The sequence below is a fragment of the Gopherus evgoodei genome, chromosome 21, assembly GCF_007399415.2.
Source record: "Gopherus evgoodei ecotype Sinaloan lineage chromosome 21, rGopEvg1_v1.p, whole genome shotgun sequence".
Classification (NCBI taxonomy): domain Eukaryota; kingdom Metazoa; phylum Chordata; order Testudines; family Testudinidae; genus Gopherus; species Gopherus evgoodei.
This window is the reverse complement of record NC_044342.1, coordinates 2025912-2098000: the sequence shown is the minus strand read 5'-3', so window position 1 is coordinate 2098000 and position 72089 is coordinate 2025912. Positions and strand designations below refer to the sequence as shown.

The following is a 72089-nucleotide window of genomic DNA, read 5'->3' as shown; positions in this document are numbered from 1 at the left end:
TTATTAAATCCAATGTTTAAAAAAAGTATGCAATACATAGGTTGAGAGAAGAGTGTCTGGACATCTGAGTATAGTGATTAGATTATCCACAAATTTATGTGTATTGAAATCCTTAGTTCCATGAAAATTTATGCCACCTTTGGACCTGGCTTATAAGGGACAAGCCAGGTGAGAATGGGGTTCACTCTCTGAAAGATTGTTATTTTGTGGTGAATGGAAGAATTTTCCTGATTGCCACTTTGACCTCCTTATTGCGCAGACTGTAGATTACAGGGTTCAGGGTGGGAGTGATTAGGGTATACATTATGGCCATCATCTTGTTTTTTTCCAATGAGTAACTGGAGGTAGGTTGGATGAAGGTGTAGATGGTGGTGGAGTAGTACGAGGTAACCACAAGAAGGTGGGAAAAGCAGGTGGAGAAGTCTCTCTGCATCCCTTTGGAGCTCTGGATTTTCAGGATGGTGATGATGATGAAGCTCTAGGATATCATGTTCAGTAAGAAGTTCCCCATGGCCAGGAAGATGTCAGCCATGAACATCATGATTTCATTGATGCAGATAGAGCTGCAGACAGCGCCAGTATTATTGGGAACTCACAGAAGAAATGATGAATTAGGTTGGGCCCGCAAAAATCCCGGTGACTGCTAAATGAATACAAATTTCCTTGCTCATGAGTTTTACATAATGCAAAGGGTGGCAAATGGCTACATACCGGTCATATGACGTGACAGTGAGCAGAAGAGGCTCCATTGCCAGTGATGATGTAAAGACAAAGAGCTGGGTGATGCGGCCTCCAAAGGAGATGGTTTTCTTCTCCTGCACCAGGTTTTCAAGCATTTTAGGTACGACCGAGGAAGCGCACAAAATATCAACCAGGGCTAAATTGGTGATGAAGAAGTACATAGGAGTGTGGAGAGGTGGGTGGATGACAATAGCCACAATGATCAGGGAATTGCCCATGATAACAGCTCTATAAAGGCACAGGAATAGCCCAAAGAACTGCCCCTGGTGGTGAGGATGGTCAAAGAGCCCCTGCATGATGAACTCAGTCACTCTGGTGTGCTTACTATGTTCCATTGCTTGAGTGTTCCTTCTATAGCAACAAAGGTTAGAGTTTTGGTCAGGTATTGCATCAGAAACTACAGCAATAAGGCAACTGAAGCATCTAGATGGACCAGTGGGAGGGGGATGTATGGGGTAGAGAGAGAGAGAGAGAGAGAGATCTTTCGTGCTGCTCTAGATATTTCACACAATATAAAAACAAACTAAGCTACATTAAAATATATTAGCACAATAAAGTGTCTCTGTTACTGAATATATAATCTCCTGACATTTGACTGTGAAAGGGGGGAAATAACACCCTGGTGTTCTCAAGTAGAGGCACATAAAGTCAGTTGGACTATTTACTTAAACTATGAGTGTTAGGTGTTCACGGTATGATCTCAAAACATCATTCTTTCACCAGTAGTCTTATTAGTAACCAACATTCCACTTTGTACACTAATATATATGTTGCGGTCTAGGACATTTTCAGTATATATAACATACAATATATACAATACAAAACTCAACACAGCTATGCATATAGGGAGGTGAATGAAGATGCACAATAGGCAGGATTTGATTTCCTTTTAACTTACTCTGGTGTAAAATAGACATAACTCCATTGCAATAAATGGGGCTAATTCTCCACTCCTTGGAGATGCACTGGTAACAGCTAGTGACAATGAGAGGGGAATCAAGCACCTCATATTTCATTTTTATGATAATCTATATGTCAACAGACAAATGTTGCTTCATTACTGGGAATAGCGTTAATCTGATTTGACAAGCAATCCCTACTCTATTACAGATAAGTTTCCCTGCATTGTCTTCAGGTTTCTCTAGTCTTATTACTTCTTTACCTCTTTTGCTGATTTTCCTCACACTTCTACTGGAGTAAATCAGGAGTATCTCCTTTAAAATCAATAGTGTTACTCAACTGTATAAATCGTGAAAAAAAGAAAAGTACCAGAACCAACAAATCTAATTATGAGATCATATTAGAGTAATTTTTCATATATCATATTAGAGTATTTTTCAAAATATGTTGTCAAGTTTTGCATCACATCCCAAACTCAATTGCAAACTTTTGAGGAAACAGAGAAAAGTTTGTGAGTCTTCTACCGCGCACATAAGTGTCACAATATTGTAACTCTATTGGCTTCAGATTGGAGTACAGTTAGATTAAAAAGAACTGCAATGATGTATGTGAATTTAAATCAGATTTTTTTGGGTCAGATTGAGGTTAGAATGTGGTTCAAGATACATAGACAGAGTTGTAGGAATGTGTATTTCTGCAAAGCACACTTAGACAAATGACAGAAAATATAATACAGCACGTAAATTAAATTTGCTTGACTTTCAAAAGCATATAAATGAATTAATAACTTAACTCTTATTGAATTTCATAGGAAGTTGGTGCTTAACACATTTAGGATCCTTTGAAAATATCATCCTTAAGAAGAAAACTTGATTTAGAAAGAAAGAAAGAAATTCTTAACTCTCATTCAATCTTCAAATACAACAAACGAAACAGCAATTGAAATACGGACTCTGAATGAGATATGGCTTGTTGAAGATGATTGTTGTGACTATAGAGTAGGCTTTTGTAGTGAAATATTGCATCCCTTGTGAATTTGGCAAAGATTTAACTCTCAAACAAGGCTCTGAAGGAAAAGGTAAATGGGAATCACATCAAAGAGTATAAATGAGAGCCACATTTGATGTACAGGTGTCAAGGCTGATTCCTCACTCTGGCACCTCTAATGCAGACAGTGAGGGCCTACAAGGATTCTAAACCTTAACACTGGCCACTCCAGGCTTGTATTAAATTCCCGAGGTCACAGCTTTTCTCTGACCTTGGATTGGTAAATGCTGCCCCCACCCAAATGCACAACCCCTTTGAGAGCCCAGGAAGGTGCACTTGGGAATTCCTCCCTCAAGCCCTTTCACGCCCCCTTCAAAGAAAAGCTGAGAAAGAAAAACAAAGGAGATTAGCTGTTGCCTTCAGCTAATTAAAGGATGTGCATAAACTTCTTAGAACACAAAAATCCAATTCTGTTCTTAAAAAAGTTAAATTTTATTAATTAAAAAAAGGACAATACATCTTGAAACTCAAGCTATTGCTAGATTAAAAAAAAAAAGAACTACAAGGACTAAACACCAAGAATAGCTTTGAGTCAGTTTAAAGGTTAAAAGCAAAACAAAAGCATTTGGGTCAGCACCGAGAAAATCACAAGCAATAAAGAAATAAAGAGAAATAAACCTAATTGCATCTCCCTAGCCATTTCCTGATCTACTTACTTATCCAGGGATTTAAATGAGTAATTTCCAGGTATGATACTGATGATTTTTTTCATACCTGACCCAAGCTTCTTACAGCATAGCTGTGCCCTGTCTGCCTCTCCCCGGAGAACAACAACAGACAGAAAAAAAGGAGAGTCTTTTCTCAATTTTTAAAAAGTTTTAACCTTCCCATTGGCTTTTTTGGCCAGGTGCCCATTCACTTCCATTTACCTATGCATCGCACTGAGATTTTTTTAACTCTTTACAGGTAGAGCAATTTGAGACCAGATACTAAGAGGGATTGTATAGCTACTGGCTGGCTGGTGTCCATAAAAGGCAGCTATCCCCCACTTGATTTATCAGAAATGGATAATCCTGTATAGGAAGGAAAACCCATATTGAAATTGAACAGATCAACTGTTGGATCAAGACCATAGGTGTGACCCAGAGATATGGTATCATCACACTTATGGAGACCTATTGTATCAATTACAGGAAAATGGATTTTCTGAGAAAAAAAAAGACATTGCCTGTCTTCTATACTTTATTTGAAAAGGCATCTCATCTTGGACATTTGTTCAAACTCACAGTATGGGTGCTTCTTGTACCTCAGTGACCAGAATGTACATTTCTAACAATTCTTCTAATAAGAAATATTTTTCTAACTCCATGAAATATTCACTCATAAAGTTTCGGGCCAGAAGGGACAATTAAATCATCTAGTTTGTGCTCTTGCATATTACAGGCATGGTAATTCCAACCAGTTACACTTGTATTGAGCTCAATAACTTGTATTTGGATAAAGCATCTTTCAAAAAGTGCTACAGTCTGAATTTGATGCCATGAAGAGAATCCACCACTTCCCGGGGAATTTGTTCCGTCAGTTAATCACTCTCAGTGTTAAAAATATCTGCTTTATTTCTCATTTTAATTGTGGTGGCTTTAGTTTCCAGCCATTGATTCTTGTTATCTGTTTCTCTGTTAAAGAGACCTGTGTTATAACTAGGCCATATATGACCCTGAATGGCAACCCATGTGTTACAAATAGACACAACGGTAGTAGTAGGATTTTATCCATGTATTTTGTATAATTTAAAATAAAGGATAAAGAATAATAATGTAGCATGGTGTGTGATTTAACCATATCCTGTCAGCCACCCTTTTTCAATAGCAGAAAGGAATGGCCTAATGGACCATTGATAGAAATGCATCAGCCAGATCTGTGTCTGGGATGAGTTCAAGGCAGTAACAGAGCTTTTAGGATCACCACTTTGTGGTAGGTTTAGCATTTTAAAATAAGTAAAAGAATAATCACTTCTGGGCCTCAGTCTGGGCCTGTATTTCTTTGTCTTTTAGCTCCAGGGATCTTTTATGGGCAGCCTCCTCTCTGGCTGCCTCCAAGCATTTTGCCTTCTTCCTCTTCTCCTCATCCAACTCCAAGTGCTTAAACATCATTTGTCTTTCATGTTCTTCCTTTCTTTTCTTGGCTTCCAATCTGGCTAATTCTAGTTTCTTTTGGATTTCACTTTCTATCACCTAGCCTTCCTGCGTTTAACCTAGCCTAACCTGAGAGCTAGAAAGAAAAAAAAAGCTTGTGAATTCCCTTGCAGGACTTTACTACTCTGCCTGCAGGCAAAGAAGAAAAAAATCCAGCTGCTCTCAGCTTAAAAACAAAACAAAAACAAAAAATCATCCCTTATTTTCAATTAGCCAAAAGAAGAAAGAAAATCCTGAGGACTGTGCTTCTGGTTCAAATTTATCCCACCACTGCCACCATGTCAAGGTTCCCTCCCCACTCTGTACTCTGGGGTACAGATGTGGAGACCCACATGAAAGATTCCCTAAACTTATATTCCACAAGCCAAGGTTAAAAACTTTCCTCCTATCTCCCCCCCCCCAAATATCTCCCAAGCCTTTCATCCCTTTCCTCCAGAGGCGTAAGAATAACATACAAACCAAATAGTTTAACAAGGTGAGCGCAGACCAGACCCTTGGGTTTTTAGGACAATCAAAACTGATCAGGTTTTTAAAAGTAGAAATGTATTATTAAGAAAAAAGTATCAGAATCACACTTGCAAAATCAGGATGGAAGGTAACTTTACAGGGTAATGAATGATTTCAAACACAGAGGACTCCCCTCTGGGCTTAACTTTACAGTTATGAAAAATAGGATAAAACTCCCTCTTAGCATAGGAGAAATTTACAACTTAAAACAAAAGATAATCTAATGCACTTGCTTGCAATCACATACAATTTTTGTAATTGTATATGTATCATTTCAGTAGGAGCTGGACTATCTGCTTGATCCTAGTTACCTGGTACAAGGTGAAGAAAAGAGCTCTAATATAACTGAGCAGGAATATTTTCCATGGCTCAGACAGGTACAGTAAGATAAAACCTTCCTACAGTATAGGGTTAACCAGGCTATCAAACACATGAACAAAATTCAGAAAAAAAGGCCCATAAAGGCAGCCCTGTGAGAAACAGGACCAATTTATGTACCTTAAAATGGGAAAAAGTGGTCACTTGCTGGAATCAAAGTGGATAGGCCCTTACTCCATAGTGGACCGCCTTAGCTGATTGGTATACTACACTGAACAAATGGAAAAACTGAAATGGGTACATGCTTCACAAATACATCTGTTTACACAAATAAAGATGTTTGAATTCTTTGCAGAAAAGGACATCTCAGAACCTGAGCATGAGACGCTGCTTAACCACCACCATTCTAATCCACAGAAAAGGAGACTCCAGCGTAAGGTCTGTCTTTATCTGCTTCTAGAAACTTTTAGTGCCCAGATAATTAGAGCAATCATGGGAGAAGATGCAGCCCTCTTCATGAGCCAATATTTAAGGAATAATTCACTCCCCACCAACCAATCAACATCCTGGATAAAAACACATTGACACTCTAATGGCCGAGAAAACGAGATGTAGTAGACACCATATTAGGAGGACTTGCTTTTGAAGCAGGAATTATGAATATTGTGGACCTGGAGGTAACTGAGAATAAGTTCCTTGTCCCAATTGCAAGATAGTCTCATTCACAAGCAGGCAGATACAAGTGTGGACTTGGTACAAAGAAGTCTGGGAAACCAAAAAATAATATGGAATATGTGGCGGCAGCTGAACACCACTTCCTGGCTTCTGTATAAGCAACAAATAGAATTAGGAAATAAAACTGCCTTGGCCATAGGAAGTACTGAGATGTCAATTCTTAGTTTAGCATCACTTGAACATAAAATGTTTTGGGTAATACCTGGGAGTGTTTGAGTATTAAAGCATTTTTTAAAACAACAGAAGAATCCTTGTCTGACACCTACAAATATGAATGGATGCAATATGTTTCTAGCATGGTTAAGCCTGATTTGATATATTGTTAAAATTGCTCACCAACATTCTGTGGAGACAGAAATATGGAAAGTTAGCCCACTTCCAAAATTGACCATGGGTTCTGGGTCAGTGGATCCCATGTGCTTCAAAAGTTAACTGGCTCTGGGTGGAGTCTGGTCACTGTTCCTCTTCCATACTCCCAGGTTCAGACCTCTGGTATCCTGTTGCCTCCTGATTCTGGAATCAGTGTCCCAGATCCCCTGAGCTACTCTATTTGCTTACACGCACTTCCCAAAAGATCCATCCCACCATGGTCTCTCTGAGCTTCTTGTTTAAACCCGTCAGGGACAGCATGAAAGGAAAGCAAGGCCAGGTGGAGGGATTTCTTAACCAGACTGTAGCAGAGTGGCCACCTGCTACAACCCTGAAGGTCTTGAAATTAGACCTGAGAGAGGGCTGAGGCTGGGAGAGGGCTGCTGCTAGGAAAAGCATCAAGCCTTGGCTGGTTGGGGAACCAGTCACAGATGCAGTCACGCCCCAATCAGGGCCCAGCTGGCCCTTATAAGAGGGCAGTGGGCCAGGAGCAGAAAAAAGGAGTCTCTGTCTGTCTCTAGAGGGAGAAGGATTTGGCTGCTGGGAAGCTGAACCAAGTACCTAAAGTGGAACCAGGCTGGGGAAAGGTCAGAGGAGCTGGGGAGCTCTGGCCTGGAAAACCCCAGGCTGCAGGCCTTGTTAACGGCCCACAAAAGGATGCTGGGACTGCAGACAGGCAGCTAGAGACAGGACAAGGCAGTAGTTCTTAACCCCCTTGCCGATGATGAGTGGTTTACAGACTGCAGTCTGCCCCAGGGACTGTGGGCTAGAGGATGACTGGCAGTAGCCACTGAGACAAGATGGGAATAGGTGGAGGGGGGTCCCTGGAGAGAGGAGACCCAGATCTGTGAGGGTACTGCCAGGAGGAAGCACCCTGGACTGAGTGACTTGGTCCCAGCAGGACAGTGGGACACCAGCTTGCAGAGTCTGGAGATGATAATTCCCTGGGCGACCAGCAGGCGGCGTCGCAGGAGTAACTCCCATCCCGCCACACAGACTCAACTCTTAAAAGCACTCAAGAGTTTTAATAAAAAGATCCTGGTCTGATCTCACCCCTTCTGGGAGTCTGAGTTTTGGAAGGAACTGAGCCCACGCACAGTCCTTCCTGTTCTATCCCTCCACTTCCGGCTTAGATGATGTGAAGGGCAGCTCCCCGATCACAGCATTGTGCTGCTCCTACATAGGGGTGATAGATGTGGCAATTTCCTGCAGTAGCCTGAAAAACCTGATTACATTGTGTTTAAGTCTCTTTGGCATCCATTGCATTAAAAGCAAGGGTCATGGATTGTTGTGAGTCTCGGGAAGTATTAGGAACTTCAGTGGACAAGAATGGACTTTTGAACAAACAGTGTGGAATGATTTCTCTGGGGAATCTCTAGGGGGAGGTGACTGCAAATTTCTGCGTCTGGTTGTGCAACCCCCCCGCCTTTTGAAGCTACTCCCTGAGGAAATGACCATTCCCTGCTGATTACTTCTTCCCAGAATCTGAAGATCAAAGCCTCACGCTGTAAAAAGGAACGACTGACATATGCATGCAGATTCTTGTTCTGAGCTAAAGCTGCTCTGAACTTGTTACCACAGAAAAAGTCCTAGATGGAGTTTGAAGGACTGAGGTGAGGTGATCGCTGGTTGGCTCATTAGCATCTGTGTAGGTTCTTTTATTGTTTTAAGATGTTTCCTCTGTAATGATTTCACCTGAACAATAAATGTGCCTGCTTAGAAAGGGCTGTGTGGTAATTTATGACTATGGGCATTTATAGGCCTTTTAGGGCTTGCTGGGAATAACACAGGATAGTCAGGGGATTTTGAAGGCTGGAGAAACCCTGATCAGGAGGGACAAATATTTTGAAGAGGGGTGTCTTTCCCTTGAAAAACTAGTCAATTTCTATAAGTTATTATTAAAAGTTTTAATCTCGTACTGGAGCTGTACTGATGTGAAAAACAGCTGTTCAATAAGGGCTTTTTCTAACATTTGAGTTGTGACCCCCTCAATCTGGACAGTCTAATCGCAGTTCTGCTTCCCTTTATTTGTACAATCAGAAAAACAACATTTACTGAACCCTGCATTCAATACTAAAGTGATTTTTAACCCAACAGCAGCCAACACTGATCACTTTGGCAACACAACTCTGTCTGCTGGATCCCTAGGCAGAGTAGGGGGTGTTCATGTAAACACAGTCTAGTCCTGAAGCCTTTTTCCTCCAGCTCAAGGGAGAGCTCATTCAGACTTTGCTTACTGTAGTAAAAATTCCCCAGCACCTCTGCTGCTGCATCTGAGCATGCACACTGCTGCTCCAGTCAAGGTGTCCAGAGCAATGCAAGAACTCGGAGGAGACAGATGTCCTATGTCTATGCCAACACTTTGTCTCTCCTCTTTCTTATCTCTCTCCATTTATCGTTAGTCTAGGAAGAGTCTGTCTACAGTGCTGTGGGACTGTGACCAAAAAGACAGATAAAAGCAACCCCTTAAAGAGCCAGACCCTGGTTTGCCAGGTGTAGGTGGGGCTGATCACACTGTATGCTGTGTCTGTGTTTCTTTAGGCTGAGGTTGCAAGTGTGAGTCAGCACAGGAGTCAGAAGCAGCACTGCCAAACTTTGCTGTCTTTTTCTGTCTCTTTTCATGCATGTTTCTCTTGTTTCAGGATTGGACTCCAACAACAGCAGGTCATGGCTAACAAAACTGATATTTTTCCTAAGATTATCTTTAAGACCATTAAAAAAACAACCTCTAAACAGAGATTTTGCGTATGAAAGTCTCTATATATCTAAAAGGAAAGGGAATAAGAGAAATTGTTGCAATGAAATCCTTCTTTAACACATTATTGTAAATATATCTGAACTGTTTTTGTTTGTATGTTTCTTTTTCTTGGACTTTGATAAAAAGTTAAAAAAGAAATTCAATGATGGATGTTATAATAAGTCAGCAGCAATAAATGGACATGAAACCCATGACCTCAGTGAATTGTATAATGTTGTAACTGTGAAAAACGGTTACTAACACAACTTGTCTTTTGTAAAAAAAAATAGTTAGATGATAGAAATTCTTCTATTAAAATCTCTGATCTGAGTCCATGACACATGGACTGAAGACCTCCAGAACTCAACTAATATGTGTTTGAGAGGTTTCTGAGGTTTAATGTCTGCTAAGGAAATTAAGGCACAGAGAGAAAGTCAGTTTGATATTTGTATCATATTTACTCATGGAGGCAGAGAATGGAATATTGTGATTCTATGAAACTGCATTTCCATAATGTGCTCCACAATGAGCCAGATTTTTATCACTATTTCAATACCTTAAGGGTTTTCCTGGAGCACCTAACATGCACTGAAATCAATGCATAGGTGCTTTTGAAAATCCCACTGAGTATCTAAATACCTTTAAAATTCTAACCCAACATGACAGCCCAGCTAGTGTGACTAATATATTCCATGGGGCCTGATCTCCAGCTAATGTAAATCACTATAGCCCCACTGCAGTCAATGCAACACATTCCCACCTGGTGTAAATCATTGTAGTTCTATTCAAGTGAATGGACCATAGTGCAAATTTATGTCTAATGAAGTTCATAGTTTTGCAACTATTTACACCACCTGTGCATCTGGCTTAAAAGGAAGAAGGCAGGTGATAATCAGATTCACACTTGGAAAAATTAACTTTTTTTGGTGAATGGAAAGATTCTCTTCATGGCCACTTTGACCTCCTTATTGCGCAGACTGTAGATCACAGGGTTCAGGGTGGGAGTGACTAGGGTGTACATTATGGCCACTTTCTTGTTTTTATCCAATGAGTTACTGGAGATCGGCTGGATGTAGTTGTAGATTATGGTGGAGTAGTACAAGGTGACCACAAGCAGGTGGGAGGAGCAGGTGGAGAAGGCTCTCTGCTTCCCTTTGGAGCTCTGGATTTTCAGGATGGTGATAATAATGAAGCTATAGGACACGGTAGTCATAAGGAAGTTCCCCATGGCCAGGAAGATGTCAGCCATGAACATCATGATTTCGTTGACATAGGTGGAGCTGCAGGACAGCACCAGTATTGTTAGGAACTCACAGAACAAAAGCTGGATTAGGTTGGGCCTGCAAAAATCAAGGCGTAGCACAAGCAATATGTTGACAAACAAATTGATGATATCCACAGCCCAGAGACTGACTGCTAAATGGATACAAATAGATACAAATTTTTGGTCAGGTGTTGCATCAGAAACTACAGCAATATGAAAAACAAAGAAACAAACAGAAAAACAAGGCATCCTTGTGGCACCTTAGAGACTAACAAATTTATTTGAGCATAAGCTTTCGTGGGCTATAACCCACCTCTGGATATAACATGGTTGCAGTATATATGACACATACAATATAGAAAAAATACAAAAACACACCCGTAAATTATAATAAGTCAGCAGCAATAAATGGACATGAAACCCATGACCTCAGTGAATTGTTTACTGTTGTAAAAGTGAACAACAGTTTGATTAATATTTTATATATTGTTGGGATTGAGAACATTACCTTACTAACAAAAATTGTCTTTTGAAAAAAAAAATAGTTAGATGATAGAAATTCTTCTATTAAAATCTCTGATCTGAGTCCATGACACATGGATTGGAGACCTGCAGAGCTCAACTACTATGTGTTTGAAAGGTTTCTGGGGTTTAATGTCTGCTAAGGAAATAAGAGAAAAAGTCAGTTTGATATCTTTTATCATATTTACTCATGGAGGTGGAGAATGGATTATTGTGATTCTATGAAACTGCATTTCCATAATGTGCTCCACAATGAGCCAGATTTTTATCACTATTTCAATACCTTAAGGGTTTTCCTGGAGCACCTAACGTGCACTGAAATCAATGCATAGGTGCTTTTGAAAATCCCACTGAGTATCTAAATACCTTTAAAATTCTAACCCAACATGACAGCCCAGCTAGTGTGACTAATATATTCCATGGGGCCTGATCCCCAGCTAATGTAAATCACCATAGCCCCAATGCAGTCAATGCAACACATTCCCACCTGGTGTATATCATTGTAGTTCTATTCAAGTGAATGGACCACAGTGAAAATTTATGTCTAATGAAGTTCATAGTTTTGCAACTATTTACACCACCTGTGCATCTGGCTTAAAAGGAACAAGGCAGGTGATAATCAGATTCACACTTGGAAAAATTAACTTTTTTTGGTGAATGGAAAGATTCTCTTCATGGCCACTTTGACCTCCTTATTGCGCAGACTGTAGATCACAGGGTTCAGGGTGGGAGTGACTAGGGTGTACATTATGGCCACCTTCTTGTTTTTATCCAGTGAGTTACTAGAGGTTGGCTGGATGTAGGTGTAGATTATGGTGGAGTAGTACAAGGTGACCACAAGCAGGTGGGAGGAGCAGGTGGAGAAGGCTCTCTGCTTCCCTTTGGAGCTCTGGATTTTCAGGATGGTGATAATAATGAAGCTATAGGACCCGGTAGTCAGAAGAAAGTTCCCCATGGCCAGGAAGATGTCAGCCATGAACATCATGATTTCGTTGACATAGGTGGAGCTGCAGGACAGCGCCAGTATTGTTGGAAACTCACAAAAGAAATGCTGGATTAGGTTGTGCCTGCAAAAATCCAGTTGTAGCACAAGCAATATGTTGACAAATGAATTGATGGTACCCACAGCCCAGACACTGACTGCTAAACAGATACAAAGTTCCTTGTTCATGAGTTTTACATAATGCAAAGGATGGCAAATGGCTACATACCGGTCACATGACATGACAGTGAGCAGCAGAAGCTCCGTCCCCAGTGATGATGTTAAGACAAAGAGCTGGATGATGCAGCCTCCAAAGGAGATGGTTTTCTTCTCCTGCATCAGGTTTTCCAGTATTTTAGGTACAACCGAGGAGGTGCACAAAATATCAACCAGGGCTAAATTGGCAATGAAGAAGTACATAGGAGTGTGGAGAGGTGGGTGGATGACAATAGCCACAATGATCAGGGAATTGCCCATGACGACAGCTATATAAAGGCACAGGAATAGCCCAAAGAACTGCCCCTGGTGGTGAGGATGGTCAAAGAGCCCCTGCATGATGAACTCAGTCACTCTGGTGTGGTTACTATGTTCCATTGCTTGAGTGTTCCTTCTATAGCAACAAAGGTTAGAGTTTTGGTCAGGTATTGCATCAGAAACTACAGCAATATAAAAAACAAAACAAAACAGGAGTCCTTGTGGCACCTTAGAGACTAACCAATTTATTTGGGCATAAGCGTTCGTGGGCTATAACCCACTTCTGGATATAGGATGCTTTCAGTATATATCCTACATACAATATAGAAAAAATACAAAAAACCCCATAAATTCGTTAGCCGCTTGGGTGCCACAAGTACTCCTCATTGTTTTTGCTGATAGAGACTAACACGGCTACCCCATGAAAGGTACAGCAATATGTCAACTAAAGCATGGGATGTGTGTGTGTATTGGATAGATAGATAGATAGATAGATTAGATTAGATTAGATGGGTTGTATAGGGATAGATAGATAGATAGATCTCTTGTCATACTGTAAACACTTAACAGAGCATATAAACTAACTAAACTACATTAAAATATATTAGCACAATAATCTATCTCAGCTACTGAATCCATATTCTCCCAACATTTGAGTGGAGAAGGGAGAACATAAAACACTTGATGTGCTCAAATACAGGCGCATGAAGTCATTTGGGCTGTTTACAAAAACTGCATGTGATAGGAGTTCACAGTATGATCTTAAACATCATTCATACATCCATAGTCTTATTAATAACCAAGATTCCACTTTGCAATCTAATTTCACAAATTATATCTGTTGCAATTTAGGATGGTTTCAGTTCATATCACACATACAATATTCAAAAAATACAAAAACATAACATAATATATATGTTTAGGTGAAATCAGGATGCACAAAAGTAAGAACTTGATTCCGATTTAACTCATGCTAATGTAAATTAGACATAACTCCATTTCCGTCAATGGGGATGATTCTCCATTCACTGGAATTACACTGGTATAAAATTTGTGTTAAGGGGTTGGGACTAGTGCTCTCCAATATATGTGTGTGTGTATGTGTTGCTTTTTAAAGTCACCCTTTGTGTTACATTTCAAATTCAATTGCATGCTTTTGAGGGCACAGACTATAAGTAGTCAATCTTCCACATCTCAGATCAGTGTTATAATATTATATCTCCATTAACTTAATCTCAGCTACAATTAAATACAGAGGAGATTTCCTGATGTATATGAATTTACATCAGATTTCTGTTGGTCAAACTGAGATCAACATTTGGTCCTATATTCATAAACAAGTGGTGGAAATGTGTATTCCTGCAAAGAACTTTTAGCCAAATAAAAAAAAAGACCATAGAAATTAAATGTAGCTCAATTTTCCAATGAGTGTAAATGAATTAATCATTCAACTCACTGAATTTCACAAGGTCTCCTAGAAACTTTGAAATGCCAGCCTAAAAAGGTCAGAAAGCTTCATTTAGAAACACGGATTATAAGAATGGAAGAAAGCAAGCGAGCAAGAAGAATATTCTCACCTCTCATTCAATCCTCCAATACAATGGATCAAGTTGTAATTTAAATGCAGAGACTGGATTATGACTCATTCATCTTCATATATAGCAGCCTTGTGTTGGGAGATCTTGCATCCCTTGTGAATCTGGACAAAAGTTAACTCTCAAACAAGGCCTCAAAGGAGAAGGTAAATGGGAGTCACCTAAATCTGTATGAATAAACTTTCCACATTAAGTTGGCAAAATTCCTTTAGCTCTTAAGTCCAAATGTCTGTTCTACTGAATTGTCCAGTAGAAAGCATTTTTTCCATCAATGCATTTCTTTCTGAAGATAGTGCTACCCTTTGAGATAGATTCCATATTAATCAGTGAAGGTCAGTGGATAAAATCTCAGCGCAAAATCCTGGCCCCATTAATGGGAGTTAATGGGAAGGCTGACCTTGGCTTCAGTGGGGTCTGGATTTCACACTCAGACTTCTGCTATCAGTGATCCTTAGTCCGGAATCATCTGAGTTCACTCGCTGTGTTAAATGCCTCTATGTCTTCACTAATATAATTATCTGGCCAACTTTTGATAACTTTGAGTAGTGTCTTCTCTGTTGGTCCTGTAAAGTCGATGGAGCAGCTCTTCATCGGGTGTAAATCAGCATAGCTCCATCACAGTCAATGAGACAGATCCAGAGATCTTCAGAAAAAAAAATACATAGACTTTCATTAATATTTTTTTTAACTGAAGTTCCCTGACTGTCCTCAGGTCAAATTGATTGTTTGGCTTAATAATTTCACTAGTAGTTGTCCCAGCTGATTGATAGGAAAAGGTAGTACTGTATATCATCTGTAATGGAGATTGCAATAAATTGTGGTATTCTTCAGACTTATTTTGAATAAGTAGAGATTTCCTTTTTATCTTTACTTTATAAAAGATCCATGCTTGGCTTCTACATCACTACAGAGTCATGGTCCCAGGCCTGTCATTATGGCTGTAATCAACGATTATAGATGAATAGATTAAAAGGTCAGAAGGGATCACTGTGATCACCTATTCTGACCTTTTGTATAGCACAGGCCAGAGAACTTCCTTGAACTAATCCCTAGAGCAGAGGTTTTAGAGAAAAATATCTAATCTTGAGTTAAAAATTGTCGGTGGTGGTGAATCCACCACAACCCTAGGGGCTGTCCCTTACTGTGTTTCTATACTATGGATACTACAAAAGAGTCCTGATCTCATGTAGAGGCTTTAGGTGCAATAATAATAATAATAATAAATAACATAATGAGATGGTCAATGTGTTCATATTTATCATTCTAATTTCACAGAAGCTGCCTCTGTCTGAATTTGTTTTTCTAATTGACCTCCACATATTGGACTGAAGCAGAAATTATTTCAGAGAAGTTCTCTGTACTGTGTTATCTAAGTCAGAATAGATGATCCCTGTGCTCATTTCTGGGTTTAATCATCTATAAATCTATGAATTATTATCTCCATCTATCCAGTGCCTCTTCTGTCTCATTCCTTCTCCTTTGCTGCTCTCCTATGATCTCATAAAGTAAACAAAATTTCTTTTCTATCATCTGCATGCTCCATCTTTTTTTCTTCACTCTTACCTTATGGCCGCGTATTTGCCAGTGATAATTCCAGAACACCAGCGCCTTTGGGCACTCTGGGATCACAGTGTCCCAGGCCAGAGACCAACTCAGATATTTACCTTTTTATTATTAATCCGCCAGCTAGCACAGGCCACAGACCACAATCCTGGTAACCCTGAGGCCAATGGGAGCTTGGCTTTGCTCTCCGGGGGGGTCATGTTTGGGGCCCATTGTTTGGAATTGCAGTGTCTGTCCAGGTAGCTAAAGGTTTCAGAGCACAGCACTGTCCCAACTCTCCACAGCCAGTAAGGTAGGGAAAGAGCTTTATCTTCATTCCAAAGGGAGGGGGGCTGAGGCACAAATGGCTGATTCCTCAGACTCTACAACGCCACCTTCTGAGGTGCTGTGGTACCTTAGGGCCTGATAAGAATTAACAATTTAGTGTCCCAACACCTCTGAGAGGAAAGGAGGAGCCATTATCCCTATTTCACAGATGGGGAAACTGAGTCACCATGCAGCTTAAGTGACATGCAGTCACACAGGTACCCGTGGGGCCCATTGACTTAGATGGATCTATGGCTCCTTTACACCAGCTGGGAATCTTGCTCTTTGACTTCAGTGATGTGATGGTTGATTGACACCAGCTGAGTAACAGTCTCATTGACTCCAATGGAGCTGTGGCTGATTTATTCCACTTAAGTATCTGGACCATTTACTCCAGTAGAGCTAGGTCTGGTTGATATCAGCTGGGGATTTGACCTATCGGACTCCAATGGAGTGAAGGCTGATTTACACCAACTGGAAATCAGGCTCCATTCACTCCAATGTAGCTACAGTCAATTTACACCAGTTGGGGATCTGGTCCCACTGAATCCAGTGGACCAAATGCTGATTTACACTAGCTTGCGATATGGCCCACAAGGATGAAGGTTGAGCTTTTCTAACCTTCCTAATAGATTTGGACACAATTCCCATTAATTGTAGGTTGAAATCATGGCTCATTGTCCCTCAGGGAAACTGGGACAAAGCCAGGAACTGAGCTGAGATTTCTGAGTTCAGTCCAGTGCCTGAAACATGAGATGGGCTTCATCTCCATGCTGCAATGGCTGGGCGAGGGGCTCTGGCCTGTTCTATGGGCTTTGGCCGTACAGGGACCAGATTTTAAAGGGATTTAGGGGCCTAGTGGGAATTTCTGAAGCTCCCGGGCCTTTCAAACTCATTTATTTCAGTGGATGTTAGGTGCGTATGTACTTTTCAAAATCTCATTAGGTGCCTAAATACCTTTACAAATCTGACTCTAACTTTACACCACAGAGCCTATGCCCACAGATGTCATACACTGAGCAGGGGTGGCAGAGCCTTCCCAGAAGCCGGGGAGCCAGGGGCCCCCAACCCCTCTGTGGCTCCACCTCTCCTCTCATCTTCCCTATGAGACCCTGCCCCCTGGCCAAGACAGCAGTATGAGCCTAGCCCAGGCAGCTCTGGGGAACCAAGTATCCTCCACCTGTCTGGGGTGGGGGGAGCCCAAGAGCTTCCCGCAGCCCATGTCCCCTTTGTCCCAGGCCCCTCACCCCAGGCAGCAGGAGGGTCTACAGCTCTTCACAGCTGCCTGGGCAGCTCTTACCCCAACCCAGCTCCGGCGGGGGGGTGGGGCCTAGGAGCCGCAGCCCAGCCATGGTAAGAGATGTGTGAGCAGCTGTGTGGAGCTGCAGATTCTCCACTTGCCCTGGGTGGGGAGTCTATGGGGTGTGGTCTGCAGCTCCCTACAGCTGCCTGGGCTCCTCAACTGGGCTCCAGCTGCCAGCCTGTCCAGGGGGAGGGAGGCAGGAATTTGGGAGGAAGAGGTGGGGTGGGTTCCAAGGCAAAACGTGCGAGGGCCATGGCTCCCTGTCCCCCCTCATCCCTCCTGCCCATTCCAGTGCCCCTGACACTGAGAGTTTTGTCAGCACAGCTTTGCTGGTCAGGGGTGTGGAGTTTTTAAGCGTATACCTGATCTTAGAGAAAATGTGATCAAATATGTGTTGAAAACATTATTTTAGCCTGGAGCACCCTGACCATAAATGAAAAGTGTAACCCCCCTTTCCTCCCACATGAAGAGATTTAGGAAGGTTTGTGTACATATTAATTTACTGACACATTGATTTGTGGCCAAACATTTTCAGAATTGGATGACTCAGGCTAAAAATAATAATTAGGTTGAGATTTTCAATGGAGCCAAAGGGAATTAGACACCTGATGTAGATGGAGTTTGAACATCTAATTTCTATAATCTCCTTTCAAAATGCCAGATGTAGTTCTTCTGTGGCATTGCCATAGATCTCAAAGGGGTGTGTGTGTGTGTGTGTGTTTCACTGCTGGACCCTGCTGGAAGGAATGTGTGTGTATTTGTTTTGTGTTTTTTGCTGCTGCCCCCTGCTGGAGTGTAGGAGCTCTGCTTAGTGTGTCTGCATGTTCAGGTATTTAACTGTTGTCCCACACTGAAATCCTCAGCAGTGAGCCTTAGGGCCTGGATCTAAGGAATTGGGCTCCTGCTATAGCACTGATAACAACTATGTAGACATTTGGGCTCAGGATCTGAAGCCTATCCCCTCCCCAGGCTTCAGAACTCGAGCTCCAGCCTGACATGCTGTTTTTAGTGCCGTAGCATGAGCCGTGTGGGCCCAGGTCTGCAGATCCAAGCTGGGAGACTGGCTGTTAAAACGCAGTGCAGGTGTACTCTCCAGGGTGGCCAGATGTCCCGATTTTTGGATCTTTTTCTTATATAGGCTCCTATTACCCCCCACCCCCTGTCCCGATTTTTCACATTTGGTGTCTGGTCACCCTAGTACTCTCCTTGGCCAGTGCTGCAAACTAGTGTGCCAACAGGACCATGTGCATGCGCACCAAGGACTGGAATACTGGGGTGGGCAGAGCTGCAAGTTACAGCTCTGCTGCATTGAGAGCTCTGTGTGGGCAAGGGAGTGAGAGGGGCAGGGCTAAATTTCACTATTTGTCAGTGTTGTGTTTGGGGCAGGTCAGCCAGGAAAGAGTTGTAACTCATGATTATTGGCAGTGCTGGGAAGTGGCTTGGGGCCAGGAATAGTAGAGGTATTACATAACAGAACTGATGTACATCAGCACAGCTGTGAAGGCATCCAAGGACTGGGAAAACAGAAGGCTATGTGTCAGGACTAAGGGGCACTGGCAGAGCTGGGTGCAGGACAGCAAAGCCTGTCACAATCCAGGTACGTTGGCTAATCTGTCACTGAGGCCTAGACAGCTGGAATTGCCTTTCACTCACTGTACTTGGGCCCTGCTGCCTCAGCTAACCCAGTGGGAATCTATGGTTTGTTTACATGTCAGTTTCACTGTACTCCACACACCAGCCCACTACATCCCCTAGCTAGGTGAGAGTCTGGTGGAATTTATGAATGAAGGGATCACCCTTCACAGGAGCTGGTCAAACTGGCTTGACCTCTTTCACTTTACACATCAGGGGGCTCCTTGCCATAGGAACAAACCTTCCCCTTCCTTTGTCTAACATTAATCAGTGGCTCTGACTTTCCTTTCTAATCAGCCCCAATGGGACTGCTGCCGCAACTTGCATTTCCCAACAGTGTTTCCATTCTAATATCCTCCATGGGACCCATTAACGTGAAAAGTAACTTTGTTTCTGGCGCTTAACTCCTTGAGATGTTTGTCAGATCTCCAGGCAGTGCCCAGGTCTCAGCTGAGCAAAACATTTCTCAGACTGCTGATTACGACATGAGGAGTTATAACAACCTGTGTGTCTTCCTGTAAATCCCTACAGAGCAGCTGCCTAGTTGGAGAGATTTCTCTTTAGTGGCTGTGTTACAAATGAGCACATAATGAAGCAGGGTTTTTTTTAACTGATTATTATTTTTATCCTAAAGCAAGAGTCAATGAAATTAACATGTTTCAGATGACACTGCTCAGGGTTCCTTCATGCTGGGGATCTGTCACTGCAGATCTGCTATCAGACCTATAGAAACAGCTGCATCCTTACAGACAAGCACTTTACAGCCTATGGACAGACTGTTCATTGCCACTTGTCTGGTCAGACATCAGAGACTGAGATACCTCCTGTTACAGTTTATCCCCTTGCCACTGATGCCCTTAGCAGAGTGTCACAGTCATACTGCAAGCCCCTTGTCAGCTTCAATTCCCACTTGCTTTGCCTGCGAAATTAGCTGCACACAGAGTCAGGATGAATATACTTTAGTTACCAATAATCATGATAGATATTTTTAAATTACCTTTAGTGTCCATGACTGAGAAATGTCATAGAATCATAAGAGATTAGGGTTGGAGGAGACCTCAGGAGGTCATCTAGTCCAACCCCCTGCTCAAAGCAGGACCAGCACCAACTAAATCATGCCAGCCAGGGCCTTAAAAACCAATAAAGAAATGTCAGCAGCCCCTGATCACTGAAGTCCATTTCCCACAGGGATGGACCAATTAGCAGCACATAAATAGATAGATAGATAGATAGATAGATGATAGATAGATAGATAGATAGATAGATAGATAGATAGATAGATAGATAGATAGATAGATAGATAGATAGATAGATAGATAGAAGCAGGTGAATGTAAACACCATTAGACAAGTGGACAGAGAGATGATTAGACAGATGAACAGATGACATTGCAGATTGACAGAAGTGTAGATAGGCAATTAGGAATTCATGTAGATAGATAATTGGATGGATAAAGTGCAGGGGGAGGAAAAATGGAGAGATATCTTGATGGACAGATAGGTAACAGGATGGATAATTAGGTGGATGGTTAGATTGACAGATAATTGGAGAGAACAGTGAAAATATAAGAGCTCTCTCTCTCTGTTTCCCACACACACACACACCCAAATTGTCCCATCCAACAATGTGCTTCAAAACTGATCAAAGGAGGTCATTTCTCTAGGTGAGAACTCAGATAACAGCACCCGCACCATGATTGTCTTCCCTTAACATGTCTTCTGAGCCTGCCAACTGGTTTTATACTTAGGTGCTGTGATTTCCATATGACTGCAGATCCACTTATAAATAATGACTGACCTAAGCTCTGAAATTCAGCTCTAGATCCTGAGTCTCACAAAGATAATTGAGGATGTTAGTTGATGATTTCTGTGTTAGACCCTTGATGTCCAGGTAACTTCATTCATTTCCATTGCTGCTATGAATTTGATGGGTAGCATCGAGTGATGCACAGAGAGGCCGGTCAGAGCTGTAAGATAATCACAATAACCAACTTCTGCCACAATTTCTGTTGCAAATCTGGCCCTAACTCTCTTTGATTCCTTGGAAAATCTCTCCAATGACTTCATTAGAATTAGTCCCCAACAGCGGTGTTAGCTAATACACATAAGTTGTGCATATCATACATCACATCAATGGGTATTATGCACACTTTATTAATGTAATATGCAATATATCTATGAGCCCTTGACTCAGGGGAACTTTGACTGATATATGTGTTGGGAAGTTATATTAACTGTATGTATTATGCTCTTCCCACAATTCTGCTTGCCCGTGTCGAGTATCCCACAACACTGTGCAAAACTGAAGACAGCTTTGGCATTAGGAAATAGGAAGCCTATCAAAGACAATGGCTTTGTCCTAGACAAGTTGGGATGAATCTCTACACCCAACTGGTTTAGCATATGGTATCCAAAAGAGAGATTAGAAAAGTACAGAACAAAGCAGCAAGTTTAGTGACAGTTACAAACTAGTGGGATGGATTTGAGTGTTGAGTATGGAGCTTTGCAACTTAAATAATTGTACTATAAATCCTGCCAGTTGAAATGCATCTCTTTGAAGCTCACCTTCTGTGTAAGGTGAACACGCTGCAAGAATATGCTTCCAGAAATGAGGGTATATCTCCTTTTTGTATTGTACGGCTTTGATTTAGACAATACATTTAGCTCTGATTCATTGCTTGGTCTCTTGAACATTTTTAAGACCAAACCATGTGTGCAGTCAATCGGCTACACCTCTGAGTCAGTAGATCTGGGATGTCATGAACATTTAAAGCTACTTATTCCAACTATAGGTAGGGTGAATGACTGACAGTGAGTCAAAATGGAGTTGATTCTTAGCTCTGTCATTGAACCAGCTTTGTCTCAGTGCACACATGTTGCAGATGAGGGAAAATAACATCTGTTCCCTCCACAGGGAGATTTGTTGTGTAAGTCAGATTTTCAAGATAATTGAAGGGGTTTGGTGCCCAACTCCCATTGACAGTCAATGGGATTTGGGTGCTTAACTCTTTTATGTCTCTTTCCTAGGGTGACCAGATTGCCTTGTATTGAAGTTAGGCTTACTGGCCTCTATTTGCCAGGATTGCCACTGGAGCCTTTTTTTTTTTCTTAAATAATGTCACATTAGTTATCCTCTAGCATCCAGTACAGAAGCTGATTTAAGTGACAGGTTACATATCACAGTTAGTAGTTCTGCAATTTCAAATTTGAGTTCCTTCAGAACTCTCGGGTGAATCTCATCCACTCCTGGTGACTTATTACTGTCTAATTTAACAATCTGATCCAAAAACACCTCTGTTGACAGCTCAATCTGGGAAAATTCTTCAGATCTGTCATTGAAAAAGAATGGCTCAGGAGTGGAAATCTCCCTCACATCCTCTGCAGTGAAGACTAAAGCAAAGAGTACTCTTGTTAAGAGTAACAAATAGGGTTTCTTCAGGTATGTTAGCAACAAGAAGACAGTCAAGGAAAGTGTGGGCCCCTTACTGAATAAGGGAGGTAACCTAGTGACAGAGGATGTGGAAAAAGCTAATGTACTAAATGATTGTTTTGCCTCAGTCCTCATGAACAGGCCAGTCAACCTCACCTCAGTCCCTGGAAAAATCATGGAGCAGGTCCTCAAGGAATCAATTCTAAAGCACTTAGAGGAGAGGAAAATGATCAGGAAGAGTCAGCATGGATTCACCAAGGGCAAGTCATGCCTGACTAACCTAATTGCCTTCTATGAGGAGATAACTAGGTCGGTGGATGAGGGGAAAGCAGTGGGTGTGTTATTCCTTGGCTTTAGCAAAGCTTTTGATATGGTCTCTCACAGTATTCTTACCAGCAAGTTAAAGAAGTATGGGCTGGATGAATTGACTATAAGGTGGATAGAAAGCTGGCTAGATTATCAACGGATAGTGATCAATGCCTACGTGTCTAGTTGGCAGCCAGTGTCAATAAAAAGTGCCCCAAGGGTCGGTCCTTGGGCTGGTTTTCTTCAATATCTTCATTAATGATCTGGAGGATGGTGTGGACTGCACTCTCAGCAAGTTTGCGGATGACACTAAACTTGGAGGAGTGGTAGATACACTGGAGGGTCGAAATAGGATACAAAGGGACCTAGACAAATTAGAGGATTGGGTCAAAAGAAACCTGATGAGGTTCAACAAGGATAAGTGCAGAGTCCTGCACTTAGGATGGAAGAGTCCCATGCACTGCTACAAAGTAGGGACCGAATAGCTAGGCAGCAGTTCTGCAGAAAACGGCCTAGGGGGTAGAGTGGATGAGAAGCTGGATATGAGTATACAGTGTGTCCTTGTTGCCAAGAAGGCTGATGGCATTTTGGGCTGTATAAGTTGGGGCATTGCCAGCAGATTGAGGGATGTGATCATTCCCGTCTATATGACATTGGTGAGGCCTCATCTGGAGTAGTGTGTCCAGTTTTGTGACCCACACTACAAGAAGGATGTGGAAAAATTGGAAAGAGTCCAGCGGAGGGCAACAAAAATGATTAGGGGGCTGGAGCACATGACTTATGAAGAGAGGCTGAGGGAACTGGGATTGTTTAGTCTGCAGAAGAGAAGAATGAGGGGGGATTTGATAGCTGCTTTCAACTACATGAAAGGGGGGTCCAAAAGGGATGGATCTAGACTGTTCTCAGTGGTAGCAGATGATAGAATGAGGAGTAATGGTCTCAAGTTGCAGTGAGGGGAGTTTAGGTTGGATATTAGGAAAAACCTTTTCAGTAGGAGAGTGGTAAAGCACTGGAATGGGTCACCTAGGAGGTGGTGGAATCGCCTTCCTTAGAGGTTTTTAAGGCCCAGCTTGACAAAGGCCTTGTTGGGATGATTTAGTTGGGATTGGTTTTGCTTTGAGCAGGGAGTTGGACTAGATACCTCCTGAGGTCCCTTCCAACCATGATATTCTATGATTCAAATTCATTTAGATTCTCTGACTTCCTTGGGTTCCCCTTTAGCACCTTGATTATCCAGGTCCTCACTGATTGTTTGGCAGCCTCCCTGCTTCTGATGTACTTAAAAAAAAATTGCTGTTGTTTTCTGAGTCTGTTACTAGTTGCTTTTCAAATTCTTTTTTGGCCTGCCCATTTAAACTTTTACATGTGACTTGCCAGAGTTCATGCTCCTCTCTATTTTCCTCAGCAGGCTTTACTTCTAATGTTTAAAAGATGACTTTTTCCCTCTAATTTCTTCTTTTACTTTATCATTTAGCTTTGGAACACTTTTTTTGATTCTTTTACTATATACTTTTTTTCTTTTAATTTAGTGTATGCTTTCGATTTGAGCTTGTATTATGGTTTTTATAAAAAAATGTTTTCCTGTCTGTGATGAGGAAGTGGGTATTCACCCACGAAAGCTCATGCTCCAAAATGTCTGTTAGTCTATAAGGTGCCACAGGATTCTTTGCTGCTTTTACAGTTTCTGGTTGGGACCAGAAGTGGGAGGAAGGACTGTAAGGCTGTGAAACTCTGTGGACAAAGAGGTTTCAAGCAGGGAACAGACAGAGAAACCTGAGGTACAAATAATCAGGAAGGGATTACATGGGGAGTGGCCCAAGGAATAGGAGCAGCAACTAAGTTAAAGGAAGCAGCATGTGCCTACTATTTGTAGAATCCTGGGTTGGGACCTGGAATAGTGGAAGGGCCCAGATCCCCTTTCTGGCAACTGACAAATTTGCCAAAGCCCCGAAAGGGGTCAAGTTTCAGGCTTGAATTTAAAGGGTCCTAGGATGGGGATGAAGCCCCTGCAGAGGGCCAAGCACTTGTTGAACTTTGTTACCCTGGGAAGGGGACTGAACTTGAAGGAGTGACCTGGAGGGAGAGATGGGGCAATAAGAACAATTAAAGGCCAAGAGTTTCCAGGGAGAAAGCCCGGGCAATACAGCTATATAACAGCGCAAGCACAGACTTAAAGCTAGCCCAGAAAGGGTTGAGGACTTAGCCCAGAAAGAGGGCTAAAGACTTTGAGAAGAGCAGAGGGACAGGCTCTGTCCGACCTTTTACTCCGGAAAGTGTTTGCTAGTGCATCGAAACTGTGTGTGACTTGGCTGGAGGGCTGGGCCACTGAAGACCCACCTGATGAGTTTAATAGCCAACAGGGGGATTCAGGAGCAGAGAGAGTGAACAAGTTTTCACCTGACCAACAGGAGGCGCTCATGAGAGGTGTCCCCCCCATCACAATGCCATTTGTAGGAATTTCACTTTTGTGACTATATCTTTTAATTTCCATTTAAATAGCCTCCTCATTTTTCTTTAGTTCCACTTCCTGAAGTTAAATGCTAGTGTGGTGGGCTTCTTTGGTATTCCCCACTATCCCCACAAGGATGTTTGTCAAGGTTCCTTCCCCACTCCAAACTCTAGGGTACAGATGTGGGGACCCACATGAAGGCACCCTAAGCTTATTTACCAGCCTAGGTTTACAGTAAGCTGCCACCACCAAGTATGTTCCAAATTTTAGGGGAGAGCCACTTGGAAGTCTACCTTCCCCCAAATATTTCCCAAGTCCCTACTCCCCCTTTCCTGGGCAGATTTGAGACTAATTCCTCCCCCCCACCCAAGTCCTTACACCTCTTTCCTGTGTAGGCTCAAGAGTATACCCTCACCAGTTAGTCCTGTTGAACACAGATCCAAAACCCTTGGATCTTAAAACAATGAAAAATCAATCAGGTTCTTAAAAGAAGAATTTTAATTAAAGAAAAGGTAAAAATCATCTCTGTAAAATCAGGATGGAAAATAACTTTACAGGGTAATCAGATTCATAGAGCCCAGAGGAACCACCTCTAGCCTTAGGTTCAAAGTTACAGCAAACAGAGGTAAACACTCTAGCAAAAGGAATATTTACAAGTTGAGAAAACAAAGATAAAACTAACACACCTTGCCTGGCTGTTACTTACAAATTTGAAATATGAGAGACTTGTGCAGAAAGATTTGCAGAGCATGAATTGATGTCTGGTCCCTCTTAGTTCCCAGAGTGAACAACCCCAAAACAAAGAGCACACAAACAAAAGCCTTTCTCCCACCAAGATTTGAAACTATCTTGTCCTCTCATTGGTCCTTTGGGTCAGGTGTCAGCCAGGTTACCTGAGCTTCTTAACCCTTTACAGGTAAAAGGATTTTGGTGTCTCTTGCCAGGAAGGATTTTATAGTATTGTACACAGGAGAGCTGTTACCCTTCCCTGTATAGTTATGACAGTGTTAGATTTAATTATATTATTGTTTCTCTTACCAAGTGGTTCAGCTATACCCATTTCTTGGATCAGATCCTGTTCTCCTCCTGGATCTAAATCAAGGATTGTCTCTCCCTTTGTGGGTTCCTGGACACTGAATAGCAGTCAAGAACATGATGCAGTTGCAAAACACCCTAATAGCATTCAGGGCTGTATTAACAGGAGTATTCTTTGGAAGACATGGGAGGTCATAGTCCCATTTTTCTTGGCACTGATGAGGCCTCAGCTGGAGTACTGTGTCTAGTGCTGGGCTCCACACTTTAGGAAGATGTGGACAAATTGGAGGGAGACCAGAGGAGAGCAAAACAATGATGAAAGGTTTAGAAAACCTGACCTAGGAGGAAAGATTAAAAATACTCAGCATGTTTAGTCTGGAGAACAGAAGACTAAGTGGGGATCTGTTAACCATTTTCAAATATGTTAAGTGCTCTTATAAAGAGGAATGTGATCAATTCTTCTCTATGTCCACTGAAAGTAAAACAAGAAGAAAAGTGTTTAATCTGCAACAAGGAAGATTTAGGATATTAGCAAGAACTTTCTAACTCAAAGGGTAGTGAAGTTCTGGAAGGGGGAGGTTGTGGAATCTGCATCACTGGAGGTTTTAAAGTACAGGTTGGACAAACAGCTGGGTTTACTTGGTCCTACCCTATCCTGACTCAGCACACAGGGCTGGACTTTATGACTTCTCAAGGTCCCTTCTGGCCTGACTATTACGTTCCCTTGGTGTTATGTGGACTGATTATCTGCTAGGTCACTCCAATCCTTGACTCTGGGAGCCAGTCGTACCCTGCTCTGCTGTGAGAACCCCCACTCCTGGGCTGTTCAAACACAGCCTCTGACATGTAAGCTGCTCCTTGGATTGTGCAACTGAATGACACTAGCCAATATCTCTGGTCTCAGACACAACCCTAGGAACCTCCATCTTGCCATGTCCAGTTATGCCTGCTAGATGCTGCAAGCTTATATGAGTTCATCAGATTTAACAAATAAATTGATACGTATCAGGCCTGTTATCCCAAGGGGAGTCTCTGACACACTTCAGACTAAACTCACTGCTTCAGGTAGAATAAACAAACAAATTTATTAACTACAAAGATAGATTTTAAGTCACTATAAGTCAAAGCACAAGAAGTCAGATTTGGTCAAATGAAATAAAAGCAAAACATATTCTAAGCTGAACTTAATACTTTCAATACTCTTACAAACTCAGATGCTTCTCACCAAAGACTGGCTGGTTGATCTTCAGCCAGGCTCTACCCTTTGATCAGTGCTTCAGTCACTTGGTGGCAATGTCTGTAGATGGAGGTGGAGGTGAGAGAGGAAGAGCCTGTCAAACATCTCTCCCTTTTATCATGTTTTTTCTTCCCTCTTGGCTTTTCTCTCCCACCTTCAGAATCAGAGGAGCAATACCTCATTGTAGTCCCAAACTGACCAAAGGAAGGGGGATGACTCACTCGAGAGTCCAACAGATCCTTTGTTGTTGCCCAGGCCAGTGCCCTTTGTTCCTGTGAGGCTGGGCTGAGTTTGTCCCATACATGCCCTGATGAGGTGTGAATGACCCTGCTGCTCTTGGAGAGCTTTTGTCTGAGCTTGTTTTAAGCCATGATGACACATTTTCAGCCTCATAATGAAATTACAAGCTATAACATTACTATAACAACAATGGTCAGTGCATCATGAGCCTTCCAAAGATACATACCTGACATAACAAACTATGCACTGGATACCACACAATCATGATGAACATGGGGTACATAGTGTTCCCATGAGGTACAGAACATGACAGTGACATTTCTATGATTCTATGATTTAGGGTCCATATTTGAAAATGAAATATTTTGCCAACAGAAAATTGAGATTTTTTTTTTCAGATTTGATGTTTTGAGGCAGTCACATAACACTTGGTTAGCTTGCTCAAACTTCATCATGTGCCTTGCCTGGAGACTACAACTCCCAGCGACCTCTAGGGTTAAAGGGCTACATCTTTGACACACAAATGTACTTACCTTGCTACAGAAGAGGCTTGCTCCTGTGTTACCCCTTGCTAGGCATTGGGGTTTGTCATAAACAGATAGCTAAGGGTTAATGTCTCTTTCACCTGAAACACCTGACCAGAGAACCAATCAGGAAACCGGATTTTTTCAACCTTGGGTGGAGGGAAGTGTGTCTCTGAGTCTTTTGTCTGCCTGCCTGCTTCTCTGAGCTTTGGAGAAGTACTTTCTACTTTCTAGTCTTCTGGTTCTAAGAGTAAGGACAAAGAGATCAGATAGTAAGTTATATGGTTTCTTTTCTTTGGTATTTGCATGAATATAAGTGCTGGAATGCTTTGATTTGTATTCTTTTTGAATAAGGCTGTTTATTCAATATTCTTTTAAGCAATTGACCCTGTGTTGTATCATCTTAATACAGAGAGAACATTTGTATTTTTTCTTTCTTTTTTATATAAAGTTTTCTTTTAAGACCTGTTGGAGTTTTTCTTTACTTCAGGGAAATTAAGTCTGTACTCACCAGGGAATTGGTGGGAGGAAGAAATCAAGGGGAGAGCTGTGTGTTGGATTGCTAGCCTGATTTGGCATTTCCTCTGGGTGAAGAGGAAAGTGCTTTTGTTCCAGGATTGGGAACGGAGAGGGGGAATCACTCTGCGTAGTTTCACAGAGCTTGTGTCTGGGTATCTCTCCAGGAGCATCTGGAGGGGGGAAGGGAAAAAGGATTATTTCCCTTTGTTGTGAGACTCAAGGGATTTGGGTCTTGGGTCCCCAGGGAAGGTTTTTCAGTGGGACCAGAGTGCCCCAAAACACTCTAATTTTTTGGGTGGTGGCAGCAGTACCAGGTCCAAGCTGGTAACTAAGCTTGGAGGTTTTCATGCTAACCCCCAAATTTTGGACGCTAAGGTCCAGAATCTGGGAATAAGGTTATGATATGGTGTAGCAGCGAGTGGGATCTAGACAGAATCCAGAAGCCAGTAGGAATATTATATTTTTCTTTTCTCTGCTAAGGGCTTTTTAGCAGAGAGAAACAGTTTGCTTTTAAAAGGGAACCAGAGAGAATTTTTTTTTTCTGCTCTCTCTAGCAGTTTGTGGTTTGCATGTTAAGCGAGAAGACTGTTGAGGGTCTTTTGTCATGCAATAGCCCTCCCATTAGCAGGCAAGTACCAGCACTTATATGCATGCAAATAAAGTGGTTTTTCTGGTTTCCCTTCATTGAACATTAGCTAGAGAGAAAAGGAAAAAAGCACTGTTGCTAGGCAGACTTCAGGAGGCAACAGAGAGCCTGCAGTTCAGAAAATAAACACCGGAGGGCACCCCAACACAAGAAAACAGGAACCATGACTTCTAAGGCAAAGATTGACGCCGAAGAACAAATCAAAGACGCTGAACACAGGCGACAGATGGAGATAAAAGAAAAGGAAGAAAGCCTCAAACTGGCAGCCTTCCAAAGAGAACAGGCAGCCCAAGAGGCAGCACACAAAAGAAAACTAGAAGAAGAAGAGGTGGCCCACCGAAGGAAGCAAGCAGAAGAAGAGTTGGCCCACAGAAGGAAGCAAGAAGAAGAAGAGGCAGCCCACCGCCGAGAAATGGAAAAGCACCAAAAAGAAATGGAAAAGCACCAAAAAGAAATGGAAAAACAACAAAAAGAAATGGAAAAACAACAAAAAGAGAATGAAGAGAAGGAAAAACAGAGAAAACATGAACTGGAGATGGCAAAAGCTGGGCTGCATGTGCCAGCCAACCCTAACAACCCGGCGCCAATTATTGCTCCCCAGCACAGGAAATTTCCCACCTACAAGGCAGGTGATGACACCGAGGCCTTCTTGGAAAATTTTGAAAGAGCCTGTCTTGGGTACAGCATCCCCGAAGACCAGTACATGGTAGAATTAAGGCCACACCTCAGTGGACCTTTAGCAGAGGTGGCAGCTGAAATGCCCAAGCCGCAAATGAATGACTATAAACTTTTTCAAACCAAGGCCAGATACAGGATGGGGATAACCCCAGATCATGCCCGTCGGCGCTTCAGAACCCAAAAATGGAAACCAGAGGTGTCATTTCCCAAACACGCCTACTACATTGCAAAAAACTATGAGGCCTGGTTAACAGGAAACAACATTCAAACCTTGGAAGAAGTGAACCTCCTCATACAAATGGAGCAGTTCTTGGATGGTGTTCCTGAAGACATCACACGGTACATACAAGATAGAAATCCCAAAACTATCGCTGAGGCGGGGGAGATTGGAGCCAAATGGATGGAACTGGCAGAAAGCAAAAAAGCTACTGTCAAGGGGAACGATTACCCCAGGGGGCACACAGACCATAAACCCTACAACCGAGGACAGCCAAAGACCCTCCATACCACCCAAGTAAAGCCACAGATACCCTACTCTTCAACCTCACCCGTCTCCAGTAACTCACCTCGGCCCAGTGACCCATCAGATGGAAGATGCTTTAAGTGTAATGAACTGGGACATATCAAGGCCAACTGTCCCAAGAACACCATGCGAGTGCAATTCATTACACCACCATCACCCCAAAGATCCCCAGGCCCAGATGCCTCTCAAATACCCTTGGAGCGAAGGGAAAATTTGAGAGTGGGCGGAAAGAAGGTTACTGCGTGGAGAGACACGGGGGCACAAGTGTCAGCTATCCACCAATCCTTCGTTGACCCCAAATTCATCAACCCAAAGGCCAAAGTTACCATTTACCCCTTCATGTCACAAGCTGTAGACTTGCCTACAGCTGAACTGCCTGTCCAGTACAAAGGCTGGTCAGGAATGTGGACTTTTGCAGTCTATGACAATTATCCTATCCCCATGCTACTGGGGGAAGACTTGGCCAACCAAGTGAAGCGGGCCAAGAGAGTGGGAATGGTTACCCGTAGCCAAACCAGGCAAGCTTCCAGACCCATTCCTGTTCCTGAGCCGTCCACAGAGGCCCCGTCTGTGTTACCAGAGACCCAGACAGAGGTAGTGGACCCGGATTCCATGCCTACCACTGAAACAGCCACCGCATCTCCAGTCCCAGGCCCGGAACTGGAACAGCAACCAGCACCAGCAAGTGCAACCACATCTTCAAACTCAACGCCAGAGGGCGCCAGCGAGCCAAAACTGGCAGAAGCACACGACAGCCATACCCAAAAGGCTCAGCCAGAGCCTGAAATACCCTCAGGTGCACCAGCGGAGAGCGGTTCACCAGCAACGAAAACAACCCCATCACCTACATCGCTTCCAGAGGGACCAAGCCCAAGTCCACAGTCTGAGGAGGAACTGGTGACCCCAGCCTCAAGGGAACAGTTCCAGGCTGAGCAGGAAGCAGATGACAGCCTTCAAAAAGCGTGGGCGGCGGCACGGAGCACCCAACCGCCTCTCAGCTCTTCTAATCGATCCCGGTTTGTTATAGACCAAGGACTTTTATACAAGGAAATTCTTTCTGGTGGACACCGGGAAGAATGGCAGCCGCAAAAACAGTTGGTGGTCCCAACTAAGTACCGGGAGAAGCTCTTAAGCTTAGCCCATGATCATCCCAGTGGCCATGCTGGGGTGAACAGAACCAAGGACCGGTTGGGGAAGTCCTTCCACTGGGAGGGGATGAGCAAGGATGTTGCCAAGTATGTCCGGTCTTGTGAGGTATGCCAAAGAGTAGGTAAGCCTCAAGACCAGGTCAAGGCCCCTCTCCAGCCACTCCCCATAATTGAGGTCCCATTTCAGCGAGTAGCTGTGGATATTCTGGGCCCTTTCCCAAAAAAGACGCCCAGAGGAAAGCAGTACGTACTGACTTTAGTGGACTTTGCTACCCGATGGCCAGAAGCAGTAGCTCTAGGCAACACCAGGGCTAACACTGTGTGCCTGGCCCTAACAGACATCTTTGCCAGGGTAGGTTGGCCCTCTGACATCCTTACAGATTCAGGGTCTAATTTCCTGGCAGGGACCATGGAAAAACTGTGGGAAACTCATGGGGTGAATCACTTGGTTGCCACCCCGTACCACCATCAAACCAATGGCCTGGTGGAAAGGTTCAATGGAACTTTGGGGGCCATGATAAGAAAATTCATCAACGAATTCTCCAATAATTGGGACCTAGTGTTGCAGCAGTTGCTGTTTGCCTACAGGGCTGTACCACATCCCAGTTTAGGGTTTTCACCATTTGAACTTGTGTATGGTCACGAGGTTAAGGGGCCATTACAGTTGGTGAAGCAGCAATGGGAGGGGTTTACGCCTTCTCCAGGAACTAACATTCTGGACTTTGTAAGCAACCTACAAAGCACCCTCCGACACTCTTTAGCCCTTGCTAGAGAGAACCTAAAGGATGCTCAAGAAGAGCAAAAGGCCTGGTATGACAGACATGCCAGAGAACGTTCCTTCAAGGTAGGAGACCAGGTTATGGTCTTGAAGGCGCAACAGGCCCATAAGATGGAAGCATCATGGGAAGGGCCATTCACGGTCCAAGAGCGCCTGGGAGCTGTAAACTACCTCATAGCATTTCCCAATTCCTCACTAAAGCCTAAAGTGTACCATGTTAATTCTCTCAAGCCTTTCTATTCCAGAGACTTACAGGTTTGTCAGTTTACAGTCCAGGGAGATAATGCTGAGTGGCCTGACGGTGTCTACTACGATGGAAAAAAAGACGGTGGCGTGGAAGAGGTGAACCTCTCAACCACCCTGGAACGTCTGCAGCGGCAACAAATCAAGGAGCTGTGCACTAGCTTCGCCCCATTGTTCTCAGCCACCCCAGGACGGACTGAACGGGCATACCACTCCATTGATACAGGTAATGCTCACCCAATCAGAACCCCACCCTACCGGGTGTCTCCTCATGCCCAAGCTGCTATAGAACGGGAGATCCAGAACATGCTACAGATGGGTATAATCCGCCCATCTACCAGTGCATGGGCATCTCCAGTGGTTCTGGTACCCAAACCAGATGGGGAAATACGCTTTTGCGTGGACTACCGTAAGCTAAATGCTGTAACTCGTCCGGACAACTATCCAATGCCACGTACCGATGAGCTATTGGAAAAGTTGGGACGTGCCCAGTTCATCTCTACAATAGACTTAACCAAGGGGTACTGGCAAGTACCGCTAGATGAACCTGCCAAGGAGAGGTCAGCATTCGTCACCCATGCGGGGGTGTATGAATTCAATGTCCTTCCTTTCGGCCTTCGAAATGCACCCGCCACCTTCCAGAGGCTGGTAGATGGTCTACTAGCTGGACTGGGAGAATTCGCAGTTGCCTACCTCGATGATGTGGCCATTTTTTCAGACTCCTGGCCCGAACACCTACTACACCTGGAAAAGGTCTTTGAGCGCATCAGGCAGGCAGGACTAACTGTTAAGGCCAAAAAGTGTCAAATAGGCCAAAACAGAGTGACTTACCTGGGGCACCAGGTGGGTCGAGGAACCATAAACCCCCTACAGGCCAAGGTGGATGCTATCCAAAAGTGGCCTGTCCCAAGGTCAAAGAAACAGGTCCAATCCTTCTTAGGCTTGGCCGGATACTACAGGCAATTTGTACCACACTACAGCCAAATCGCTGCCCCATTAACCGACCTAACCAAAAAGACCCAGCCAAATGCCGTTAAGTGGACTAATGAGTGTCAAGAGGCCTTTACCCAGCTTAAGGCGATGCTCATGTCTGACCCTGTGCTCAGGGCCCCGGACTTTAACAAGCCATTCCTAGTAACCACAGATGCATCTGAGCATGGTATAGGAGCAGTGCTCATGCAGGAAGCAACAGATCACAACTTCCATCCTGTCGTGTTTCTCAGCAAGAAACTGTCTGAGAGGGAAAGTCACTGGTCAGTCAGTGAAAAGGAATGCTATGCCATTGTGTACGCCCTGGAAAAGCTACGCCCATATGTTTGGGGACGGCGGTTCCAACTACAAACTGACCATGCTGCACTAAAGTGGCTTCATACTGCCAAGGGGAACAACAAGAAACTTCTTCGGTGGAGTTTAGCTCTCCAAGATTTTGATTTTGAAATTCAACACATCACAGGAGCTTCTAACAAAGTTGCTGATGCACTCTCCCGTGAAAGTTTCCCAGAATCCAGTAGTTAAAAAGTGTTCTTAAAATGTAAAAGTCTGTTAGTTATATACTTAGTAGTATATGTAAAGGTGCATGTGTTGTATTAATCTGTTTATTTTCAAGTTCTAGAAGGAAATTGCCGCCAGTGAGCTTCCCCGCTGTCTGCAATTTGGGGGGCGTGTCATAAACAGATAGCTAAGGGTTAATGTCTCTTTCACCTGAAACACCTGACCAGAGAACCAATCAGGAAACCGGATTTTTTCAACCTTGGGTGGAGGGAAGTGTGTCTCTGAGTCTTTTGTCTGCCTGCCTGCTTCTCTGAGCTTTGGAGAAGTACTTTCTACTTTCTAGTCTTCTGTTTCTAAGAGTAAGGACAAAGAGATCAGATAGTAAGTTATATGGTTTCTTTTCTTTGGTATTTGCATGAATATAAGTGCTGGAATGCTTTGATTTGTATTCTTTTTGAATAAGGCTGTTTATTCAATATTCTTTTAAGCAATTGACCCTGTGTTGTATCATCTTAATACAGAGAGAACATTTGTATTTTTTCTTTCTTTTTTATATAAAGTTTTCTTTTAAGACCTGTTGGAGTTTTTCTTTACTTCAGGGAAATTAAGTCTGTACTCACCAGGGAATTGGTGGGAGGAAGAAATCAAGGGGAGAGCTGTGTGTTGGATTGCTAGCCTGATTTGGCATTTCCTCTGGGTGAAGAGGAAAGTGCTTTTGTTCCAGGATTGGGAACGGAGAGGGGGAATCACTCTGCGTAGTTTCACAGAGCTTGTGTCTGGGTATCTCTCCAGGAGCATCTGGAGGGGGGAAGGGAAAAAGGATTATTTCCCTTTGTTGTGAGACTCAAGGGATTTGGGTCTTGGGTCCCCAGGGAAGGTTTTTCAGTGGGACCAGAGTGCCCCAAAACACTCTAATGTTTTGGGTGGTGGCAGCAGTACCAGGTCCAAGCTGGTAACTAAGCTTGGAGGTTTTCATGCTAACCCCCAAATTTTGGACGCTAAGGTCCATTATCTGGGAATAAGGTTATGATATTTAAAATACTGAAAAGCACCAAAGGGATTTTGGTGCTTAAGTCTCATTTCAAAAGTTTCTTAGGGTATTTAGGCACCTGGTGAGATTTTCAAAAGCACCTGGTTTCAGTGGTACCTAGATGCCTTTGGAACACCCACTAGTACCTAAACCACTTTAAAAATCTTACCCTTGCTAGATATTCAAAGCTATTTAGGCATTGAAAATTGCAGGTGATATCTCCAGGGATTCAAAAAAGCACTTAAACGGGTCAGACACCTAACTCCTACTGATTTCAGTGAGGCTAAGTACTTAAATACCTTTACAAATCTGGCGTTTAGACACTTGTGCACATTTTACTGTCCGTTTCAGAGACATGGCTCCAAGGCACAATTCTTCTCTGACTCTGTAGACATGGTGCAGCTTAATTTCCTCTGGTGCAGGAGTGCTATATATCTGTATATATTGAAATGGAGAATAGATTAGGAGCCTGTAGATGGTGTCACGCATATAAAGCATATTTCCTTGTTTTTTTAGGACTAATAAAATTCATTGTTGGGGCTTCCTCTGTCCAGTTCTTTTTTGTGTCAAGAAAGTGGAAGGGGTCAAATGTTGGCATTTGCCATTACTTTACAGCTGGGGAAAATGAGGAATGGTGTGGGAGGTTCTTAAGTAACGCTCCAGAGCTCGCAGTGTTAAGCAAGTGTTTGGCAAAGACAGAACTAGAGCACTGGTCTTCAGGCTACCAGTATTGTGCTTTCGCCAGGTGACCAGCTTGACTCAGCGGAGTCCATTACACATTCTAGGGAAGTCTGTGAAATTCTGTTGAGATCAAATACCCCAGTGTGCTAGGGAGGTGGGGGCAGAGTAAAAAACCAACCCCCTCATGCAGCCAGCGTGAGCTGCAGCTCATTAGCAAGGTAGGTAGGGGTAAAACCAGTTGGTTGGTGATGGAAAGAAAATCCCACCAATCTCAAAATCTATAGCATTTGCCTGAGTCTTTTGGTTTTGAAGAGACAGATTCTCATTTATACTAACAACACTTCACACTACTATGGCAGTAGAATGAGAGCTTAAAACTGAGTGAATCATACGTCATGCTCATTTTAAAGCCCTTTATACTGCTACAGTGGTGGAGAATGCCCTGGATGTAAATATGAACCAAGTGTGAAATATTCCTATATTTAAAATATATTTAGGTTGCAATGAGGGAGATATATCATCGTCTGAGGCACCATTTTCCAGCCGGCATGCTATTGTGTGTCATCCAAAGAAAGAAATATTGCGAAAGAAAGGAGTTTGTGTTGACAGGCTCTGCTGGAAGACATGATAAGTTAAAACAACAAAACATCTACAGCTTATCCTGCTAATTATAGTTTAAAGTAACTGTACTGTGAAACAGGTTAGCCATGCTTTATAATGAGCAACCTGAAAAGTTTGTTCCCTTGAGGAGTCAACACACCTGTACTGAAAGAATCAGTGTATCTCTTTCCTTTTTTTAATGTAGTATAAAATCTAGGATGAACAAAAGGAAATAATATTTTTGGTGAATTTAATAGCTGATAGAGCCGATTGGTAAATTACTGTTTTACTTCAAAAAAAATTGCAAAAATGAAAATATTTTCATTTTTACCCATTTTTCTTTTATTTTTTCCAGTTTTTTTCTCAAAGAAAAACCACAAACTAAAAAGGTTTCAGTTAACCAAAAGTTAAACATGTTCTTTAGTTGCCAGAAACGTCTTGTTTTCATGAAAATCTCCCAAACACTTGATTTATTTACATGAAAAAAATCTGTTTAGTCAAAAAGACAACATTCATTGAAAAAAAGTGTTGAGGGAAATTTTGCTAGCAGCTGTAATACATTAACCTGTGGAATGTATTAGTCTAGTAACTTTACTGAGGCAAATATAAAAGGATAGGTAGATGGATAGGTTGGTAGGGGTAGGTAGATTTCTAATCAGTGCTCAGAAGCAGGAATCTCAGCTCTCATGTTCTATCCTCAGCTGTTTCTGTGATTTGAACAGATCACTTCCCATCCCTGTTTTAGTTTCCACACCTATAAAAAGGAAAAAAACATACTGACCTAGTCACACCATTCGCTCCTTAAAGCAGGTCTCTAGTGTGAATTGTGTGGATTAATCATCATGCTTTGCAGATGTAAAGATCTGTACAAATGCTAAATATTGTTAACTGTGCAAGAATAAATTCAAATGGAAATGGAGAGGATAGGCATTACAACTAAGATTTTCAAAGAAGCATAAGGGGTTAGTGTCCTAGCTTCCATAGCACTAAATCACTCTGACCCATTGGGAAATATTAGGCTACAATGACTATCAATAATTCTTTCTTTCTTCTAGACACTGATGGCTGTCTCTGTTCAGGCAGGACTATCCTCTGCACAATGTGGCAGAAATACTTAGAGTTGTAGGGTGGGTTATACGCTGTTCTTTAAGCATTTGGCATTGGGCAGTGATTGTAACATGATTCCTAACAAATTAGACTATTGTTCTGATCTAGCCCAGGCTGTAAGGGTTGGACTGAAAGCTGAGTCCAGGGAATTAGGGCCCCCAATATCTTTTGTTTATATGACCTGTAGGACCTTTTATAGTTGACAATTAACCAGACATATGTCATCTTGGTTGACTTCAGTAATTGGACCAAGGACCTGCATAAGTAAAGCCATGAATGCCTATATTTTGAGTGAAAGAACCAGGGGTTTCTAGTCAGACCTGTGACAGACTCATAAACTCTGCAGCTTGGGCACAGATAGGTATTCATAAAATGCACTAATCAGTGGATTAGTCACACACAGACTAGTTGCTTTTGGTGAGTACTTAACAGTTTGATGCTAATTCAGGACCATGGAGATCTGTGCGCCATGAAGATCTGTTTCTAAGACAGAGGTCTAGTTATTTGTTTTGAGATTGTCAAAATCAGGGGCCTAAAATATTTAGGAAATAGTTCCTATTGTACCTCTTGGGTGCCAACCTCCCTTAGGATCCATTGACAGTTCCATCCAAGGACAATTAAACATCCATATTTCTAGTGTTGGAATAATTGACAAGGATCAAGTCCTTATAAAGCCCAGTTATCTAAGAAAAAATAGCTCTATATGACAAAGTTTGACTACAGGTTTATCTTTCTTTTATGGATCCATTTTTTTCACCAGGTAAAACTCCCAGTATTGATGAGTGAGGAAAATCACACCAGAGTGAAGGAATTCATCCTTCTAAGATTCCCTGGTCTCAGTATTTGCAGCTGTCTCTCTTTGTACTCTTCTTCTTCATGTATGTCCTGATCATCACTGGTAATGTGGCCATCATCTTCCTAGTCAGGACCCAAACATGCCTTCAAACTCCCATGTACTACTTCCTCTGCAACTTTGCCTTCCTGGAGATCTGATTTACCACAGCCTGTGTCCCTAAGACTCTAGCCAATCTTGTGTCCCAAAGCAAATCCATCTCTTTCACCAGCTGCCTTCTGCAGATGTATTTTGTCTTCTCCTTGGGCTGCACAGAATACTTCCTCTTGGCTGTCATGGCCTATGATCGCTATCTAGCCATTTGCTACCCGTTGCATTATAACACTATTATGAGCAGCACTCTCTCTGTTCAGCTGCCCTTAGCTCTTGGGTGGGTGGCTTCCTGGTTATTTCTGTACCAGCAGGTCTGATTGCCAGATTGTCCTTCTGCGGCCCAAACGTCATCAATCACTTATTTTGTGACATAACTCCCTGGATAATTCTCTCCTGCGCTGACACCTACCTAGTTGAGATGGTCTGTTTCATGATGTTTGCCATCGTCCTCCTAGGATCCTGTGTGATAACCCTGGTATCCTACATTTATATCATCTCCACTATCTTGAAAATCCCCTCATCACAAGGTCGGCAAAGGGTCTTTTCCACGTGCTCTTCTCATCTCACAGTTGTGATTATATGGTACGGATCCACCATTTTTCTACATGTTAAACCATCCATAGAAACCTCTTTGGAACTGACCAAAATAGTCACCATCTTGAACACAATTGTGACTCCATTTCTAAATCCTTTCATCTATACAATGAGAAACAAAGAGGTCAGAGAGATCTTGAAAAGATATTCAGCAGGGGGACTTGAAGTCATTGTAAGATGTCCTGATGGTCACTGATTGTAGCAGAAAACATGGAAAGAGACAATGTCAATAATTTTAATTGTCTATTAAAGCCTAAGCAAAGTTACCAGGGTCATGTCAAACTCATGTAAAACTATCATCAAAGAACATCACATAAAACACCATTATTATTAGTAGTACTATTGTCTGCATTATAGCAATGTTTAGGAGTCAAAGTCATGGGCCAGTACCCCATTGTACTAGGTGCTATACAAAGATAGAACAACAAGATGATCCTGCCCCAAACAGCTTACAATCTAAATATGTGGCAAAAGACAACGGTCTTATACTGACAGATAGATAGAGGAGAACAAAGAATTAATTAAATGAGAAGATGATACAAAGCTACTCAAGATAGTTAAGTCCAAAACAGACTGTGAAGAGTTATAAAGGGATCTCACAAAACTTGGTGCCTAGGAAACACAATGGCAGATGAAATTCAATGTTGATAAATGCAAAATAATGCACATTGGAAAACATAATCCCAACTATATATATAAAGTGATGCGGTCTAAATTAGCTGTTACCACTCAAGAAAGAGATCTTGGAGTCACTGAATATTTCTCTGAAAACATCCACTCAATCCGAGCAGCAGCCAAAAAAGTAAATGGGATGTTGGGAATCATTACGAAAGGGATAGATAACAAGATAGAAAATACCATATTATCTCTGTATAAATCCACCCTATGCCCATATCTTGAATACTGTGTCTAGATGTAGTCACCCCATCTCAAAAAAGGTACATGGAATTGGAAAAGGTGAAGAAAAGGGAAACAAACATAATGAAGGGTAGGAAATAGCTTCCATATGAGCAGAGATTAATAAAACTAGGACTTATCATCTTAAAAAATAGATGAATAAGCAAGAATATGATAGAGATCTATGAAATAATGACTGGTGTGGAGAAAGTAAATAAAGAAGTGTTATTTGCTCCTCCTCATAGTACAAGAATTAGGGGTCATGAAATGAAATAAATAGGCGTGAGGTTTAAAACAAACAAAAGGAAGTATTTCCTCACACAACAGCATCAGCCTGAGGAATTCTTTGCTAGAGGATGTTATAAAGGCCAAGACCATAACAGATATATTCATGGAGGATAGGTCTGTCAATGACTATTAGCCAGGATAGGCAGGGATGCAAAACCATGCTCTGTGTGCTTATGTTACTGGTAAGCATGACACACATCTCAGCACCTAGCTGCCTAACCATTGTCAAGTTGTTTTGTGTAGGCATATTATACTAATGCCTTTAGAAACATGATAAATAAATGTCAGCATGACACACATCTCAGCACCTAGCTGCCTAACCATTGTCAAGTTGTTTTGTGTAGGCATATTATACTAATGCCTTTAGAAACATGATAAATAAATGTCAGTGGTTTTAGTGGCATGTCAAAATGCCATAGTTTTGGAAACATACCAGTACATTACATTCCATTTTTCATGAAAATTATCAATGATACATCACAGTCTTTTCAAAGACAGTAGAGGTATTTCATTATCCAAGGAGCATTTTTAGCAACATAACTGAGTGAGGTTGATTTCTGAGATGATTCCAATATTTTGTCATAATAGAGGCATGTCAAATGAAGTCAAAGTTTGCAGAGACATGCCAAAGTTATTTACAGATTTCTAGAGACAAGTCAAAGTTTTACTGTAGCTTCCAATGACACGTCAAAGTCTTTAAATACATTTTAAGGACATGGGAACATCATAGAAATGTCTTCAGATGCATTAAAGCAATGCCAACATTTTAGAGAGAAGTCTTTCTTTAGTTATAATTTTAAATACAAATTGCATCATGTGAAAGTTTGTGGACACATGTCAAATGGATGTTGTAATTATCAGAGCCATGTCCATGTTTCTTTCATAGCTTTATGAGACATAACAAAGGTTTTTGGACCAGATGCCCAAAGGTATTTAGGTGCCTAATTCCTACTGAAGTCATTGGGAGTTACACGCCCAAACACCTTTGAAGGTCTGGGCTTTCAAACCTTGTCAAAATTTTGTAATAGAGCTAGAGTTATATAAAAGTTTGTGGAAGCCTGTCAAATATACATCCAAATGTTGATAGATGTGACAAATATTGTCACAGCCTTCAAGTCATGTCCGAGTCTTCTCAAAGTTTTTAGTGGCTCTGATCAACATATTTTGAATTATATCAAAATTATGTCAATGCATGTGGTGATGTGTTCAAAGAGTTGGCATACTGAACAAGATTAACCACATTTTCCTCATAACTGTTGTTTCTTGCTCTTTGTAAAGGGAAGTTTTTATCAGCAAGGTGGAGTTTGGTTTTCCCTAAGGTAATATTGGCTGGGATTTTTAAACAGGGCCTGAGGGACTTAAGTACCCAATTCCCATTGAAAATCAGCATCCACTTACCTAGCCCCTTTGAAAATGCCATTTGAGAAGTTGTGTAAAACTTTTTCCATCTAAAGGATGATCTTTTTTTGCCCTAATAGATTGCTTGCATAGCAGGCCCAGGGAACCTTACAAGGTAGACTCAGTCATGCTCAAATCCCAGCAAACCAGAGATATTTCCATACCATGCCAAGATTTTAAATTGGTGTATATAGGGCACAAGGGACCAGACAGTGGACCAAAAATCTGTGTGTGTGCGCCCAGGGGTGGGACTCCTGGCACTCAGCTTTGATGGCACAGATGGAGCGCACTGGAAACAATCACCATATAACTGGCTATTCTTGATCCATTAAAGATACACATGAAGACCCTTTCCTGGAGGTAATGGATGGAAAGTAGGGCTGCTGGGTGATGGAACTGCCTCTCTTGCCTTTAACAAGCTCAGGGACATACCTTAATCTCAACCCATTTAGGCAAATCCTGTGGGAATTCTACATATGTACTCAGAAAACATGATATCTCTACGTCCTTGGAAAAGCTGGAAGAATAAAACAGTGGTAACTCAAGACATTTCACGTACAGGGCAGCATTTTGCTCTTAGTCTGGATTCACATTCATTGTAACTATCTCCAATACATTTCAGTGGAATTATTCCAGATTTACAGCAGTGTAAATGAGGACAACTTCACCAGATTTACGACACATCACCCTGGAGACCCTATATTCACTGCTGTCATATAATTATATGTTTTGTACAAAGTATGCCCTCTGAGGAATTATTTTAAAAGTCTTAACCTGTTCAACATAAATTTACTGTTGGATTGTATGTATGTGAAGTTACAAAGTTTAGATATGTGTGTGTTACTGAAATATGTTGTGAAGTTGGGAACACCCACAACTAGCCTTTTAGGTACAACAATGGATAAGGCAGAAACACTGATGACCCCATGAAAGGGAATCCACTTTCCCAACAGCCATCCCAGAAGACTTCCCAGAGAGAACACAAAGACAATGAAGACTGCTTGACCAATCAATGCCACTCTTTGAGTGTTGGGGTAGTACTCTAGAACTTTCCCAATCTCTTCCCTGGCCATTAATTACATTGGCTATGGCTGAGATTTACAAATAAGCTTATGGGAGTTAGGCACTAATGGGAGAAGATTGCTTACTTCTCTTCAGCTTGGGCTACACAATAAAGATTTCCTGGTGTCCTTAAGTTGGCTAGGAGCATGAAAAAAATGCTGCAACTATATTGAAAGAACAATTATTGTGGCACTGTAGAAGGGGCACCATCACCTCCCAAACTTCTCCATGCAGCAGAGGATGGTTCTGCTGTGGCCTGTCTCAGTTTCCCCACCTTAATGAGTGAGGTTGCTTAAAGAGCTTGGTCAAGGGAGCTTGGTCAAGGTCTACATAAACTTTAACAATTGCATGAAATTAGGTGGACCCCCGGCCAGGAGAGCACGAGAGAGATGGAATGTCCCTTAGTTGGGCCCGTGGGGCGAGATTCAGCCCAGCTGCAGCGAGGGACACAAGGTACTAGGTGGAGAGGGGAAGGAGAGAGAGAGCCAGGCTGTGGGCCTGCGGGCTCTGTTCCCCTCTCGGCACCAGCCTGAGTCCCCCGATTCAGAGCTTTTCCCATCGTGTCCCCAGCCCAGCAACCTTGTGTCTCTGCTCTGGGCCGAGCCTTCGGAATGAGAGGAAAGAAATGAGCAACACAGCCTCTGCCCAGGCTATGCAGGGAATCACCTCACCCACCTGGGAACTGTTTCTGGGGACCCTGCTGGGATCAGAGCTTATTGAGACTTTCAGAGCCTGGCCCTGGTGCAGTCACTCCATGAGGGAGAACAGAAACACCCCCTTTACAATTCACATGTATCCGGGGTGACCTCACCTGCATTTCAAATTTCCTAATAGAGGACACTGAAGTGGGGGGAAGAAGGAGCTCAAGGGGGTTTTTCGAGGTGCTGGAGGAGTGTGTGTGTACTGGGAGATGGTGTTTGGGAGGTGCAGAACAGAGTATTTGGGGTGTGTAGGAGGGGTGTCAAGTATCAGAGGGGTAACCATGTTAGTCTGGATCTGTAAAAGCAGCAAAGAATCCTGTGGTAACTTATAGACTAACAGACGTTTAAGAGCATGAGCTTTCGTGGGTGAATACTCACTTCGTCAGATGCATGTAGTGGAAATTTCCAGGGGCAGGTATATAGATGCAGGCAAGCTAAAGATAATGAGGTAGTTCAATCAGGGAGGATGAGGCTCTGTTCTAGCAGTTGAGATGTGAAAACCAAGGGAGGAGAAACTGGTTCTGTAACTGGCAAGCCATTCACAGTCTTTGTTTAATCCTGAGCTGATGGTATCAAATTTGCAGATAAACTGAAGCTCAGCAGTTTCTCTTTGAAGTCTGGTCCTGAAGTTTTTTTGCTGCAGGATGGCCACCTTAAGGTCTGCTATAGTGTGGCCAGGGAGGTTGAAGTGTTCTCCTACAGGTTTTTGTATATTGCCATTCCTAATAACTGATTTGTGTCCGTTTATCCTTTTCCATAGCGACTGTCCAGTTTGGTCTATGTACATAGCAGAGGGGCATTGCTGGTGTATGATGGCATATATTACATTGGTGGACGTGCAGGTGAATGAACCGGTGATGGTGTGGCTGATCTGGTTAGGTCCTGTGATGGTGTCGCTGGTGTAGATATGTGGGCAGAGTTGGCATCAAGGTTTGTTGCATGGACTGGTTCCTGAGCTAGAGTTACTATGGTGCGATGTGCAGTTATTGATGAGGGGTGTGTGTATCCTGAGAGGGGCGATGAGGGTGCTGGAAGGAGGTATTTGGGGCGCGCAGGAGGGGCTATTGGGGGTGCAGGAGGGGTATTTCGGGAGATGCTGGAAGGATGTATGTGTACTGGGAGGGTGTATTTAGCAGGTGCTGGAGGGGATATTGGGGGTGCAGGAGGTGGTGTTTGGGGGTAACCAGAGGGGTGTGTGTACTGGGAAGGAGTATTTGGGTGGTAATGGGGGATATTTAGGGGGAGCTGGAGGGATGTGAGTACTGGGAGGGTTATTTGGGGGTGCGGTAGGAGGTAACTGGGGTGGGGGCACATACTGAAGATGGAAGGCAGAGTTGCTTCCTCTTATGGTGGCAGAGTGGCTGTCACAGACCTGAGACACAGCACCAGCTCATCAGTCAGTGCCTCCCTGCGAGATTCTCCTACTCGCAAGGGTGGGGAGGTGGGGCCTGGCACTTTCACCCCTCCTAGCCAGGCTCTGAAGCCCCGCGGTGCTACCGGTCGCCCAGCTTAGAGGTGTTTGGTGGCTATGCTTACCTGGCGGGCTGGGGTGGGCTGTGGTGGGCTGTGGTGGGTGGGATCCAGCAGCTGTGGATGCAGGGGAGGGACCAATTGTGGTACAGTGACAGTTTTCCCAGACATTTTCTCTTATTTGAACAATCCACCTGGACAGAGGGTAGCGAATCAAAAGAAAGGTCATTTCTGAACAAACCCGGCCATATGATAACCCTCACATTACCTAGCTGGCTGAGGGACACGAGGCCATGCCATCAGTGTGATGGCATTTCTCTGTGTTATAAATGAAGCGGGGTGGAGGGAGCTTCATTTTATTGACCCAGCCAGCCAATTAGCTATAAAATCCCTCTTAGTAGCTGTTCTCTACTTGTTTTACCTGTAAAGGGTTAAAAGAAGTGAATGGGCACCTGGCCAGGAGAGCCGATGGGAGGGCTAGGACTTATTAAAACTGAAACAAGACTCTCCTTTTGTCTGTCTGTTGTTGTTCTTCCAGAGAAAGGGAACAGGAAAAAAAATGCCGTAAGAAGGTTGGGTCCAGGTATGAAACAATTATTAGGATTATACCTAGAAGCTACTCATTTAAAAGCCAAGATATATAAGTAGATAAGGAAATGTTTAGGAAGATGCGATTAGGTTTATCCCTTTTATCTATATATGGCTTGTGGACTTCTCTGTGCTAACCTCAAATGCTTTTGTTTTGCTTTTAGCCTTTCAACTGGACCTCAAGAAAGTTATTCTTGATCATTAATCCTTGTAAGTGTTTTATTTTGTTTTTAACTCTAGCAATAGCCTGTGTTTCCAGATATTTTCTTTCTTTTTGTTTTTAATAAAATTTCCCTTTTTTTAAGAACAGGATTGGGCTTTTGTGTGCAAAGAGGTTTGTGCAATTATTTAATTATCTGGTGGCAACAGCTGATTTCCTTTGGTTTCTTTCTCAGCTCTTCCCCGGAGTGGAGGATGAAAGGGCTTGAGGGTACCCCCCACGGAAGAATTCCCAAGTGCGCCTTCCTGGATTCCCAGAGGGGTTTTGCATTCAGCTGGTAGCAGCATTTACCAATCCAAGATCAGAAAAACCCTGTAACCTTGGGAGTTTAATATAAGCCTGGAGTGGCCAGTATTAATTTTTAGAGTCCTTGCAGGCCCACCTTCTGCACTCAAAGCGCCAAAGTGGGGAATCAGCCTTGACTGTCTTGTCTGTATTTATCTAACAAGTTTTGAAAATCACACCCAATCAATTCCAAGTTGTCAGGAAATGTCCTAGTGCCTTGTATTCCTTTGTAGTTTCACCTTAACTGTCACCAAACTGTCCTGGTTTCCAGTGCTTTCTTCTGGGGTAATTACAAATGCCTTCTAATATAGTTTACTCTAAATTACTGATACACGTTATCAGCCTTTACTGCATAATGTTGTGTGTAACTGGCAATACGCTCAAGATTGCACAGGTTATGTTGTCTTGGAATGACACAGAGGTTGAATCTGTTTAAGTACAGATCTGCAACCAGGGTCCCCACAGACATTTTATTATTTTTAAAAACTTTTAGGTCCTAAGTCCCTGGCAATCCCTAGTTGCTTTGGGCTGCTCCTGAGTGGTGCAAAACAGCCAGAGCAGACTGCCCAGTGAAACTGACATTACTTAGACTGCGTGGGGCAGGAACTGTCTTATTGTTCTCTGTACAACACCTAGCACAATGGGGTCCTGATGAATGATGATCCTTGGTGCTAGTAAAATACTACCATTGATGATGATGACGAATGGCTGTTTTGAACTGTCAGAAAAGTGTGAAATACTTAGTTTTGAAGATGGTGCTGTTATAACCTTATTCCCAGATTCTGGACCTTAGCGTCCAAAATATGGGGGTTAGCATGAAAACCTCCAAGCTTAGTTACCAGCTTGGACCTGGTACTGCTGCCACCACCCAAAAAATTAGAGTGTTTTGGGGCACTCTGGTCCCACTGAAAAACCTTCCCTGGGGACCCAAGACCCAAATCCCTTGAGTCTCACAACAAAGGGAAATAATCCTTTTCCCCTTCCCCCCTCCAGATGCTCCTGGAGAGATACCCAGACACAAGCTCTGTGAAACTACGCAGAGTGATTCCCCCTCTCCGTTCCCAATCCTGGAACAAAAGCACTTTCCTCTTCACCCAGAGGAAATGCCAAATCAGGCTAGCAATCCAACCCACAGCTCTCCCCTTGATTTCTTCCTCCCACCAATTCCCTGGTGAGTACAGACTCAATTTCCCTGAAGTAAAGAAAAACTCCAACAGGTCTTAAAAGAAAGCTTTATATAAAAAAGAAAGAAAAAATACAAATGTTCTCTCTGTATTAAGATGATACAACACAGGGTCAATTGCTTAAAAGAATATTGAATAAACAGCCTTATTCAAAAAGAATACAAATCAAAGCATTTCCAGCACTTATATTCATGCAAATACCAAAGAAAAGAAACCATATAACTTACTATCTGATCTCTTTGTCCTTACTCTTAGAAACAGAAGACTAGAAAGTAGAAAGTACTTCTCCAAAGCTCAGAGAAGCAGGCAGGCAGACAAAAGACTCAGAGACACACTTCCCTCCACCCAAGGTTGAAAAAAATCCGGTTTCCTGATTGGTTCTCTGGTCAGGTGTTTCAGGTGAAAGAGACATTAACCCTTAGCTATCTGTTTATGACACGCCCCCCAAATTGCAGACAGTGGGGAAGCTCACTGGCGGCAATTTCCTTCTAGAACTTGAAAATAAACAGATTAATACAACACATGCACCTTTACATATACTACTAAGTATATAACTAACAGACTTTTACATGTTAAGAACACTTTTTAACTACTGGATTCTGGGAAACTCTCACGGGAGAGTGCATCAGCAACTTTGTTAGAAGCTCCTGTGATGTGTTGAATTTCAAAATCAAAATCTTGGAGAGCTAAACTCCACCAAAGAAGTTTCTTGTTGTTCCCCTTGGCAGTATGAAGCCACTTTAGTGCAGCATGGTCAGTTTGTAGTTGGAACCGCCGTCCCCAAACATATGGGCGTAGCTTTTCCAGGGCGTACACAATGGCATAGCATTCCTTTTCACTGACTGACCAGTGACTTTCCCTCTCAGACAGTTTCTTGCTGAGAAACATGACAGGATGGAAGTTGTGATCTGTTGCTTCCTGCATGAGCACTGCTCCTATACCACGCTCAGATGCATCTGTGGTTACTAGGAATGGCTTGTTAAAGTCCGGGGCCCTGAGCACAGGGTCAGACATGAGCATCGCCTTAAGCTGGGTAAAGGCCTCTTGACACTCATTAGTCCACTTAACGGCATTTGGCTGGGTCTTTTTGGTTAGGTCGGTTAATGGGGCAGCGATTTGGCTGTAGTGTGGTACAAATCGCCTGTAGTATCCGGCCAAGCCTAAGAAGGATTGGACCTGTTTCTTTGACCTTGGGACAGGCCACTTTTGGATAGCATCCACCTTGGCCTGTAGGGGGTTTATGGTTCCTCGACCCACCTGGTGCCCCAGGTAAGTCACTCTGTTTTGGCCTATTTGACACTTTTTGGCCTTAACAGTTAGTCCTGCCTGCCTGATGCGCTCAAAGACCTTTTTCAGGTGTAGTAGGTGTTCGGGCCAGGAGTCTGAAAAAATGGCCACATCATCGAGGTAGGCAACTGCGAATTCTCCCAGTCCAGCTAGTAGACCGTCTACCAGCCTCTGGAAGGTGGCGGGTGCATTTCGAAGGCCGAAAGGAAGGACATTGAATTCATACACCCCCGCATGGGTGACGAATGCTGACCTCTCCTTGGCGGGTTCATCTAGCGGTACTTGCCAGTACCCCTTGGTTAAGTCTATTGTAGAGATGAACTGGGCACGTCCCAACTTTTCCAATAGCTCATCAGTGCGTGGCATTGGATAGTTGTCCGGACGAGTTACCGCATTTAGCTTACGGTAGTCCACGCAAAAGCGTATTTCCCCATCTGGTTTGGGTACCAGAACCACTGGAGATGCCCATGCACTGGTAGATGAGCGGATTATACCCATCTGTAGCATGTTCTGGATCTCCCGTTCTATAGCAGCTTGGGCATGAGGAGACACCCGGTAGGGTGGGGTTCTGATTGGGTGAGCATTACCTGTATCAATGGAGTGGTATGCCCGTTCAGTCCGTCCTGGGGTGGCTGAGAACAATGGGGCGAAGCTAGTGCACAGCTCCTTGATTTGTTGCCGCTGCAGACGTTCCAGGGTGGTTGAGAGGTTCACCTCTTCCACGCCACCGTCTTTTTTCCCGTCGTAGTAGACACCGTCAGGCCACTCAGCATCATCTCCCTGGACTGTAAACTGACAAACCTGTAAGTCTCTGGAATAGAAAGGCTTGAGAGAATTAACATGGTACACTTTAGGCTTTAGTGAGGAATTGGGAAATGCTATGAGGTAGTTCACAGCTCCCAGGCGCTCTTGGACCGTGAATGGCCCTTCCCATGATGCTTCCATCTTATGGGCCTGTTGCGCCTTCAAGACCATAACCTGGTCTCCTACCTTGAAGGAACGTTCTCTGGCATGTCTGTCATACCAGGCCTTTTGCTCTTCTTGAGCATCCTTTAGGTTCTCTCTAGCAAGGGCTAAAGAGTGTCGGAGGGTGCTTTGTAGGTTGCTTACAAAGTCCAGAATGTTAGTTCCTGGAGAAGGCGTAAACCCCTCCCATTGCTGCTTCACCAACTGTAATGGCCCCTTAACCTCGTGACCATACACAAGTTCAAATGGTGAAAACCCTAAACTGGGATGTGGTACAGCCCTGTAGGCAAACAGCAACTGCTGCAACACTAGGTCCCAATTATTGGAGAATTCGTTGATGAATTTTCTTATCATGGCCCCCAAAGTTCCATTGAACCTTTCCACCAGGCCATTGGTTTGATGGTGGTACGGGGTGGCAACCAAGTGATTCACCCCATGAGTTTCCCACAGTTTTTCCATGGTCCCTGCCAGGAAATTAGACCCTGAATCTGTAAGGATGTCAGAGGGCCAACCTACCCTGGCAAAGATGTCTGTTAGGGCCAGGCATACAGTGTTAGCCCTGGTGTTGCCTAGAGCTACTGCTTCTGGCCATCGGGTAGCAAAGTCCACTAAAGTCAGTACATACTGCTTTCCTCTGGGCGTCTTTTTTGGGAAAGGGCCCAGAATATCCACAGCTACTCGCTGAAATGGGACCTCAATTATGGGGAGTGGCTGGAGAGGGGCCTTGACCTGATCTTGAGGCTTACCCACTCTTTGGCATACCTCACAAGACCGGACATACTTGGCAACATCCTTGCCCATCCCCTCCCAGTGGAAGGACTTCCCCAACCGGTCCTTGGTTCTGTTCACCCCAGCATGGCCACTGGGATGATCATGGGCTAAGCTTAAGAGCTTCTCCCGGTACTTAGTTGGAACCACCAACTGTTTTTGCGGCTGCCATTCTTCCCGGTGTCCACCAGAAAGAATTTCCTTATATAAAAGTCCTTGGTCTATAACAAACCGGGATCGATTAGAAGAGCTGAGAGGCGGTGGGGTGCTCCGTGCCGCCGCCCACGCTTTCTGAAGGCTGTCATCTGCTTCCTGCTCAGCCTGGAACTGTTCCCTTGAGGCTGGGGTCACCAGTTCTTCCTCAGACTGTGGACTTGGGCTTGGTCCCTCTGGAAGCGATGTAGGTGATGGGGTTGTTTCCGTTGCTGGTGAACCGCTCTCCGCTGGTGCACCTGAGGGTATTTCAGGCTCTGGCTGAGCCTTTTGGGTATGGCTGTCGTGTGCTTCTGCCAGTTTGGCTCGCTGGCGCCCTCTGGCGTTGAGTTTGAAGATGTGGTTGCACTTGCTGGTGCTGGTTGCTGTTCCAGTTCCGGGCCTGGGACTGGAGATGCTGTGGCTGTTTCAGTGGTAGGCATGGAATCCGGGTCCACTACCTCTGTCTGGGTCTCTGGTAACACAGACGGGGCTTCTGTGGACGGCTCAGGAATAGGAATGGGTCTGGAAGCTTGCCTGGTTTGGCTACGGGTAACCATTCCCACTCTCTTGGCCCGCCTCACCTGGTTGGCCAAGTCTTCCCCCAGTAGCATGGGGATAGGATAATTGTCATAGACTGCAAAAGTCCACATTCCTGACCAGCCTTTGTACTGGACAGGCAGTTGAGCTGTAGGCAAGTCTACAGCTTGTGACATGAAGGGGTAAATTGTAACTTTGGCCTTTGGGTTGATGAATTTGGGGTCAACGAAGGATTGGTGGATAGCTGACACTTGTGCCCCCGTGTCTCTCCACGCAGTAACCTTCTTTCCGCCCACTCTCAAATTTTCCCTTCGCTCCAAGGGTATTTGAGAGGCATCCGGGCCTGGGGATCTTTGGTGTGATGGTGGTGTAATGAATTGCACTCGCATGGTGTTCTTGGGGCAGTTGGCCTTGATATGTCCCGGTTCATTACACTTAAAGCATCTTCCATCTGATGGGTCACTGGGCCGAGGTGAGTTACTGGAGACTGGTGAGGTTGAAGAGTAGGGTATCTGTGGCTTTACTTGGGTGGTATGGAGGGTCTTTGGCTGTCCTCGGTTGTAGGGTTTATGGTCTGTGTGCCCCCTGGGGTAATCGTTCCCCTTGACAGTAGCTTTTTTGCTTTCTGCCAGTTCCATCCATTTGGCTCCAATTTCCCCCGCCTCAGCGATAGTTTTGGGATTTCTATCTTGTATGTACCGTGTGATGTCTTCAGGAACACCATCCAAGAACTGCTCCATTTGTATGAGGAGGTTCACTTCTTCCAAGGTTTGAATGTTGTTTCCTGTTAACCAGGCCTCATAGTTTTTTGCAATGTAGTAGGCGTGTTTGGGAAATGACACCTCTGGTTTCCATTTTTGGGTTCTGAAGCGCCGACGGGCATGATCTGGGGTTATCCCCATCCTGTATCTGGCCTTGGTTTGAAAAAGTTTATAGTCATTCATTTGCGGCTTGGGCATTTCAGCTGCCACCTCTGCTAAAGGTCCACTGAGGTGTGGCCTTAATTCTACCATGTACTGGTCTTCGGGGATGCTGTACCCAAGACAGGCTCTTTCAAAATTTTCCAGGAAGGCCTCGGTGTCATCACCTGCCTTGTAGGTGGGAAATTTCCTGTGCTGTGGAGCAATAATTGGCGCCGGGTTGTTAGGGTTGGCTGGCACATGCAGCCCAGCTTTTGCCAAATCCAGTTCATGTTTTCTCTGTTTTTCCTTCTCTTCATTTTCTTTTTCCATTTGTTTTTGTTGTTTTTCCATGTCTCGGCGGTGGGCCGCCTCTTCTTCTTCTTGCTTCCTTCTGTGGGCCAACTCATCTTCTGCTTGTTTCCTTCAGTAGGCTACCTCTTCTTCTTCTAGTTTTCTTTTGTGTGCTGCCTCTTGGGCTGCCTGTTCTCTTTGGAAGGCTGCCAGTTTGAGGCTTTCTTCCTTTTCTTTCATCTCCATCTGTCGCCTGTGTTCAGCGTCTTTGATTTGTTCTTCGGCGTCAATCTTTGCCTTAGAAGTCATGGTTCCTGTTTTCTTGTGTTGGGGTGCCCTCCGGTGTTTATTTTCTGAACTGCAGGCTCTCTGTTGCCTCCTGAAGTCTGCCTAGCAACAGTGCTTTTTTCCTTTTCTCTCTCTAGCTAATGTTCAATGAAGGGAAACCAGAAAAACCACTTAATTTGCATGCATATAAGTGCTGGTACTTGCCTGCTAATGGGAGGGCTATTGCATGACAAAAGACCCTTAACAGTCTTCTCGCTTAACATGCAAACCACAAACTGCTAGAGAGCAGAAAAAAAAAATTCTCTCTGGTTCCCTTTTAAAAGCAAACTGTTTCTCTCTGCTAAAAAGCCCTTAGCAGAGAAAAGAAAAATATAATATTCCTACTGGCTTCTGGGTTCTGTCTATATCCTGCCGCTGCTACACCATGTTATAACCTTATTCCCAGATTCTGGACCTTAGCGTCCAAAATATGGGGGTTAGCATGAAAACCTCCAAGCTTAGTTACCAGCTTGGACCTGGTACTGCTGCCACCACCCAAAAAATTAGAGTGTTTTGGGGCACTCTGGTCCCACTGAAAAACCTTCCCTGGGGACCCAAGACCCAAATCCCTTGAGTCTCACAACAAAGGGAAATAATCCTTTTCCCCTTCCCCCCTCCAGATGCTCCTGGAGAGATACCCAGACACAAGCTCTGTGAAACTACGCAGAGTGATTCCCCCTCTCCGTTCCCAATCCTGGAACAAAAGCACTTTCCTCTTCACCCAGAGGAAATGCCAAATCAGGCTAGCAATCCAACCCACAGCTCTCCCCTTGATTTCTTCCTCCCACCAATTCCCTGGTGAGTACAGACTCAATTTCCCTGAAGTAAAGAAAAACTCCAACAGGTCTTAAAAGAAAGCTTTATATAAAAAAGAAAGAAAAAATACAAATGTTCTCTCTGTATTAAGATGATACAACACAGGGTCAATTGCTTAAAAGAATATTGAATAAACAGCCTTATTCAAAAAGAATACAAATCAAAGCATTTCCAGCACTTATATTCATGCAAATACCAAAGAAAAGAAACCATATAACTTACTATCTGATCTCTTTGTCCTTACTCTTAGAACCAGAAGACTAGAAAGTAGAAAGTACTTCTCCAAAGCTCAGAGAAGTAGGCAGGCAGACAAAAGACTCAGAGACACACTTCCCTCCACCCAAGGTTGAAAAAATCCGGTTTCCTGATTGGTTCTCTGGTCAGGTGTTTCAGGTGAAAGAGACATTAACCCTTAGCTATCTGTTTATGACAGGTGCTGTGCTTCCTGAAGCTGCGAGAGGGGCTACAGGCAGATGCAGAGATGGAGTGATGGTCAAACGGGGGCTTTGGCATTGAGCTTATTCCCAGAGTGACCAGGAGGAGGTGCCAGTCTGGCAGTGACTGAAGCCCTCCATTGACACAAGGGGAAAATTTTGAGCAGAACTAATAAACATGAAGACACTCAAGAGGTGAGAATAGCTGAGCAGTGTTTTTTTTATTCAGCAAGCTTAGAAGTTAGATGGACCTAGCAATGTCTTTCAGAGCTGTAAAAAGTTTCATGCCCTGATTGCCATAATTAAATTAACCTAACCCCTGGTGTAGATGAAGCTAGTTTGGCAGAAGAATTATTCCACTAAACTAGCAACTGCCTCTCAGGGAAGTGGATTAACTATATGGAAAACATCCTTCTGCCAATGAAGGAAGTGTCTACACTATGGTGCTACAGCTAACCAATAGCTACACTGGCAGAGCCCCCTCATCTAAACACAGCAAATGCTGAGAGAAGGAGTTTTTCTGCTTGTGTAGGAACAGCAACTCCTGAACGATGCTAGCTGCACAAACAGAAGCCCTCTTCTGTCTACATATCTGTGTCTACCTCAGAGGTTTTGTTGGCTTAGCTGTATTGCTTGGGGGTTGTGGTTAAGTGTAGACCAAGGCTTTGATCACATGACCAGTCTGAATTTGGAAGAGGTCACCTGACAAAGGGAATCAGAGGTTATAAAGAGAGAGTCTCTCACCAGTTATTTAGGAAAGAAAATAGGACACTGACTGCCGGGCTCAGAGATAGAATTTCCATGATTCACAGAAGGGGCCATGAACTGCAGAAATGGGAATCTTGGGTACCCTAAAGGACTCCTGACCAAGCTCTAAGAATGCTCCAGACAGGTGAGGAAACTGAGGCAGGGAAATGCATGTAAGTGTTTTATTGTTTTCTCCACCACAGTGAACTTCTCATGCAATCTAAGTAAAGAATAATTGTGTTTAGAGACTTTTGCAAAGCCTGTGCACCTCTTTGCTTCACCTGTCACCTGCCCCTGGAAGAATCTATGAAATCAGAGCTGCTATATGGGCGGAGTTCTGGGGTGGGGTGTGCTTGACCTACTACGGGTTCTGGGGCATCAGCGCTGATCCTGGGAGAAAAGGCAACTGGGCCACATCATTCATTTCCATAAAGGGTTAGAAAGGAGAAACCATTTTGCAGCCTGCTGAGATCCAGGAAAGCTTAATGCAGACATATCTAGAGTACTGGGACCCAACACAGCAGCCTGGCAAATGCCCAGTCTTGGTTTCAAATGACCCATTTTTTTCCTGGATATTTTTATTTAGCCACTGACCTATATATAATATTTTTTTGCTCAGTTCTAATCATCAGGCACCTAATATCTCTAACAACCTGGTGATACATGGTGCATGAATACAACACCAACTGGCACTTTGATGATTTAGGTACAAATATGGATTATCCAAACCATCTTCACATTAGTGTATATTAGGCACAAATAGTATAGCAGTTATATAGCTTAAATTGGCCTACACCTTAACTCTACTCCTATTTTCTTATGATAAGTATCCCATATCTCCTTGCATTATCTTAAGTCAGCTTTGGCTGAAGAAGATTGGACAATTGTCCAAAACAGGACAGATGATTATTTTATTATAGCGAGAGGTAGGAAATTGTTTTCACGGGCCTGTACTAGAATAACCCAAAGAGGACAAAACATGTGATTGTACTGCCCTAGGAGAGGCCTAGCAGGTGCTTTCATGCCCTTTGGTACTTCAAATGCATCTGTTCAGACCAAGGAGATAAGGGGTACAGCATGGTACTAGAAAAGAAGGTATAACTCTGATCAGTTTCAAATGATGTACACAACATCTGTTACTTGTAAACAGGACAGGTATAAAAAGATGAGCATAGCAGTATAAATTTTGGAGCTCATCTTCTGCATCAGGTGAATGTAAGATGAGATGGCTTCCTTGGAGATTGGTGTCACAGAATATCAGTGTTGGAATGGACCTCAGGAAGTCATCTAGTCCAACTCCTTGCTCAGAGCAGGACCAATCCCCTGACAGATTTTTGCCCTTGGTCCCTAAATGGTCTCTTCAAGTATGGAGCTCACAATCCTGGGTTTAACAGGCCAATGCTCAAACCACTGAGCTATCCCGCCCCCACCTTTCCCTATACTTTATTATTACTGGTTTATAGCAATAATCTTGACTGACTGATTACTTGGTCTCCTGAATGTAATTTTAATGAACCAAAGTGGGTGAAACAATTTACTATATGATAAATAAACAGTAAGTATCATTGTACTGGTTGCAATATAATAAAAGAGCAAACGGTATCAGTTGAACTGGTTTGCGCATGTCATCACATCAATACCTCCCCACGAGTCAGCTTCCCATCACGGACCAACCCCCTACTGTATAAGTTGTCGTCCTGTTAGTAGATACAAAATAGAGGCCCAACCATTTGTTTGTCTCACCATGAGTCATATGGCTCATATGCACCAACATCGTGCATCTTATAATAAAGAGCCAGCTCCAAGAGCCAGCTCTAGCTAAGGGAAAGACTGTGGCAGCACTATCATGAGAGCACTTTAACATGGCTGTATAGTCATGGCACCTGCCAGCAGTGTAAAAAAACCACTCCCATGAGGAGAGTAGCTGGTGCATGGTTGTGATGGGATCGCCTTGGTGTGTAGCCTGATACTGTGGAACCGCAGTGCCCCCTGAATTCTCTCTAGCCTGGGCTGTCTCTCACAATGCTGTGCTAGTGACCAGCAGCAAGCCCCTCCAGGCGCTGAGATCACTCAGCACAACACCATGTGGAGCCCCTCACCCAGATAGATTACACGAATGCTCCCAGAGCCATTTATGAATCTCATGGAGAAAGGCACCAGTTCCAAATTCCCCCAGCTCCCAGCACTGTACCCCAGAAATATACCATTATGCACTGCTCAAGATGTGCAGTGAACATTTATTCATTGGTCCACCACTTCATCAATGCCCCACACTTCATACAAACTCACTGGCAAAGATAAACAACTAACCAAATCTATTGACTATAAAAGGTTGATTTTAAATAATATTGAATGATAGGCAAAAAGTCAGAGTTAGTTACCAGAAGAAATAAAATATAACCATGCAGTCTAAACTCTCAACCCTACTCCACTAGCAGCAGCTAGATTAAGCAGTTTTTCTCACCCCACAGAATATTGCAGCCCTTCAGATACAGATATTGTCCCAAACCTGGGCTCCAGTGTAGAAGTCTTGTCATGGGATAAGAGGGAAGATCCTTTCATGGATTGAGAACTTATTCAAAGACAGGGAACAAAGGGTAGGAATAAATAGTTAATTCTCAGAAAGGAGAGGGGTAACTAATGGTGTTCCCCAAGGGTCAGTCCTAGGACCAGTTCTATTCAACTTATTCATAAATGATCTGGAGAAAGGGGTAAACAGTGAGGTAGCAAAGTTTGCAGATGATACTAAACTGCTCAAGATAGTTAAGACCAAAGCAGACGGTGAAGAACTTCAAAAAGATCTCACAAAACTAAGTAACTGGGCAACAAAATGGCAAATGAAATTTAATATGAATAAATGTAAAGTAATGCACATTGAAAAGTAACCCCAACTATATATACAATATGATGGGGGCTAATTACCTACACTAATCAGGAAAAATATTTTGGTGTTGTGGATAGTTCTCTGAAGACATGCACGCAATGTGCAGTGGCAGTCAAAAAAGCAAGCGGGATGTTAGGAATCATTTAAAAAGGGATAGAGAATAAGATGGAGAATATCTTATTTCTCTTCTATAAATCCATGGTATGCCCACATCTTGAATACTGCATACAGATGTGGTCCCCTCATCTCAAAAAAATATATACTGGCATTAGAAAAGGTTCGGAGAAGGGCAACTAAAATGATTAGGGATTTGGAACAGGTCCCATGTGAAGAGAGATTCAAGGGGCTAGGACTTTTCAGCCCCACACCCAGATAGATTATATTAATGCTCCCAGAGCCACTCATGAATCTCATAGAGAAAGGCACCAGAGACAAATCCCCCAAGCTCCCAGCACCATATCCCAGGAATATACTATCTTGCACTGCTCAAGGCCAGCTAAAATGATCAGGGGGTTGAAATGGGACCCATATGAGGAGAGATTAAAGAGGCTAGGACTTTTCAGCTTGGAAAAGAGGAGACTGAGGGGAGATATGATAGAGGTATATAAAATCATGAGTGATGTGGAGAAAGTAGATAAGGAAAAGTTATTTACTTGTTTCTCATAATAGAGGAACTAGGGACCACCAAATGAAATTAATGAGCAACAGGTTTAAAACAAATAAAAGGAAGTTCTTCTTCACACAATGCGCAGTCAACCTGTGGAACTCCTTGCCTGAGCAGGTTGTGAAGGCTAGGACTATAACAGAGTTTAAAAGAGAACTGCATAAATTCATGAAGGTTAAGTTCATTAATGGCTATTAGCCAGGATGGATAAGGAATGATGTCCCTAGCTTCTGTTTCCCAGAGGGAGGAGATGGATGGCAGGAGAGAGATCACTTGATCATTACCTGTTAGGTTCACTCCCTCTGGGGCATCTGGCATTGGCCACTGTCGGTAGACAGGATACTGGGCTAGATGGACCTTTGGTCTGACCCAGTCTGGCAGTTCTTATGTTCCTATGTTCTTGTGTCTTCTTCTCAGTGTCTTGTTTGCTTGCAGCATAGCTGGGGGCAGAAGAAAGGCCCAGTAGCGTCCACTTTGTCTGTTTTATACCCTCAGTCCATGTGCTTGGAGAACACAAGTCCAGGCATGTCTGGGGGTATTGCTGAGTCGCCCAGCAAGGTTGAGCAATTCCTCTGGTGTGGCCTCATGCAGGTGAGACATCGCATTGTAGCGCCCTTGCTGGACAATGGCTGTTGATGGGTTGTTTGACACCCCACCCAGCCGTTGGTTACTTTCCTTGCTGTTGCCTCTGGGACATTAATATCTGGCTGATTCCCCTTCTAACAGTATGTTTTAGTAACAACCATACAATGCAATTCTCATAACTTTATATGCATTAAATATATACATATATGGACAGAGAAATGACTTCAGCAGATCTTTCCCCTGATACCTTACAAGAGATGTTTTATAAGTAAGATTATGATTATATGAAATTGAGGAATATAGGGGTTACAGCATGGTCCTCCAAGATATAGAATGTCACAATTATTGACATTGTTTTTTCACACTCCTGAATGAGAAAGTTGCAGTGCTGTAAAGTGGCAGTGTAGCCAAAGCCTCAGTCATTTATTACAAGGAGTTTTGTGTCAGGCCCCATATGGGACAAAGGCAACAGTTACTTTCTCCATGTCTGATATGGGCTACGTTCACGTTTTACAGAACAGTAATCCACCTCCACCTTTCCCATCCCACATCCACAGTATAGTCCCTCACACTTTGGGAGAAGCAGCTGGAGGAAATGTAGGACCAGGAGTGAGCCTGAAGCTTGCCACAGCAGCACAGTGTGAGAGGGAGCTCAGACTGGTGGGTCACAGTGCTCTGGAGAAGTACCACCCCAGGATGAACCCATCACAGATGGATTATAACAACACATGCTTACGAAAGAGCAATGAATGACTCTCAGATTTAAAATATAAGTATGGCCATACTGGGTCAGACTAACAGTTCATCTAGCCCAGTATCCTGTTTGGGATAGTGGCCAATGCCAAGTACCAATGCCGAGTTCTTCAGAAGGAATGAATGGAACAGGTAATCATCAAGTGATCCATTCCCTGTCACCAATTCTCTTTTTCCTGTATCATATTATTACTGGTTTATAGCAATAAACTTGACCGCCATTGATTATTTGGGTTTTGATCCATGTCTCCACTACCCACTGCCAAAATAAACAGTCGCAAAGTACATTCCTATTCACAATATAGCAATCCGCCTTCACCTTTCCCATCCAATGTATACAGCATATTCTCTCATGCCAATGTTCCCTTTAATTTCTTCCATCCATGTATGGAATGAATTTTGTTATGTGCACCAATATCGAGTTAATGTGAGGATGTGTGCTACCAGTAGAAACAAAAAACCTAGATATAATATATATTTTTTAAAAGTTACCATATGGATAATTACTCCATTCAGGACAGGTTAGGCATTTTAGAACTCACTGCTCAAAGAATTCAATATAAGAATAATAGTGAAATAAAAGTATGAAATGCATAGACCATTCAAAAAGTACAACTGCACTTTGAAAGTATAAAATTAAAAGAATATACATGCATTGCAGGAGCTAACAACAACAACACATGTTGGGAGGTGAGTGTGTGTGTGTGTGCGTGCGCGCGTGTTTCAGAGCCAGTGTGTGTGTGGTGAGACAGAGAGTGTGTATATATGTGTGAGTCAGAGATCATGTGTTTGTGTGTGAGACACAGAGACTGTGTCTGTAAATGTGAGACAAAGAGTGTGTATGTGTGTGAGAGAGAGAAAATTATGTGTCTCTGTGAGAGAGACAGAGACAGAATGTGTGTGTGCTGGCTGCTGGGGAAGTCTATGAGAGACCATGCACTTTCTCTTTAAGGCACTCCCACCAGTCGGCTCACACTGCAGCAACTGAGATCTCTTTCTCCTGAGCCATGTCCCCCCTTCCCATCTCTGCGGAGATGGGATACATGGGCAGAATGGAGGCGGGGGAGGGGAAAAACCCCACCTCGCTCCCGGCTTTGCACAACAAGCAGGAGTTTCCCAAGAGCTTCTAGCCAGGGGCTCCAAGGCGGAGAGCAGAAGCAACATGGCAGCAGAGCAGCGGAGGGAGGGGCACCTGAACACATGCCACCCTGCGCTGCTCTGCATTGTTCATGTGGCAGCTTCGGGGACTTCTTTCCCTGTGTTTCAAGTTACAGGTCCAGAGATCAGACTGTCCTGGGAGCTTTATCCAAGAATTTTTTAAAGTTGTCAGCATTTAATTTTCTTCTTCCTATAAAATAGAATTGATATTCATTCCTTCGTTCTGGTATTCTAGCTGATCTATGCCTCTCGTATATTCGATGAACAGAGATTTCCACTGAGATCTGTCTGCATTAATTTCCTTTGAAATGAGACATTCCCTTTTTTCTGTAACTTTGTCTTTGGGGTCAACAGTTCTCCTGTCTCCATTATTTTTCCTTTGGAATCAGTTGTTTTCCATGCCTTCCCCCTTTGAGGTTATTAATAGGACTGTCTTTGTACCATTGTTTTTCCTTTCTAAAAACTAATATTAACTTTCATCTATACAATAATTTCAGATTCCCACCAGCAGAAATAGCTGGGGAGATTACATCATCTCATCTGAAGGAGAAATTACCAACCAGGAGACACATTAATTTCTGTGAAAGGGAATAATAAAAATAAATAAATAAACCAAGAAGCACTCTAAAATCCAGGCAGCAAGACAGGGTCGCCCAGGGGAAGGGGCAAGTGGGGCAATTTGCCCCAGGCCCCACAGACACCCCACGAGCCCTGGCTCAGTGCCGGTTCAGGTCTTTGGCAGCATTTTGGCGGGGGGGGGGGGGCCCTTCAGTGCTAAAGACATGGGGCTACTGAAGAGTTCCCAGCTGCCGAAATGCCACACAGACCCAGACCACCGCCAGGTGAGTACAAGTGCTGCAGTGCCCACACTTTGCCCCAGGCCTCATGAATCCTCTGGGCAGCCCTGCAGCCGGATAGGAATCCAAAGCTCAGTTTACTGAGATAATTGAAGAGTATCAGTAGTAGAAGACAATGGAAAAGGTAGTACAAAAACTATAATCTTATCTCAAAAAATCTGAAGGAAGGGTTAGGGTAAGGGTGAGGCTGACAATGGATCCTCAGTGTGAAAGTTAAAGCAGCACAAGAAAAATGAAATTATCTCATTTAGAACAGAAAAATACTTACTCAGGCACCAGCCATATAAAACAGAACAGGATTCCTTGTTTAATCCAGGGGGAAAGGAAATGAAAGTAGATGAGTTATAGCAAAACATGCCCCCAAAAGAGCAATGAATGGCTGTCAGATTTAGAATATAAGAAGAGCCATTCTGGGTCAGACCAAAGGTCCATCTCCCCCAGTATCCTGTCTTCTATCAGTGGCCAATGCCAAGTGCTTCACTGGGAATGAAGAGAACAGCTGATCATCAAGTGACCCAATCCCTCTCCCCCATTTCCAGCTTTTGGCAAACAGAGACCATCCTGTCTAACAGCCATTGATGGACCTATCCTCCAGCATTTTTTCTAGTTTATTGGCTCCTTGTGTGTGTGTGTATTTTATTTTTAACCACATGAGTTTTATTGCTTGTTAAAATTTTGAAACAAAAATATAATCTGACTTCTCTGTGCATATGTGTCTTTCTACATTTCCATTTTTGTGTCACATACACTTCTGTTGCACCAGTGTCAATGTACCGTTGCCACTCCTGGTGTAGACATAGTTTATGTGGGTGCATCATAAATCAGTGGATGAAGAGCTCAGAGGTTATGATATATCAAGAATTGATATATAAAGATATACCAAGAAGGCCACATCTGGAGTAGTGCATCCAGTTTTGGGTCCCCCACTACAGAAAGGATGTGGACAAATTGGAGAGAGTCCAGCGGAGGGCAATAAAAATTATTAGGGGACTGGGACACATAATTTACAAGGAGAAGATGAGGGAACTGGGCATGTTTAGTCTGCAGAAGAGAAGAGTGAGGGGGCATTGATAGCAGCCTTCAGCTACTTGAAGAAGAGTTCCAAAGAGGATGGAGTTCAGCTTCTTCTCCGTGATGACAGATGACAGAACAAGGAGTAATGGTCTCAAGTTGCAGTGGGGGAGGTTTAGGTTGGATATTAGGAAGCATTATTTCACTGGGAGGATAGTGAAGTACTGGAATGGGTTACCTAGGGAGGTGGTAGAATCTCCATCCTTAGAGGTTTTTAAGGCCTGGACTGAGAACACCCTGGCTGGCATGATTTAGTTGGGGTTGGTCCAGCTTTCAGCACAGGGTTGGCCTAGATGATCTCCTGAGGTCCCTTCCAACAGTAATCTTCTACGATTCTATGATTCTAAGTGTGTAGGTGAAAAACAGGAAAAGATTTCAGAGTTATTGATTCTGATACCTTTGCTTTAATAGCAAATATCTGCTAATTCTCTTTAAACTTATCTGTATTTTATTGCTCATAAAATTTTGAGAAATAAACTCTCTCTCTCTCTCTCTCTCTCTCTCTCTCTCTCTCTCTCTCTGTCTCTCTCTCCATATATTCACCTCTTTCTGTCTATATATCTCTGTGATTCTCCTTTTTTTCATTTTTCTGCAGGCACATTATTCTCCCTTCTGGATAAAAATGACTCTCTACTTTCATTCCTGATGTCTTTTCATTTTTATTTCCTTTACATTTCTTTATATGGAGTTGGATTCTGATCTCAGTTGCACTTGTGTAAATCCATATGATGCTCATGTAATATACCCTGGTGTAAATGAGATCAGGAAACACCCATGATGTGTGTTTAGGGTTTTTGTTTGTTTGTTTGTTTGTTTGTTTGTTTGTTTGTTTATTTTGGGGGGAAGATGAACCCATGGTTGAACTCTAAACGTCGTTCATTTCCAATCTATTGATTTTCTATTGTGTCTTGTAGATTTGTTGCTGTGACACTGATGTGATAAAGATACTTCAAAATTGGAGCTTAAAAGTCTTTATTTAGAATTCAAGAGAGTTACGGGACTTAGATGGAACATTTCTGTAGTTCAATACGGTTCCATGTTCTTGGTTCACCTATATTGGAAGCTCAACCTCTTAACAATATGAGTCTTCCTCTGTTTATTGACAACTTCATTTTTCCAGTGGAAAGATGCAGTGGCAGGAGGTTACCTACTCCAGTTTCCCAGCAGTGTAACCGACAGGACAACCTGACTGTGTGTACTCCATTAATATTTAATGGTTTTGTGTTTCTAGATACATATTATGGAGAAAGCAGAAGGGAGAAATGAAACCCTGGTCATGGATTTCATCCTCTTAGGGTTTGGGAATGCCCCTGAACTGCAGCCCCTTCTCTTCCTGCTGTTTCTACTGATCCTGTGGCACCTTATAGACTAACAGACGTTTTGGAGCATGAGCTTTCGTGGGTGAATACCCACTTCCTCAGATGCATGTCACCCACGAAAGCTCATGCTCCAAAACGTCTGTTAGTCTATAAGGTGCCACAGGATTCTTTGCTGCTTTTACAGATCCAGACTAACACGGCTACCCTCTGATACTTTCTACTGATCTACATTATGACCATGGTCGGCAACATCCTCATCATTATGCTAGTTGTGGTTGATCAGCACCTCCACAGCCCCATGTACTTCTTCCTGGGGAACTTGGCCTGCTTGAAGATCTGCTACACATCCACCATCCTGCCCAGGATGATGACCAGTTTCCTGACTGGGGACAGAACCATTTCTGTTAAGTGCTGCCTAGTGCAAACATATTTTTTTGCTATCATAGCAACAACAGAAAATCTACTGCTTGCAGCAATGTCTTACGATCGGTATTTAGCAATATGCAATCCACTACATTATGCTGCTCTGATGAATGGCAGGGTTTGTTTCCAGCTAGTGGTGGGATCCTGGGTATATAGTTCTCTGTTCAAAGGCACACTAAATTATTTCTTGTTCAAATTAACATTCTGTGGTTCCAAAGAAATTGATCATTTCTTTTGTGATTTTTCACCCATGATAAAGCTGTCTTATGGTGACACCCAGACTCTGCAACTGGCCACATTTACTGTCTCTACCATTGGGACACTTGTGCCTTTGCTACTGACACTGACATTCTACATTCATATCATCACCTGCCATTCTGAGAATCCCTTCCAACACAGGGTGGCAAAAGGCCTTTTTCACCTCACCTCATTGTGGTGACCATTTTCTACATGAGCCTGGTTACTGTCTATGTGTTTCCACCAAGCAACACTCCCAAAGTCCTACACAAAATATTCTCTGTCTTCTACACAGTCCTGACTCCCATGATCAACCCTGTTATCTACAGCCTGAGAAACAAGGAGGTCAAAGAGTCCCTGAGAAAAACTATTCTGAAACAGATTGCTTTCAAAAAACAGGCATAGAATCTTAAAGGGAAAACTTTAGCCTATATAAAATACAGATGCACTGATATAGTTTCTTAGACATGGCCCATTTCATTCCTTGAGAACAGAGTTACCCCTTTCTTTTTCTTTCTTTCTTTCTTTCTTTCTTTCTTTCTTTCTTTCTTTCTTTCTTTCTTTCTTTCTTTCTTTCTTTCTTTCTTTCTTTCTTTCTATTACTCTGCTACTTTTTGAGCATTCATCTTTCATACAATTCATGCACATTTCTTTATATAAAACTTGATACTGTAAGGCCTGGTCTACACTATGCGTTTATACCGATTTTAGCAGCGTTAAACCGATTTAACGCTGCACCCATCCATACAATGAGACCCTTTATATTGATATAAAGGGCTCTTTAAACCAGTTTCTGTACTCCTCCTCGACGAGAGGAGTAGCGCTGAAATTGGTATTACTATATCGGATTAGGCTTAGTGTGGCCGCAAATCGATGGTATTGGCCTCCGAGTGGTATCCCACAGTGCACCATTGTGACCGCTCTAGAAAGCAATCTGAACTCAGATGCACTAGCTAGGTAGACCGGAAAAGCCCCACGAACTTTTGAATTGCATTTCCTGTTTGCCCAGCATGGAGCTCTGATCAGCATAGGTGGCAATGCAGTCCCAAATCCAAAAAGAGCTCCAGCATGGATCATACAGGAGATACTGGATCTGATCGCTGTATGGGGAGACAAATCTGTTCTATCAGAGCTCTGTTACAGAAGACAAAATGCCAAAGCATTTGGAAAAAATCTCCGGGCTATGCTACAGAGTCCACAGCTCAGTGCTGTGTGACAAGCATAATGGAAAGCCAAAGAATCAAATGGACACTTATGGAGGAAGGGAGGGGGTACTGAGGACTCCAGCTATCCCACAGTCCCCGCAGTCTCCAAAAAGCATTTGCATTCTTGGCTGAGCTCCCAATGCCTGTAGGGTCAAACACATTGTCTGGGGTGGTTCAGGGTATATCTCGTCAATTTACTACTGAAAGAAAAGGGAAGAAACATTTCTTGACTTTTTTCAATGTCACCATATGTCTACTGCATGCTGCTGGTAGACACAGTGCGGGGCAACGAACAGCAGCATCCTCTCCCCTCCCTTTTCTGGTGGCAGACAGTACAGTGCAGTAGGACTGGTAGCCGTCCTCGTGATCAGCCCGTGAGTGCTCCTGGCTGGCCTCAGGTGAGGTCAGCAGGGGGCGCCTGGGTAAAAATAGGAATGACTCCCAGTTATTCCCAGCAGATGGTAGAGAACGGCTGGTAACCGTCCTCATCATAGCAACTGGGGGCTGAACTCCATCAGCCCCCCTCCCTCTTTAAGTCTAAAGAAAAGAGTATGTACTGCCTGGACTATCATAGCAGCGGGATGCTGCACTCCTCTCCCCTCCACCATTTAATGTCCTGCCTAGACTATCATAGCAGCGGGAGGCTGCCTCCCCCTCATTTTATCTCACTAAAAAGTCAGTGTTTCTTATTCCTGCATTCTTTATTATTTCATCACACAAATGGGGGGACCCTGCAAAGGTAGCCCAGAAGGGTTGGGGGAGGAGGGAAGCAACGAGTGGGGTTGTTGCAGGGACACCCCCTTGAATGGCATGCAGCTCATCATTTCTGTGGGATCTGACATGGAGCGGCTGTGCTCTCTGGTTCTCTGATACACTGGTTCTCTAGTACACTTGCCCCATATTCTAGACAGGACTGACTCTATTTTTAGATACAATATAAATATTTTTGTCTTTGCTCCCCGGCCGATCTCAGCAAAGGTCATTCAGGAGCGCCCATGACAGCAGCAGATGGTACAGAACGACTGATAACCGTCATCTCATTGCCAATTTACAGTGGCACAGCAGGCGGTACAGAACAACTGGTAACCATCTCTGCTACCTTGCAAAGGCAAATGAATGCTGCTGTGTAGCGCTGCAGTACCGTCTCTGTCAGCAGCATCCAGTACACATATGGTGACAGTAACAAATGACAAAACGGGCTCCAAGGTTACCATGCTATGGAGTCTGCCAGTGCAATCCAGGGAAAAAGGGCACGAAATGATTGTCTGGCGTTGCTTTCATGGAGGAAGGAATGAGTGACGACATTTACCCAGAATCACCCGCTACACTGTTTTTGCACCATCATGCATGGAGATGTCAGCCCAGAATTCCAATGGGTGAGGGTGACTGCGGGAACTATGGGATAGCTATGGGATAGCTACCCACCGTGCAACACTCCAGAAATCGACGCTAGCCTCGGTATATGGACGCACACCACTGAATTATTGTGCTTTGTGTGGCCGCGTGCACTCGACTTTATACAATCTGTTTTACAAAACTGGGTTTATGTAAAATTGGAATAATCCTGTAGTGTAGACATACAGTCTGAGACATTCTTTTTGAAAAGACACGTTTCAGTAGAGCACTCTACTTCAGTCATTCATACATGAACACTAGTGCTCAAATTCTGCAAGCAGCTTAATATCTTTTGAGTGCTTCTGGGTCTCTTCCACACCTACTGATGTTGCCAATGACATTCATTCTCCAGTGATTCAGCTCATCTGTTGTCAATTATTCCTCTGAAAAATAGGTAAACAATATTGTCACTGCCGCGAGTGAAGAAATTTGGTTGCGCAGTATTCTCTGCAGATCTGTAGCTGGGTAACCAAAACATGAAAGTCTGTGGAGGTTTAAGAGTCTCAGTGTCCTGCCATGTGAAATTTCCTGCCTATTCATCCATCTTTGTTGGGTGAAGGCAACATTAACATATCTATTTTTTATATCGATTCTGATATCAATATAGATATTGATACATATAAAAAGCTAACAAAAGATGTTTGGCCAAAATTTTCAAAGCTCATAAGACCTGATTTCCCTCCCTCATCCAAATAAAATGAATCAATTCAAACGAAGAGGAAATGAGCACCGAAAAGCAGTAGGCAACTTTGCCAATCTCAACCTAAATGCTATCACACGGGCCTCCTTCCCCTCACACAGTAACACACTATACACATACAAATATTTACTGCCAAGGTTTGATTAAAAAGTAAGTTAAAGAATAAATTCTCACTGAGTCTTCCTGATATTTTTATTCTTCCTCCAAATTTTTGGGTCCTGTTTTTTGCCAAAAAACATCATCATTTCCCTGTTGTCCTTTTAACTGTTTAGGTGCCCATTGGTCCCCTGACCACCCACTTGCAGTTCTCTGATGTAGGGACATATAGTTTGCATAGATGGAGATATATGTTGTTTGTGGCCTCATGTATCAGGCTCTGTTTGGATGAATAGCGGATTTGTTCAGCCCAAAGTGATTCATGAATTTTACTCAAATCAATCAAAATCTTCCAGGACCTGCCCCCTTTATAACATTTAACCTGGTGGTTAGAGCACTGCTGTGTGGGAGGTTGAGGGGGGGTATGTGGAAGACTCACATTCAGTCTTCTCCCACATCGGAAACAAGTGCACGGGGCTATGCAACACTCTCCTCACAAGCTTTCTCTCTCTCTTTCTCTCTCTCTCTCTCCTCTTAAAGTGGTTCCATTTGGTATAAATAATGAAATAGTTATTGAAAGAGGGGTTTGTACTTCCATCTCCCACCCCCAAGCGGACTACATAGTCAGCCTTGGACTTGCTTTCTGGCCTAATGACTATTCATTCTCATCATGAATGAATAACACGGCTACCCCTCTGATACTTGACACCATGCTGAATGTGTTTTCCAGCAAGGGATGGGTGTCTTATGGTTAAGGCACATCTGAGAATCAGGATTTTTCATTTCTCTTCCTAGATCAGACACCTACCCCCAGTAGGCCAGAAACTTTGTAACAAAGTAATTCGTCCTTATCTAGAATGTGGTGTATTGAAAACTGGGTTAAAATTACAAGCTACTACTCTGACTGTAAAGGGTTTTTCTGGTCCTGCTTGCAGACTGGGGAGATCTGTATGGAAACATATCACATAATCATATAATCATAGGAAGATTAGGGTTGGGAGAGACCTCAGAAGGTTATCTAGTCCAACCCCCTCCTCAAAGGAGGACCAATCTACAAATAAATCATACCAGCCAGGGCGTTCTCAAGCCAGGCCCTAAAAACCTATAGAGATGGAGATTCCATCAGCTCCCTAGGTAACCCATTCCAGCACCTCACCACCCTCCTAGTGAAATAGTGTTTCCTAATATCCAACCTAGACCTCTCGCACTGCAACTTGAGACTATTACTCCGTGTTCTGTCATCTGCTACCACTGAGAAAAACCTAGCTCCATCCTCTTTGGATCCATCCTCCCCACCCCTTTAGTAGTTGAAGGCTTCTATCAAATCCCCCCCCCACACACACACTCTTCTCTTCTGAAGACTATACAAGCCCAGTTCCCTCAGCATCTTCTCCTAAGTTATGTGTCTCAGCCCCCTGATCATTTTCCTTGCCCTCCGCTGGACTCTCTCCAACTTGTCCACATACTTTCTGTAGTGTGAGGCCCAAAACTGAATGCAATACTGCAGATGTGGCCACACCAGTGCTGAATAGAGGGGAATAATCACTTCCCTCAATCTGCTGTCAATGTTCCTTCTAATGAAGCCCAATATGCCATTAGCCTACTTGGTATCAAGGGCACACTGTTGACTCATATCTAGCTTCTCATCCACTGTAACCCCTAGGTCCTTTTCTGCAGAACTGCTGACTAGCCATTCTGTCCCTAGTCTGTAACAGTGAATGGGATTGTTCTGTCCTAAGCAGGGCTGGCTCCAGGCACCAGCTAAAGGAGCAAGTGCTTGGGCCTGTCAATATCAGGAAGGGGCATTCCAGCCGCTATTGGGGTGGCAGGTCTGGGTCTTCGGCGGCAATTGGGAGGCGGGTTCCTCACTCCCTCGCAGAGGGAGTGGAGAGGCTTTTTTTTTTTTTTTTTTTTTTTGCACAGCTTGGGACAGCAGAAAACGTGGAGCCAGCCTTGGTCCTAAACGCACTTGTTCTTGTTGAACCTCATCAGGTTTCTTTTGGCTCAATCCTCTAATTTGTTAATCACACCAACACTTCCTTCATCTGCCAGATATCCTCATGGAGTTGATCACATCCCTGTGCTGAGCTGTTCAATAGAAATGAAGTCTGGATTCTATGAGGTGAAGGGAAATCACTGATTGTCTTACAGGGGTGGGGCCCAAAGAACTCTCACCTGGTATAAGCTGAGAGGTAGGGCACAAAGAGCTATGGAGACTTATCAAAGCAGAAGAGGTAGCCCTTTTGTTAAACACAAAGCAACAGTCCCTTTGCTTGTCAGAAATCTTTGATTTCTTTCTTCTTTCTTTCTTTCTTTCTTTCTTCTGTACAGAGAACTTCAAAAGCAGGTTCCCCCCCAGGTTACAGTGAATATACAGCAAGGATACTGCACCTTGCTATCTAGCCCTTCTCTCAAACATTGACCTGTTTCTTGCTATTAACACCAAGATAGCCCCATCCATTCTTCACGCTTAATCCTCTGTGCTTTTCCACTTGATTCTGTAAAATGATAGAGTGCTTCTCATTTCCTTCAAAATTTCGCTTTTATACATAATGGCTGCGCACTGAAATGACTTTTCCCTTGCTGCTGCAATTGATCTGCAAAGGGATTTATTTGTCAGAGCAGTTTGAAGATATTTAGCCCACTTGCTTTACTGAAAGCTCCCTTTGACTCTTTATTTTGTCTTTCTTTCTTTTTTATATTTGTCTAGTGAGAGGTAAAGATCGCAATTATTCCTTTGAGGTTAAGGGAAGGAGAGCTGAATTAGGTGGCCCATGCTAGGAGATTCCCTATGTAGATACAATTCACATACAGTAGAATAAAAAAATAGAAAAAAGAATACATTTATAGAAAGTGCAAATAAATTTAAAATAGTAATAAATAAAATACAAAAATATTAACAGACTTAAAAATAAAATAATAAAATATGAAAAAGTAAAGTAATAAAAATTAGAAAATACAATAAAAAAAGGGAAAATAAAATGAAATAAAAAAAATATAGAAATGACAATAAAATAAAACAGGATATACAAGTAAAATATAATAAAAAGCAAAAAATATAAATATTAAGAAAAACATACAAAAAAGAAAGTAAATAAAAATAAAGCACCATTTTAAAACGGAGGGCGAGAGTCCATGGGACTTGTGCTCCTCTATCACAGATGAGTAGTTTTGGTGTGTGCGCCATCCTGAGAATCTCGTCTGCCATAGAAAATCAAAAGGTCTTTTCTACCTGCTCCTCTCACCTCATGGTTGTTACAACTATCTATGGGATCCTGATGCACAAGCTGTATGGGCAGTGGTTCTCATATTTTTGTACTGGTGACCCCTTTCACATAGCAAGCCTGTCATAAACAGATAGCTAAGGGTTAATGTCTCTTTCACCTGTAAAGGGTTAACAAACAGTGACCTGCAACACCTGACCAGAGGACCAATCAGGAGACAAGATACTTTCAAATCTCCTATGGAGGGAAGCCTTTGTGTGTGTTTTTGGGTTTGGCTTTGTTCTGTCGAGGTCCTGGACGGGACTAGAGGTGCAACCAGGTTTCTGGCAATCTCCCTGCTACAATCTCTTATCTATTCAGAATAGTTAGTAAGTAAAAAGGCGGTTATAGTCTTTTAACTTGTTTTTCTTATTTGCAGATGTGTACTTGCTGGAAGTAGCTTAAATTGGGTTTCTGCTGGAGAAAGCTTCGTTCTATTGTCTATAAGCTATAAAAACCCTGTATATTTACCATCTTAATTACAGAGACAAGTTTTATATTTTTCCTTCTTTATTAAAGTTTTCCTCTTTTTTAGAATCTAAGTGATTTTTTTGATTATCTTTTGTAAGACTCCAGGGAAGTGAGTCTGCACTCACCAGGGAATTGGTGGGAGAAAGGAAAGGGAGGAGGGAAGAAAAACCTGCTCTCTGCATTTATCTCTGTATCTCTCTCCGGGGAAGAAGAGATGGGGAAGAAGTGATTCAAGGAGTTGAATCACGGTGGTCTCCTAGTGTACCCAGGGCACGAAAGAGCTGGGAGGAAGAAAAGGTGGGGGAAGGGAA

General features: G+C 43.1%; 3 protein-coding genes and 2 pseudogenes across 3 annotated transcripts; 2 read left to right on the top strand and 3 right to left on the bottom strand.

Annotated features, from left to right (window-relative positions):
* Window positions 1-199: 199 nt before the first annotated feature.
* Window positions 200-1076, bottom strand: LOC115638278 (annotated as a pseudogene).
* A 9326-nt stretch (window positions 1077-10402) lies between these two features.
* Window positions 10403-11729, bottom strand: LOC115638399 (olfactory receptor 13G1-like). Its single transcript, XM_030539987.1, has 2 exons — window positions 11657-11729; window positions 10403-10956 (listed from the first exon to the last, which is right to left on the bottom strand). The coding sequence occupies exons 1-2, from the start codon at window positions 11727-11729 to the stop codon at window positions 10403-10405; spliced, it is 627 nt and encodes a 208-aa protein (XP_030395847.1).
* A 186-nt stretch (window positions 11730-11915) lies between these two features.
* Window positions 11916-12851, bottom strand: LOC115638398 (olfactory receptor 13G1-like). The gene has a single exon (XM_030539985.1). The coding sequence runs from the start codon at window positions 12849-12851 to the stop codon at window positions 11916-11918; it is 936 nt and encodes a 311-aa protein (XP_030395845.1).
* A 25721-nt stretch (window positions 12852-38572) lies between these two features.
* On the top strand, window positions 38573-39530 carry LOC115638397 (annotated as a pseudogene).
* A 24379-nt stretch (window positions 39531-63909) lies between these two features.
* On the top strand, window positions 63910-65053 carry LOC115638396 (olfactory receptor 1030-like). Its single transcript, XM_030539984.1, is given in 4 exon segments — window positions 63910-64007; window positions 64202-64781; window positions 64783-64826; window positions 64828-65053. Coding segments are annotated over 4 exon segments (948 nt in total).
* The last annotated feature ends 7036 nt before the right edge of the window (window positions 65054-72089 follow it).

Excerpts from the sequence above, each read along its gene's own strand:
- LOC115638399 (XM_030539987.1), bottom strand. The coding sequence starts at position 11,729 with ATGGTGATTTACATTAGCTGGGGATCAGGCCCCATGGAATATATTAGT. Across the intron at positions 10,957-11,656 it reads TAGCTGGGCTGTCATGTTGG|TTTCTGATGCAACACCTGAC; the intron begins GTTAGAATTTTA and ends ATATTGCTGTAG.
- LOC115638398 (XM_030539985.1), bottom strand. The coding sequence starts at position 12,851 with ATGGAACATAGTAACCACACCAGAGTGACTGAGTTCATCATGCAGGGG.